The following is a 72,089-nucleotide window of genomic DNA, read 5'->3' as shown; positions in this document are numbered from 1 at the left end:
AACTTTGTATTGCTTTAAATGCATTTTCAGCCCGATAGTACACTTCAGGTGAAACTGTCAAAATCTTCAAAATGAGCAAAAGCACAATGAAATTAATGCTGGAATCATCTTCAAGTTGCTAAAATACACTAATGTCAGCAAAAAGTTTGAGTCTACAACATTTAGTTAAGGTGTGAGAGCCAAAATGAACTTTTTATTGCTTTAAATGCACTTTCAGCCCGAATGTACACTTCAGATGAAACTGTCAAAATCTTCAAAATGAGCAAAAGCACAATGAAATTAATTCTGGAATCATCTTAAAGTTGCTAAAATACACTAATGACAGCAAAAAGTTTGAGTCTACAACATTTAGTTAAGGTGTGAGAGCCTAAATGAACTTTTTATTGCTGTAAACGCGTTTTCAGCACCTGATTGTACACTTCAGGTGAAACTGTCAAAATCTTCAAAATGAGCAAAAGCACAATGCAATTAATGCTGGAATCATCTTCAAGTTGCTAAAATACACTAATGACAGCAAAAAGTTTGAGTCTACAACATTTAGTTAAGGTGTGAGAGCCAAAATGAACTTTGTATTGCTGTAAACGCGTTTTCAGCACCTGATTGTACACTTCAGGTGAAACTGTCAAAATCTTCAAAATGAGCAAAAGCACAATGCAATTAATGCTGGAATCATCTTCAAGTTGCTAAAATACACTAATGACAGCAAAAAGTTTGAGTCTACAACATTTAGTTAAGGTGTGAGAGCCTAAATGAACTTTGTATTGCTTTAAATGCATTTTCAGCCCGATTGGACACTTCAAGTGAAACTGTCAAAATCTTCAAAATGAGCAAAAGCACAATGAAATTAATGCTGGAATCATCTTCAAGTTGCTAAAATACACTAATGACAGCAAAAAGTTTGAGTCTACAACATTTAGTTAAGGTGTGAGAGCCAAAATGAACTTTTTATTGCTGTAAACGCGTTTTCAGCACCTGATTGTACACTTCAGGTGGAACTGTCAAAATCTTCAAAATGAGCAAAAGCACAATGAAATTAATGCTGGAATCATCTTCAAGTTGCTAAAATACACTAATGACAGCAAAAAGTTTGAGTCTACAACATTTAGTTAAGGTGTGAGAGCCTAAATAAACTTTTTATTGCTTTAAATGCATGTTCAGCCCAATTGGACACTTCAAGTGAAACTGTCAAAATCTTCAAAATGAGCAAAAGCACAATGAAATTAATGCTGGAATCATCTTCAAGTTTCTAAAATACACTAATGACAGCAAAAAGTTTGAGTCTACAACATTTAGTTAAGGTGTGAGAGCCAAAATGAACTTTGTATTGCTGTAAACGCGTTTTCAGCACCTGATTGTACACTTCAGGTGAAACTGTCAAAATCTTCAAAATGAGCAAAAGCACAATGCAATTAATGCTGGAATCATCTTCAAGTTGCTAAAATACACTAATGACAGCAAAAAGTTTGAGTCTACAACATTTAGTTAAGGTGTGAGAGCCTAAATGAACTTTGTATTGCTTTAAACGCGTTTTCAGCCCCTGATTGTACACTTCAGGTGAAACTGTCAAAATCTTCAAAATGAGCAAAAGCACAATGAAATTAATGCTGGAATCATCTTCAAGTTTCTAAAATACACTAATGACAGCAAAAAGTTTGAGTCTACAACATTTAGTTAAGGTGTGAGAGCCAAAATGAACTTTGTATTGCTTTAAACGCGTTTTCAGCCCCTGATTGTAGACTTCAGGTGAAACTGTCAAAATCTTCAAAATGAGCAAAAGCACAATGAAATTAATGCTGGAATCCTCTTCAAGTTGCTAAAATACACTAATGACAGCAAAAAGTTTGAGCCTACAACATTTAGTTAAGGTGTGAGAGCCTAAATGAACTTTGTATTGCTTTAAATGCATTTTCAGCCCGATTGTACACTTCAGGTAAAACTGTCAAAATCTTCAAAATGAGCAAAAGCACAATGAAATTAATGCTGGAATCATCTTCAAGTTGCTAAAATACACTAATGACAGCAAAAAGTTTGAGTCTACAACATTTAGTTAAGGTGTGAGAGCCAAAATGAACTTTTTATTGCTTTAAATGCATTTTCAGCCCGATTGTACACTTCAGGTGAAACTGTCAAAATCTTCAAAATGAGCAAAAGCACAATGAAATTAATGCTGGAATCATCTTCAAGTTGCTAAAATACACTAATGACAGCAAAAAGTTTGAGTCTACAACATTTAGTTAAGGTGTGAGAGCCAAAATGAACTTTGTATTGCTATAAAGGCGTTTTCAGCACCTGATTGTACACTTCAGGTGAAACTGTCAAAATCTTCAAAATGAGCAAAAGCACAATGCAATTAATGCTGGAATCATCTTCAAGTTGCTAAAATACACTAATGGCAGCAAAAAGTTTGAGTCTACAACATTTAGTTAAGGTGTGAGAGCCTAAACGAACTTTGTATTGCTTTAAACGCGTTTTCAGCCCTTGATTGTACACTTCAGGTGAAACTGTCAAAATCTTCAAAATGAGCAAAAGCACAATGAAATTAATGCTGGAATCATCTTCAAGTTGCTAAAATACACTAATGACAGCAAAAAGTTTGAGTCTACAACATTTAGTTAAGGTGTGAGAGCCTAAATGAACTTTGTATTGCTTTAAATGCATTTTCAGCCCGATTGTACACTTCAGGTAAAACTGTCAAAATCTTCAAAATGAGCAAAAGCACAATGCAATTAATGCTGGAATCATCTTCAAGTTGCTAAAATACACTAATGACAGCAAAAAGTTTGAGTCTACAACATTTAGTTAAGGTGTGAGAGCCTAAATGAACTTTGTATTGCTTTAAATGCATTTTCAGCCCGATTGGACACTTCAAGTGAAACTGTCAAAATCTTCAAAATGAGCAAAAGCACAATGAAATTAATGCTGGAATCATCTTCAAGTTGCTAAAATACACTAATGACAGCAAAAAGTTTGAGTCTACAACATTTAGTTAAGGTGTGAGAGCCAAAATGAACTTTTTATTGCTGTAAACGCGTTTTCAGCACCTGATTGTACACTTCAGGTGGAACTGTCAAAATCTTCAAAATGAGCAAAAGCACAATGAAATTAATGCTGGAATCATCTTCAAGTTGCTAAAATACACTAATGACAGCAAAAAGTTTGAGTCTACAACATTTAGTTAAGGTGTGAGAGCCAAAATGAACTTTGTATTGCTTTAAATGCATTTTCAGCCCGATAGTACACTTCAGGTGAAACTGTCAAAATCTTCAAAATGAGCAAAAGCACAATGAAATTAATGCTGGAATCATCTTCAAGTTGCTAAAATACACTAATGTCAGCAAAAAGTTTGAGTCTACAACATTTAGTTAAGGTGTGAGAGCCAAAATTAACTTTTTATTGCTTTAAATGCACTTTCAGCCCGAATGTACACTTCAGATGAAACTGTCAAAATCTTCAAAATGAGCAAAAGCACAATGAAATTAATTCTGGAATCATCTTAAAGTTGCTAAAATACACTAATGACAGCAAAAAGTTTGAGTCTACAACATTTAGTTAAGGTGTGAGAGCCTAAATGAACTTTTTATTGCTTTAAATGCATGTTCAGCCCGATTGGACACTTCAAGTGAAACTGTCAAAATCTTCAAAATGAGCAAAAGCACAATGAAATTAATGCTGGAATCATCTTCAAGTTTCTAAAATACACTAATGACAGCAAAAAGTTTGAGTCTACAACATTTAGTTAAGGTGTGAGAGCCAAAATGAACTTTGTATTGCTTTAAACGCGTTTTCAGCCCCTGATTGTAGACTTCAGGTGAAACTGTCAAAATCTTCAAAATGAGCAAAAGCACAATGAAATTAATGCTGGAATCCTCTTCAAGTTGCTAAAATACACTAATGACAGCAAAAAGTTTGAGTCTACAACATTTAGTTAAGGTGTGAGAGCCTAAATGAACTTTGTATTGCTTTAAATGCATTTTCAGCCCGATTGTACACTTCAGGTAAAACTGTCAAAATCTTCAAAATGAGCAAAAGCACAATGAAATTAATGCTGGAATCATCTTCAAGTTGCTAAAATACACTAATGACAGCAAAAAGTTTGAGTCTACAACATTTAGTTAAGGTGTGAGAGCCAAAATGAACTTTTTATTGCTTTAAATGCATTTTCAGCCCGATTGTACACTTCAGGTGAAACTGTCAAAATCTTCAAAATGAGCAAAAGCACAATGAAATTAATGCTGGAATCATCTTCAAGTTGCTAAAATACACTAATGACAGCAAAAAGTTTGAGTCTACAACATTTAGTTAAGGTGTGAGAGCCTAAATGAACTTTGTATTGCTTTAAATGCATTTTCAGCCCGATTGTACACTTCAGGTAAAACTGTCAAAATCTTCAAAATGAGCAAAAGCACAATGCAATTAATGCTGGAATCATCTTCAAGTTGCTAAAATACACTAATGACAGCAAAAAGTTTGAGTCTACAACATTTAGTTAAGGTGTGAGAGCCTAAATGAACTTTGTATTGCTTTAAATGCATTTTCAGCCCGATTGGACACTTCAAGTGAAACTGTCAAAATCTTCAAAATGAGCAAAAGCACAATGAAATTAATGCTGGAATCATCTTCAAGTTTCTAAAATACACTAATGACAGCAAAAAGTTTGAGTCTACAACATTTAGTTAAGGTGTGAGAGCAAAAATGAACTTTGTATTGCTGTAAACGCGTTTTCAGCACCTGATTGTACACTTCAGGTGAAACTGTCAAAATCTTCAAAATGAGCAAAAGCACAATGCAATTAATGCTGGAATCATCTTCAAGTTGCTAAAATACACTAATGGCAGCAAAAAGTTTGAGTCTACAACATTTAGTTAAGGTGTGAGAGCCTAAATGAACTTTGTATTGCTTTAAACGCGTTTTCAGCCCCTGATTGTACACTTCAGGTGAAACTGTCAAAATCTTCAGAATGAGCAAAAGCACAATGAAATTTTTTTTTTTTTTTTTTTAAATATATATATATATATATATATACACATATATACATACATATATACATATATACATACATACATACATACCTTTTTTTTTTTTTTGTGTGTGTGGGTGAGTATGTGTGTGTGCGTGCGTGCGTGCGTGTGTTTGTTAGCTCACCAGAAAACCTATTAGAAAAAAAAAATCTCATACCGTTCACCTAAATCGAACACCAGGAGACCCGAGGGGACCGAAGAAAACCAAGGAAGGTGAAATCCAGCACCGACCAGACACCCCCCACCAGAACTCCTCCCCAGCCCAAGAAACATCCAGACCCCAACAAATCCAAAAAACATAAAGTCAGGGAGGCCTCAAGAGACCAACGGAGAGACCGAGAAAAGGAAGGAAGGACAGACGAAGCCGCGTGAGATCCGAGACACCAGCCTCCACCGATTCAATAACCTGAGGAGGAAACAGATTGTGTCTGAGTTTCGGTAGATGCTGGTGTGGTGGATCTGGCATGCATGAAAATCTCCACCAAAGAGGGGAGCCGTCGACCCCCGCCGGAACAGAGCAAGCGCAACACCTCAGGGCCCCCCAGGCCGCGGCAGCGCCAAAGGACGACCCCCGGGCCCCACCAGGGCCACCGGCCGGAGAGCAAACCCAGGAGCAGGAGCGCCCCCCGCCCCAACACGGCCCGCGCCCCCGGCCCAACGCAGCAGGACGGGGCACTGCAGGCCCACCAGGCACCCCACCGGCCCCCAACCGCCGCCCCCCATCCACCCCCCGCCACCCACCCCAACCCAGCCCCAGCCGCCCCCAATCCCCCAGACACCCCCCACCCCCAGCACCCCCCCACCCCGCAACCCCCACCACCGCCCCCCCCCAACAAAGCCGCCCCCCCCCCGACCAACCGGCAGCCCCCCAACCCCCGACCCCCAGCCCCCGGGGACCACCCGCACCCAGGCACCGGCGCCGAAGAGGGGCCGGACAGCGGAGTGGAGAGGGCAGCCGCGCCCACCCCACCCCCCGCCGTGTGGAAGGACGGAACACCGGGGGCAGAAGGGGGAGATGGGGGCACCGGAGGGCGGCCGACACCCCCGAACCCCAGGCCCAGCGGGGGAAGGCCCCGGTCGTCACCCCAGCGTTCTTTGTGAAAATTAACCCCTGTTACTGAGTCCGCCAGCTCGCGGACTGGCGAACTCTACCCCTAAACCGTGAATGTGACCCCACCCAGTGTATATACAAGTGTGTGTGTGTGGTGCATTAAAATTAGGAGCAGGTGAACCGGAGCCGATGGAAATGATATTCCCACGCTCCGATCCACCCGCCACCCAAGCATGTTGCTGAGTGTATGTGGTGCATTAAAAAAAATAGATAGGGCGGGGGGGGGGGGGGCGGGTGGCGACACGGACAGGGGACCGCAGCACTGCTCTATACTGCGGCCCCCAACCGATGGCACCCCCACAAGCCCCCCCCCACCACCCACAAGTTGTGTGGTGTATTAAAATTGGAGGGGAGTTGTAGGGTGAAGACGGTGTTTCCACCCTACCCCACCCCCCAAAGTGTGTTATGTGCCCTATATGTCTATAAAAGTGTATTGTGCAAACCTAGTGTAGTGAGTTAAGAGGTGTGACCAGCGGGGGCCCCCCCCAACCGGGCGGGGGCAGGAGGCGCACCGGCCCACCAAGCCCCCACCCACCCCACCAGGACCCCGGCGGGCATATGGGACCCGTCCGGCGGGGCGATAGGGCTCGCCCCCCGGATACTGGGTCCCGCCCGAGGTGTCAGGACGCCCACCGGAGCGGGGCGGGCACGACACCAAACCCCAGCCACCCCCGCCGGCCCCCATAGCACCGAGACCCGGGCCATGGATGGAGCCCCATGGAGCTCCCAGGGGAGGGGAAGGAAGGCGTACCGGGGAAGGGGAAGGGAGGAGGGAAGGGGACGACAAGAAGGGCAGGGGGCAGCGGCAGGGACGCAAGGAGACGGGGAGAGGAGGAGGAAGGGCGACGAGGGAGAGGGGACAGGGAGGCGGAGGACGGGCGGGGAGAGGCGAGGAGGGAGAGGCAGCAAGGGGGAGGAAGGGGGAGGGGAGAGGGAACCACCGGGCACCCCGGCGGCCCACAGGCCCCGAACCGCGTCGCCGGGCCCAGAGCGACGGACCGCGCCGGAACGGCGCCGCCCCCGACACCAGGGAAAGCCCCGCAACGCAGCACCCCCCAAGAGACCCAGGGAACGGCCAAGACGCAGCCGCCACCCAGCAGCCAACAGAGGGGCAGACCCGCCCACTCCCCGCCAGGGGGGACAGCACCCACAGAATTAACCCACTGGCATGCCGTGAATCCGAATATCAACCCCTGGTGCCCATCGGAGGTGAATCCGCTCGATCCCGCTGGCAGCAGCCGGGTTCCTGACTATGGAAACACAACCATTAGTTACAAATTGCCTAATACAGAAACATCAATGCCAGTTATAACGCTGCTGTGGCTCTCGCTAACAGGCAGAATTAAAATCCAAGTTTAGGTTAAAAAATTCTATATACGTAGACCATGTTTCTTTAAATTTTGACATTTGGTTTTTATTTGAGGCAGATATTTTTTCCATTAAAATATGATTTATGAGGAGGTTAGACCATTGGTCGATATTCAAAGTTTGTTTATTTTTCCAGTTAACAAGAATTGTTTTTTTTGCGATAGTAAGGGCTACAAGTATAGATTGAAATTGTTTATGTGGTAAGTCAATTGTTGTTAAGTCACCTAGCAAACACAAGTTTGGAGAGAACGGTATCCTACAGTCCAAGACAGCGGAAAGTTTTTCTAAGACTTTAGTCCAGAAACACATAACCGGAGTACATAACCATAAAGCATGAAAATAAGTGTCTGTAGTGTTTTGTAAACACTGGAGACAAATGTCGGAGTCTGAGAGTCCCATTTTCTTCATCATATATTGAGTAATGTATGTTCTGTGAATAATTTTATATTGGATAAGTTGTAAATTTGTGTGTTTTGTCATTTTAAAAACATTTTCACAAACTTGAATCCAAAAGACAGATTCCGGAGCTATAGACAAGTCTGTTTCCCATTTTGAGATGGGTAAAGACGTTTTATCAGTATATGAAAGTAACTTATATATTTTTGAGAGTTTTTTTGTTGTTGTCGGAGAAAGCTTGGTAATATCTTTAGCTAAAACAGGCGGTTGGAGCGTACCCTGGAGTGTTGGAATTTGTTTCTTTATCATACTTTTAACTTGCAAATAATGTAAAAAGTTTCCGTTTTTTATTTTATATTTTTGGAGCAAGGATGTATATGATATAAACATATTATCTGAGAAGAGATGGTGGAGATGTGTAATTCCTTTCTGCTCCCACACATTCAAATAAAACGATTGGTTGTTAATTTGAAAGTCGGGGTTATGCCATAGGGGAGAAAGCCCGCTGGGCTCCACTTTGGCTTTTGTCATTTCTAGTGCCTTCCACCAGGCAGTCAGGGTGGCGGAAATCATTGGATTTTTAAAGCAGTTATGGCGCTTAATCGATGTTGTAATAAAGAGTAAATCTAGGAGTCTGAGGTTATTACAATCCTTCTGTTCTAGTTCCAGCCAACAGTTAGTATCTCTATTGGGTTGTGCCCATAAAATAATATATTGTAGCTGGTTGGCTATATAATAGTGCATAAAATTTGGTGCCTCTAGACCTCCTTTGGATTTATTTTTCTGAAGAGTAGATAGACTAATCTTTGCTTCTTTTTTTTTTCCAGTAAAATTTTGTAACGGCTGAGTCCAACAACTGGAACCAGTTAGCCGTAGGTTTAAATGGAATCATTGAGAAAAAATAGTTTATTTTGGGTAAAACTTTCATTTTAATAGTGGCTATTCGTCCTATTAGAGAAATAGGAAGATTATTCCAGCGCTCCAAGTCACTATAAATGCTATCCAGAAGTGGAGTGAAATTTAAATGAACTAAATCAGTTAATTTAGGTGAGATTTTTATGCCTAAGTATTTTAAATTACCTATAGGAAATGAGTAGTATGGGTCCTGGCTTGCAGGGTTCTATGAATTTTCTGTAATAGGTAGAAGTGTTGATTTTGTCCAGTTAATAGAATAGTCTGATAACTGTGAGAATTTAGTTATTAAGTTAAATACTTCCCCTAATGAAATAGCAGGCTTTTCTAAATAAAGTAAAATATCATCGGCATATAGATTAATTTTATGTTCTGTTACCCCAGAGTGAATTCCTTGAATCATTCTTTCCTGGCGTATGGCTAATGCAAGCGGTTCAATAAATATTGCAAATAATAAAGGCGACAGTGGGCATCCCTGTCTTGTGCCTCTCTGTAGAGTAAAACTCTTAGATATAATCCCATTAGTAGTAACAGTAGCTTTAGGAGAATCATATAATACTGACACCCAGTGAATAAATGACTTCCCAAAGCCAAATTTATTTAAAACAGCAAAGAGGAAGGACCAGTTAACTTTATCAAAAGCTTTTTCTGCATCCAATGATATAATAACTGCCTTTTTATCATGCCGCTGTGACATACTAATAAGGTTAAAGAGCCTTCTAATATTATTAGTAGAGTGACGCTCTTTAATAAAGCCTGTTTGGTCGCTATGAATGATTGTCGGGATTACTGTTTCTAATCTAGATGTAAAAGCCTTAGTGATAATTTTAATATCAGTGTTAATTAGTGAAATCGGACGGTAACTTGATGGAAGGGTGGGGTCTTTTTCTGGCTTTAATAAAAGTTTAATTGCTGCTGTATTCATGTGTGGGCGTATGTGACCATTAGTTTTAATTTCTGTTACTACTCTTAAGAATAGTGGAGCAAGCATTGACCAGAAGTGCTTTAGAAATATAGCCGGATAACCATCAGGGCCGGGTGCTTTGCCATTTGGCATACTATCTAGAGCACTGTACAACTCGTTTATAGTAAGTGGTGCATCTAACATATCTTTATATTCAGTAGTTACCTGAGGTATACTTAAGCTACTGAGGAATGCCTCAATATGCTCTGGGTTAGGTTTATTAGTTTCTGAGTATAAGTTGTGATAATAATTATAAAAAATTTGATTAATTTCTTCTGGTGATTGTGTACATTCACCAGTTGTACCTTTAATAGCCGTTATAAGCGATTTTTCCCGATTACGTTGAAGTTGGTTTGCAAGAAATTTACCTGATTTGTTATTATATTCAAAGTTGTTGTATCTCAATTGTTGTATTATAAACTCTGTCTTTTTAGTTAACATATCGTCTAACTGTATTTTTGTATTTTGTAAGTCAGTCCATATTTGGTTATTTGGGTTTATTGCGTACTCATCCGTCAGTTGTTTAATTTTATCTTCCAAGTCTTTTTCTAATTTTTGATCCTGTTTCTTTTTATAAGATGAATATGATATAATTTTACCTCTAATTACTGCTTTCCCGGTTTCCCAGAGAAGAGCTGGAGATAGGTCTGGAGAGTCATTTATTTCCAAAAAGTCCGCCCATTCTTTTCTTATAATTTTGTCAAATTCTGCGTCGTTTAGTAGTGAGATGTTAAAACGCCATGTAGGTGGTGGTTTAAAGGTATAATCAACTTGTAGGGAAAGGGAGACTGGTGCATGGTCGCTAATAATAATAGGATGTATTTTTGTAACGGTTTTATCAGCAATAGAATTATTTGTAAGAAAAAAATCAATTCTTGAAAAGGACCGGTGCAAAGCGGAAAATAAGGTAAATTCCTTCTTATTTGGGTTTTTAAGTCTCCAGCTGTCGACGAGGCCAAAGTCATCCATATATTCCCCTATTACTTTTGTGGATTGTGATCGCCTTATACATGTTGTTTTATTAGAACGATCTATTAATGGATTTAAGGTTGTGTTAAAGTCTCCTCCAATAATAATAGTAGAGTTCGCTGCTAATTCAAACAGTTTAGAGAAAAATTCATGGAAAAAGGCCGGATCATCATTATTAGGGGCATATAAATTACCGAATGTATATATTTTATTAAATATAGTCACCTGAATAATAATGTATCGGCCCTCTGGGTCTGTTATTGTATTATTTAGAGTAAAGAGTAAATTATTATGTATGAGTATACAGACTCCCCTTTGTCTACTGTTATAAGGGGCAGAGTACGCTTGGCTAAAATTTTTATCAATAAGTAATTTTTCTTCAGATTTTTGTAGGTGGGTTTCTTGTAGGAGGCAAATATCTGCTTTTAATTTTAAGAGATGGTCTAAAGTTTTTATTCTTTTTGCCTGTGAGCGAGCGCCACAAACATTCCAGGAAACCAAAACTAATTTATGCATACAAATAATATAAACACAGTCCTATGTATATATCTGTATAGGCCATTTGCCACCACTGGCATGTTATAGGATAGAATCAAAGTGGTTAGGTGATTTATATAGTTTGTATAAAATATGAGGTAACGTATAAGGCAACATGTAAGGTAATGTGTAAGGTAACGTGTAAGGTAACGTGTAAGGTAACGTGTAAGGTAACGTGTAAGGTAACGTGTAAGGTAACGTGTAAGGTAACGTGTAAGGTAACGTGTAAGGTAACGTGTAAGGTAACGTGTAAGGTAACGTGTAAGTAAATAAAACAGTGCAAAAACGAGTAGGGCGGTGAAAGTGAGGGAAATTAACAGGGGATTAAACATAACAATACACCAGTAACCCCAGCGAGATTTTTTTTATTTTATTTTTTATAAATATACTTTAGATATAGTTGTGTATTAATATTATATTTATAATATAGCCTAAACATAATAAGTATTCATGTTTTTGGTTTTATAACCACATATACAGTATATGTATACACCTAGTAATCAAACTAAGTTTAGTTCCACCAATGCTAATTAGAACAGCCAGGGAGTGGAATTGGGGTTCCGGAATAGTTGGCCATCGATATATAACTTATCAACGGCTATCGTAGTCCGCTTACCCTCCTGCCTATTTTGTTTCATTATAGGAAACAGTACCTTTCGCCGCTCATTGATCTCTCTCGGGAATTGATCATTCATTCCAAATGAGGTCCCTTTAAGCTCCCGTCCTTTACTTTTAACAAATAATTTCTGTTTAAAATGCTCAAACTTTGCAATAATAGGACGGGGTTTGTTGCCTCTACGGGCTCCAAGCCGATGTACCCGGTCAAAAGAGATGTTATTTACCGTCTCCTGAGGAATTTTTAATGAATTCGTCATAAAATTTTTTATCTCAACCTCTGGGTTATCAGAGGTATTCTCAGATATACCTGAGAATATTAAATTCTCCCGCATACTGCGGGATTGTACATCTAAAACTGTTTCTTTTAGCGTTTTATTTTCTTTTTTCATAGTTTCCAGCTCGGCTGAAACAGTCGTGAGTGTAGAATGTAACTCGGCATTTTCCTGTTTAAGGACACTTACCTGCTGACTGATAAATTCCATACTTACTTTTAATTCTTTGACGTCCTCGAGGATGAGGCCGAGGACGTCAAGTTTTTTATTTATGGACTCCAGCACACTGACCGAAACGTCCGTAGTGGTGGTGGTTAGGTCGTCCGTGTCCGTCGCTGAATCGTTTTTCCTCTTCTTCGAAGAGGGTTTCTTTGATGGTTTCTCGACGGCAGGATCCTCCATCGCGCAGCTGTAAAAATATCCGTCGATGAAACGTTCAAGGTCCTCCACGTTGGGTGGTATTTCAGATCTGCCGGATGAAAAAGAGAGAAGAGAAAATGCAAGATATATGATGGTTAAATTTGGATTAGTTTAGTATATTAGAGCTAGTTCTATCTTAGCAGCAGGACGCCGCCATGTTAGGGTTTCTGGTCTCGCTGTAGGTCTCGCGATAGTCACAGCATCTCGTGAGCGACTTCCTCCTCCTATCCACAATGAAATTAATGCTGGAATCATCTTCAAGTTGCTAAAATACACTAATGACAGCAAAAAGTTTGAGTCTACAACATTTAGTTAAGGTGTGAGAGCCAAAATGAACTTTGTATTGCTTTAAATGCATTTTCAGCCCGATTGGACACTTCAAGTGAAATTGTCAAAATCTTCAAAATGAGCAAAAGCACAATGAAATTAATGCTGGAATCATCTTCAAGTTTCTAAAATACACTAATGACAGCAAAAAGTTTGAGTCTACAACATTTAGTTAAGGTGTGAGAGCCAAAATGAACTTTGTATTGCTGTAAACGCGTTTTCAGCACCTGATTGTACACTTCAGGTGAAACTGTCAAAATCTTCAAAATGAGCAAAAGCACAATGCAATTAATGCTGGAATCATCTTCAAGTTGCTAAAATACACTAATGACAGCAAAAAGTTTGAGTCTACAACATTTAGTTAAGGTGTGAGAGCCAAAATGAACTTTGTATTGCTGTAAACGCGTTTTCAGCACCTGATTGTACACTTCAGGTGAAACTGTCAAAATCTTCAAAATGAGCAAAAGCACAATGCAATTAATGCTGGAATCATCTTCAAGTTGCTAAAATACACTAATGACAGCAAAAAGTTTGAGTCTACAACATTTAGTTAAGGTGTGAGAGCCTAAATGAACTTTGTATTGCTTTAAATGCATTTTCAGCCCGATTGGACACTTCAAGTGAAACTGTCAAAATCTTCAAAATGAGCAAAAGCACAATGAAATTAATGCTGGAATCATCTTCAAGTTGCTAAAATACACTAATGACAGCAAAAAGTTTGAGTCTACAACATTTAGTTAAGGTGTGAGAGCCAAAATGAACTTTTTATTGCTGTAAACGCGTTTTCAGCACCTGATTGTACACTTCAGGTGGAACTGTCAAAATCTTCAAAATGAGCAAAAGCACAATGAAATTAATGCTGGAATCATCTTCAAGTTGCTAAAATACACTAATGACAGCAAAAAGTTTGAGTCTACAACATTTAGTTAAGGTGTGAGAGCCTAAATAAACTTTTTATTGCTTTAAATGCATGTTCAGCCCAATTGGACACTTCAAGTGAAACTGTCAAAATCTTCAAAATGAGCAAAAGCACAATGAAATTAATGCTGGAATCATCTTCAAGTTTCTAAAATACACTAATGACAGCAAAAAGTTTGAGTCTACAACATTTAGTTAAGGTGTGAGAGCCAAAATGAACTTTGTATTGCTGTAAACGCGTTTTCAGCACCTGATTGTACACTTCAGGTGAAACTGTCAAAATCTTCAAAATGAGCAAAAGCACAATGCAATTAATGCTGGAATCATCTTCAAGTTGCTAAAATACACTAATGACAGCAAAAAGTTTGAGTCTACAACATTTAGTTAAGGTGTGAGAGCCTAAATGAACTTTGTATTGCTTTAAACGCGTTTTCAGCCCCTGATTGTACACTTCAGGTGAAACTGTCAAAATCTTCAAAATGAGCAAAAGCACAATGAAATTAATGCTGGAATCATCTTCAAGTTTCTAAAATACACTAATGACAGCAAAAAGTTTGAGTCTACAACATTTAGTTAAGGTGTGAGAGCCAAAATGAACTTTGTATTGCTGTAAACGCGTTTTCAGCACCTGATTGTACACTTCAGGTGAAACTGTCAAAATCTTCAAAATGAGCAAAAGCACAATGCAATTAATGCTGGAATCATCTTCAAGTTGTTAAAATACACTAATGACAGCAAACAATTTGAGTCTACAACATTTAGTTAAGGTGTGAGAGCCAAAATGAACTTTGTATTGCTTTAAATGCACTTTCAGCCCGAATGTACACTTCAGGTGAAACTGTCAAAATCTTCAAAATGAGCAAAAGCACAATGCAATTAATGCTGGAATCATCTTCAAGTTGCTAAAATACACTAATGACAGCAAAAAGTTTGAGTCTACAACATTTAGTTAAGGTGTGAGAGCCTAAATGAACTTTGTATTGCTTTAAATGCATTTTCAGCCCGATTGGACACTTCAAGTGAAACTGTCAAAATCTTCAAAATGAGCAAAAGCACAATGAAATTAATGCTGGAATCATCTTCAAGTTGCTAAAATACACTAATGACAGCAAAAAGTTTGAGTCTACAACATTTAGTTAAGGTGTGAGAGCCAAAATGAACTTTTTATTGCTGTAAACGCGTTTTCAGCACCTGATTGTACACTTCAGGTGAAACTGTCAAAATCTTCAAAATGAGCAAAAGCACAATGAAATTAATGCTGGAATCATCTTCAAGCTGCTAAAATACACTAATGACAGCAAAAAGTTTGAGTCTACAACATTTAGTTAAGGTGTGAGAGCCAAAATGAACTTTGTATTGCTTTAAATGCATTTTCAGCCCGATAGTACACTTCAAGTGAAACTGTCAAAATCTTCAAAATGAGCAAAAGCACAATGAAATTAATGCTGGAATCATCTTCAAGTTTCTAAAATACACTAATGACAGCAAAAAGTTTGAGTCTACAACATTTAGTTAAGGTGTGAGAGCCAAAATGAACTTTGTATTGTTGTAAACGCGTTTTCAGCACCTGATTGTACACTTCAGGTGAAACTGTCAAAATCTTCAAAATGAGCAAAAGCACAATGCAATTAATGCTGGAATCATCTTCAAGTTGTTAAAATACACTAATGACATCAAACAATTTGAGTCTACAACATTTAGTTAAGGTGTGAGAGCCAAAATGAACTTTGTATTGCTTTAAATGCACTTTCAGCCCGAATGTACACTTCAGGTGAAACTGTCAAAATCTTCAAAATGAGCAAAAGCACAATGCAATTAATGCTGGAATCATCTTCAAGTTGCTAAAATACACTAATGACAGCAAAAAGTTTGAGTCTACAACATTTAGTTAAGGTGTGAGAGCCTAAATGAACTTTGTATTACTTTAAACGCGTTTTCAGCCCCTGATTGTACACTTCAGGTGAAACTGTCAAAATCTTCAAAATGAGCAATAGCACAATGAAATTAATGCTGGAATCATCTTCAAGTTGCTAAAATACACTAATGACAGCAAAAAGTTTGAGTTTACAACATTTAGTTAAGGTGTGAGAGCCAAAATTAACTTTGTATTGCTTTAAATGCATTTTCAGCCCGATTGGACACTTCAAGTGAAACTGTCAAAATCTTCAAAATGAGCAAAAGCACAATGAAATTAATGCTGGAATCATCTTCAAGTTTCTAAAATACACTAATGACAGCAAAAAGTTTGAGTCTACAACATTTAGTTAAGGTGTGAGAGCCAAAATGAACTTTGTATTGCTGTAAACGCGTTTTCAGCACCTGATTGTACACTTCAGGTGAAACTGTCAAAATCTTCAAAATAAGCAAAAGCACAATGCAATTAATGCTGGAATCATCTTCAAGTTGCTAAAATACACTAATGACAGCAAAAAGTTTGAGTCTACAACATTTAGTTAAGGTGTGAGAGCCTAAATGAACTTTGTATTGCTTTAAACGCGATTTCAGCCCCTGATTGTACACTTCAGGTGAAACTGTCAAAATCTTCAAAATGAGCAAAAGCACAATGAAATTAATGCTGGAATCATCTTCAAGTTGCTAAAATACACTAATGACAGCAAAAAGTTTGAGTCTACAACATTTAGTTAAGGTGTGAGAGCCTAAATGAACTTTGTATTGCTTTAAATGCATTTTCAGCCCGATTGTACACTTCAGGTAAAACTGTCAAAATCTTCAAAATGAGCAAAAGCACAATGCAATTAATGCTGGAATCATCTTCAAGTTGCTAAAATACACTAATGACAGCAAAAAGTTTGAGTCTACAACATTTAGTTAAGGTGTGAGAGCCTAAATGAACTTTGTATTGCTTTAAATGCATTTTCAGCCCGATTGGACACTTCAAGTGAAACTGTCAAAATCTTCAAAATGAGCAAAAGCACAATGAAATTAATGCTGGAATCATCTTCAAGTTGCTAAAATACACTAATGACAGCAAAAAGTTTGAGTCTACAACATTTAGTTAAGGTGTGAGAGCCAAAATGAACTTTTTATTGCTGTAAACGCGTTTTCAGCACCTGATTGTACACTTCAGGTGGAACTGTCAAAATCTTCAAAATGAGCAAAAGCACAATGAAATTAATGCTGGAATCATCTTCAAGTTGCTAAAATACACTAATGACAGCAAAAAGTTTGAGTCTACAACATTTAGTTAAGGTGTGAGAGCCAAAATTAACTTTGTATTGCTTTAAATGCATTTTCAGCCCGATAGTACACTTCAGGTGAAACTGTCAAAATCTTCAAAATGAGCAAAAGCACAATGAAATTAATGCTGGAATCATCTTCAAGTTGCTAAAATACACTAATGACAGCAAAAAGTTTGAGTCTACAACATTTAGTTAAGGTGTGAGAGCCAAAATTAACTTTTTATTGCTTTAAATGCACTTTCAGCCCGAATGTACACTTCAGATGAAACTGTCAAAATCTTCAAAATGAGCAAAAGCACAATGAAATTAATGCTGGAATCATCTTAAAGTTGCTAAAATACACTAATGACAGCAAAAAGTTTGAGTCTACAACATTTAGTTAAGGTGTGAGAGCCTAAATGAACTTTTTATTGCTTTAAATGCATGTTCAGCCCGATTGGACACTTCAAGTGAAACTGTCAAAATCTTCAAAATGAGCAAAAGCACAATGAAATTAATGCTGGAATCATCTTCAAGTTTCTAAAATACACTAATGACAGCAAAAAGTTTGAGTCTACAACATTTAGTTAAGGTGTGAGAGCCAAAATGAACTTTGTATTGCTTTAAACGCGTTTTCAGCCCCTGATTGTAGACTTCAGGTGAAACTGTCAAAATCTTCAAAATGAGCAAAAGCACAATGAAATTAATGCTGGAATCCTCTTCAAGTTGCTAAAATACACTAATGACAGCAAAAAGTTTGAGTCTACAACATTTAGTTAAGGTGTGAGAGCCTAAATGAACTTTGTATTGCTTTAAATGCATTTTCAGCCCGATTGTACACTTCAGGTAAAACTGTCAAAATCTTCAAAATGAGCAAAAGCACAATGCAATTAATGCTGGAATCATCTTCAAGTTGCTAAAATACACTAATGACAGCAAAAAGTTTGAGTCTACAACATTTAGTTAAGGTGTGAGAGCCTAAATGAACTTTGTATTGCTTTAAATGCATTTTCAGCCCGATTGTACACTTCAGGTAAAACTGTCAAAATCTTCAAAATGAGCAAAAGCACAATGCAATTAATGCTGGAATCATCTTCAAGTTGCTAAAATACACTAATGACAGCAAAAAGTTTGAGTCTACAACATTTAGTTAAGGTGTGAGAGCCTAAATGAACTTTGTATTGCTTTAAATGCATTTTCAGCCCGATTGGACACTTCAAGTGAAACTGTCAAAATCTTCAAAATGAGCAAAAGCACAATGAAATTAATGCTGGAATCATCTTCAAGTTGCTAAAATACACTAATGACAGCAAAAAGTTTGAGTCTACAACATTTAGTTAAGGTGTGAGAGCCAAAATGAACTTTTTATTGCTGTAAACGCGTTTTCAGCACCTGATTGTACACTTCAGGTGGAACTGTCAAAATCTTCAAAATGAGCAAAAGCACAATGAAATTAATGCTGGAATCATCTTCAAGTTGCTAAAATACACTAATGACAGCAAAAAGTTTGAGTCTACAACATTTAGTTAAGGTGTGAGAGCCAAAATTAACTTTGTATTGCTTTAAATGCATTTTCAGCCCGATAGTACACTTCAGGTGAAACTGTCAAAATCTTCAAAATGAGCAAAAGCACAATGAAATTAATGCTGGAATCATCTTCAAGTTGCTAAAATACACTAATGACAGCAAAAAGTTTGAGTCTACAACATTTAGTTAAGGTGTGAGAGCCAAAATTAACTTTTTATTGCTTTAAATGCACTTTCAGCCCGAATGTACACTTCAGATGAAACTGTCAAAATCTTCAAAATGAGCAAAAGCACAATGAAATTAATGCTGGAATCATCTTAAAGTTGCTAAAATACACTAATGACAGCAAAAAGTTTGAGTCTACAACATTTAGTTAAGGTGTGAGAGCCTAAATGAACTTTTTATTGCTTTAAATGCATGTTCAGCCCGATTGGACACTTCAAGTGAAACTGTCAAAATCTTCAAAATGAGCAAAAGCACAATGAAATTAATGCTGGAATCATCTTCAAGTTTCTAAAATACACTAATGACAGCAAAAAGTTTGAGTCTACAACATTTAGTTAAGGTGTGAGAGCCAAAATGAACTTTGTATTGCTTTAAACGCGTTTTCAGCCCCTGATTGTAGACTTCAGGTGAAACTGTCAAAATCTTCAAAATGAGCAAAAGCACAATGAAATTAATGCTGGAATCCTCTTCAAGTTGCTAAAATACACTAATGACAGCAAAAAGTTTGAGTCTACAACATTTAGTTAAGGTGTGAGAGCCTAAATGAACTTTGTATTGCTTTAAATGCATTTTCAGCCCGATTGTACACTTCAGGTAAAACTGTCAAAATCTTCAAAATGAGCAAAAGCACAATGAAATTAATGCTGGAATCATCTTCAAGTTTCTAAAATACACTAATGACAGCAAAAAGTTTGAGTCTACAACATTTAGTTAAGGTGTGAGAGCCAAAATGAACTTTGTATTGCTGTAAACGCGTTTTCAGCACCTGATTGTACACTTCAGGTGAAACTGTCAAAATCTTCAAAATGAGCAAAAGCACAATGCAATTAATGCTGGAATCATCTTCAAGTTGCTAAAATACACTAATGGCAGCAAAAAGTTTGAGTCTACAACATTTAGTTAAGGTGTGAGAGCCAAAATGAACTTTTTATTGCTTTAAATGCATTTTCAGCCCGATTGTACACTTCAGGTGAAACTGTCAAAATCTTCAAAATGAGCAAAAGCACAATGAAATTAATGCTGGAATCATCTTCAAGTTGCTAAAATACACTAATGACAGCAAAAAGTTTGAGTCTACAACATTTAGTTAAGGTGTGAGAGCCAAAATGAACTTTGTATTGCTTTAAATGCATTTTCAGCCCGATAGTACACTTCAAGTGAAACTGTCAAAATCTTCAAAATGAGCAAAAGCACAATGAAATTAATGCTGGAATCATCTTCAAGTTTCTAAAATACACTAATGACAGCAAAAAGTTTGAGTCTACAACATTTAGTTAAGGTGTGAGAGCCAAAATGAACTTTGTATTGTTGTAAACGCGTTTTCAGCACCTGATTGTACACTTCAGGTGAAACTGTCAAAATCTTCAAAATGAGCAAAAGCACAATGCAATTAATGCTGGAATCATCTTCAAGTTGTTAAAATACACTAATGACATCAAACAATTTGAGTCTACAACATTTAGTTAAGGTGTGAGAGCCAAAATGAACTTTGTATTGCTTTAAATGCACTTTCAGCCCGAATGTACACTTCAGGTGAAACTGTCAAAATCTTCAAAATGAGCAAAAGCACAATGCAATTAATGCTGGAATCATCTTCAAGTTGCTAAAATACACTAATGACAGCAAAAAGTTTGAGTCTACAACATTTAGTTAAGGTGTGAGAGCCTAAATGAACTTTGTATTACTTTAAACGCGTTTTCAGCCCCTGATTGTACACTTCAGGTGAAACTGTCAAAATCTTCAAAATGAGCAATAGCACAATGAAATTAATGCTGGAATCATCTTCAAGTTGCTAAAATACACTAATGACAGCAAAAAGTTTGAGTTTACAACATTTAGTTAAGGTGTGAGAGCCAAAATTAACTTTGTATTGCTTTAAATGCATTTTCAGCCCGATTGGACACTTCAAGTGAAACTGTCAAAATCTTCAAAATGAGCAAAAGCACAATGAAATTAATGCTGGAATCATCTTCAAGTTTCTAAAATACACTAATGACAGCAAAAAGTTTGAGTCTACAACATTTAGTTAAGGTGTGAGAGCCAAAATGAACTTTGTATTGCTGTAAACGCGTTTTCAGCACCTGATTGTACACTTCAGGTGAAACTGTCAAAATCTTCAAAATAAGCAAAAGCACAATGCAATTAATGCTGGAATCATCTTCAAGTTGCTAAAATACACTAATGACAGCAAAAAGTTTGAGTCTACAACATTTAGTTAAGGTGTGAGAGCCTAAATGAACTTTGTATTGCTTTAAACGCGATTTCAGCCCCTGATTGTACACTTCAGGTGAAACTGTCAAAATCTTCAAAATGAGCAAAAGCACAATGAAATTAATGCTGGAATCATCTTCAAGTTGCTAAAATACACTAATGACAGCAAAAAGTTTGAGTCTACAACATTTAGTTAAGGTGTGAGAGCCTAAATGAACTTTGTATTGCTTTAAATGCATTTTCAGCCCGATTGTACACTTCAGGTAAAACTGTCAAAATCTTCAAAATGAGCAAAAGCACAATGCAATTAATGCTGGAATCATCTTCAAGTTGCTAAAATACACTAATGACAGCAAAAAGTTTGAGTCTACAACATTTAGTTAAGGTGTGAGAGCCTAAATGAACTTTGTATTGCTTTAAATGCATTTTCAGCCCGATTGGACACTTCAAGTGAAACTGTCAAAATCTTCAAAATGAGCAAAAGCACAATGAAATTAATGCTGGAATCATCTTCAAGTTGCTAAAATACACTAATGACAGCAAAAAGTTTGAGTCTACAACATTTAGTTAAGGTGTGAGAGCCAAAATGAACTTTTTATTGCTGTAAACGCGTTTTCAGCACCTGATTGTACACTTCAGGTGGAACTGTCAAAATCTTCAAAATGAGCAAAAGCACAATGAAATTAATGCTGGAATCATCTTCAAGTTGCTAAAATACACTAATGACAGCAAAAAGTTTGAGTCTACAACATTTAGTTAAGGTGTGAGAGCCAAAATTAACTTTGTATTGCTTTAAATGCATTTTCAGCCCGATAGTACACTTCAGGTGAAACTGTCAAAATCTTCAAAATGAGCAAAAGCACAATGAAATTAATGCTGGAATCATCTTCAAGTTGCTAAAATACACTAATGACAGCAAAAAGTTTGAGTCTACAACATTTAGTTAAGGTGTGAGAGCCAAAATTAACTTTTTATTGCTTTAAATGCACTTTCAGCCCGAATGTACACTTCAGATGAAACTGTCAAAATCTTCAAAATGAGCAAAAGCACAATGAAATTAATGCTGGAATCATCTTAAAGTTGCTAAAATACACTAATGACAGCAAAAAGTTTGAGTCTACAACATTTAGTTAAGGTGTGAGAGCCTAAATGAACTTTTTATTGCTTTAAATGCATGTTCAGCCCGATTGGACACTTCAAGTGAAACTGTCAAAATCTTCAAAATGAGCAAAAGCACAATGAAATTAATGCTGGAATCATCTTCAAGTTTCTAAAATACACTAATGACAGCAAAAAGTTTGAGTCTACAACATTTAGTTAAGGTGTGAGAGCCAAAATGAACTTTGTATTGCTTTAAACGCGTTTTCAGCCCCTGATTGTAGACTTCAGGTGAAACTGTCAAAATCTTCAAAATGAGCAAAAGCACAATGAAATTAATGCTGGAATCCTCTTCAAGTTGCTAAAATACACTAATGACAGCAAAAAGTTTGAGTCTACAACATTTAGTTAAGGTGTGAGAGCCTAAATGAACTTTGTATTGCTTTAAATGCATTTTCAGCCCGATTGTACACTTCAGGTAAAACTGTCAAAATCTTCAAAATGAGCAAAAGCACAATGCAATTAATGCTGGAATCATCTTCAAGTTGCTAAAATACACTAATGACAGCAAAAAGTTTGAGTCTACAACATTTAGTTAAGGTGTGAGAGCCTAAATGAACTTTGTATTGCTTTAAATGCATTTTCAGCCCGATTGTACACTTCAGGTAAAACTGTCAAAATCTTCAAAATGAGCAAAAGCACAATGCAATTAATGCTGGAATCATCTTCAAGTTGCTAAAATACACTAATGACAGCAAAAAGTTTGAGTCTACAACATTTAGTTAAGGTGTGAGAGCCTAAATGAACTTTGTATTGCTTTAAATGCATTTTCAGCCCGATTGGACACTTCAAGTGAAACTGTCAAAATCTTCAAAATGAGCAAAAGCACAATGAAATTAATGCTGGAATCATCTTCAAGTTGCTAAAATACACTAATGACAGCAAAAAGTTTGAGTCTACAACATTTAGTTAAGGTGTGAGAGCCAAAATGAACTTTTTATTGCTGTAAACGCGTTTTCAGCACCTGATTGTACACTTCAGGTGGAACTGTCAAAATCTTCAAAATGAGCAAAAGCACAATGAAATTAATGCTGGAATCATCTTCAAGTTGCTAAAATACACTAATGACAGCAAAAAGTTTGAGTCTACAACATTTAGTTAAGGTGTGAGAGCCAAAATTAACTTTGTATTGCTTTAAATGCATTTTCAGCCCGATAGTACACTTCAGGTGAAACTGTCAAAATCTTCAAAATGAGCAAAAGCACAATGAAATTAATGCTGGAATCATCTTCAAGTTGCTAAAATACACTAATGACAGCAAAAAGTTTGAGTCTACAACATTTAGTTAAGGTGTGAGAGCCAAAATTAACTTTTTATTGCTTTAAATGCACTTTCAGCCCGAATGTACACTTCAGATGAAACTGTCAAAATCTTCAAAATGAGCAAAAGCACAATGAAATTAATGCTGGAATCATCTTAAAGTTGCTAAAATACACTAATGACAGCAAAAAGTTTGAGTCTACAACATTTAGTTAAGGTGTGAGAGCCTAAATGAACTTTTTATTGCTTTAAATGCATGTTCAGCCCGATTGGACACTTCAAGTGAAACTGTCAAAATCTTCAAAATGAGCAAAAGCACAATGAAATTAATGCTGGAATCATCTTCAAGTTTCTAAAATACACTAATGACAGCAAAAAGTTTGAGTCTACAACATTTAGTTAAGGTGTGAGAGCCAAAATGAACTTTGTATTGCTTTAAACGCGTTTTCAGCCCCTGATTGTAGACTTCAGGTGAAACTGTCAAAATCTTCAAAATGAGCAAAAGCACAATGAAATTAATGCTGGAATCCTCTTCAAGTTGCTAAAATACACTAATGACAGCAAAAAGTTTGAGTCTACAACATTTAGTTAAGGTGTGAGAGCCTAAATGAACTTTGTATTGCTTTAAATGCATTTTCAGCCCGATTGTACACTTCAGGTAAAACTGTCAAAATCTTCAAAATGAGCAAAAGCACAATGAAATTAATGCTGGAATCATCTTCAAGTTTCTAAAATACACTAATGACAGCAAAAAGTTTGAGTCTACAACATTTAGTTAAGGTGTGAGAGCCAAAATGAACTTTGTATTGCTGTAAACGCGTTTTCAGCACCTGATTGTACACTTCAGGTGAAACTGTCAAAATCTTCAAAATGAGCAAAAGCACAATGCAATTAATGCTGGAATCATCTTCAAGTTGCTAAAATACACTAATGGCAGCAAAAAGTTTGAGTCTACAACATTTAGTTAAGGTGTGAGAGCCAAAATGAACTTTTTATTGCTTTAAATGCATTTTCAGCCCGATTGTACACTTCAGGTGAAACTGTCAAAATCTTCAAAATGAGCAAAAGCACAATGAAATTAATGCTGGAATCATCTTCAAGTTGCTAAAATACACTAATGACAGCAAAAAGTTTGAGTCTACAACATTTAGTTAAGGTGTGAGAGCCAAAATGAACTTTGTATTGCTATAAAGGCGTTTTTAGCACCTGATTGTACACTTCAGGTGAAACTGTCAAAATCTTCAAAATGAGCAAAAGCACAATGCAATTAATGCTGGAATCATCTTCAAGTTGCTAAAATACACTAATGGCAGCAAAAAGTTTGAGTCTACAACATTTAGTTAAGGTGTGAGAGCCTAAACGAACTTTGTATTGCTTTAAACGCGTTTTCAGCCCTTGATTGTACACTTCAGGTGAAACTGTCAAAATCTTCAAAATGAGCAAAAGCACAATGAAATTAATGCTGAAATCATCTTCAAGTTGCTAAAATACACTAATGACAGGAAAAATTTGAGTCTACAACATTTAGTTAAGGTGTGAGAGCCTAAATTAACTTTGTATTGCTTTAAATGCATTTTCAGCCCGATTGTACACTTCAGGTAAAACTGTCAAAATCTTCAAAATGAGCAAAAGCACAATGAAATTAATGCTGGAATCATCTTCAAGTTGCTAAAATACACTAATGACAGCAACAAGTTTGAGTCTACAACATTTAGTTAAGGTGTGAGAGCCAAAATGAACTTTTTATTGCTGTAAACGCGTTTTCAGCACCTGATTGTACACTTCAGGTGAAACTGTCAAAATCTTCAAAATGAGCAAAAGCACAATGCAATTAATGCTGGAATCATCTTCAAGTTGCTAAAATACACTAATGACAGCAAAAAGTTTGAGTCTACAACATTTAGTTAAGGTGTGAGAGCCAAAATGAACTTTGTATTGCTTTAAATGCACTTTCAGCCCGAATGTACACTTCAGGTGAAACTGTCAACATCTTCAAAATGAGCAAAATCACAATGAAATTAATGCTGGAATCATCTTCAAGTTGCTAAAATACACTAATGACAGCAAAAAGTTTGAGTCTACAACATTTAGTTAAGGTGTGAGAGCCAAAATGAACTTTGTATTGCTTTAAATGCATTTTCAGCCCGATAGTACACTTCAGGTGAAACTGTCAAAATCTTCAAAATGAGCAAAAGCACAATGAAATTAATGCTGGAATCATCTTCAAGTTGCTAAAATACACTAATGGCAGCAAAAAGTTTGAGTCTACAACATTTAGTTAAGGTGTGAGAGCCTAAACGAACTTTGTATTGCTTTAAACGCGTTTTCAGCCCCTGATTGTACACTTCAGGTGAAACTGTCAAAATCTTCAAAATGAGCAAAAGCACAATGAAATTAATGCTGAAATCATCTTCAAGTTGCTAAAATACACTAATGACAGGAAAAATTTGAGTCTACAACATTTAGTTAAGGTGTGAGAGCCTAAATTAACTTTGTATTGCTTTAAATGCATTTTCAGCCCGATTGTACACTTCAGGTAAAACTGTCAAAATCTTCAAAATGAGCAAAAGCACAATGAAATTAATGCTGGAATCATCTTCAAGTTGCTAAAATACACTAATGACAGCAACAAGTTTGAGTCTACAACATTTAGTTAAGGTGTGAGAGCCAAAATGAACTTTGTATTGCTTTAAATGCATTTTCAGCCCGATAGTACATTTCAGTTGAAACTGTCAAAATCTTCAAAATGAGCAAAAGCACAATGAAATTAATGCTGGAATCATCTTCAAGTTGCTAAAATACACTAATGACAGCAAAAAGTTTGAGTCTACAACATTTAGTTAAGGTGTGAGAGCCTAAATGAACTTTGTATTGCTTTAAATGCATTTTCAGCCCGATTGTACACTTCAGGTAAAACTGTCAAAATCTTCAAAATGAGCAAAAGCACAATGCAATTAATGCTGGAATCATCTTCAAGTTGCTAAAATACACTAATGACAGCAAAAAGTTTGAGTCTACAACATTTAGTTAAGGTGTGAGAGCCAAAATGAACTTTGTATTGCTTTAAATGCATTTTCAGCCCGATAGTACACTTCAGGTGAAACTGTCAAAATCTTCAAAATGAGCAAAAGCACAATGAAATTAATGCTGGAATCATCTTCAAGTTGCTAAAATACACTAATGGCAGCAAAAAGTTTGAGTCTACAACATTTAGTTAAGGTGTGAGAGCCAAAATGAACTTTTTATTGCTGTAAACGCGTTTTCAGCACCTGATTGTACACTTCAGGTGAAACTGTCAAAATCTTCAAAATGAGCAAAAGCACAATGAAATTAATGCTGGAATCATCTTCAAGTTGCTAAAATACACTAATGACAGCAAAAAGTTTGAGACTACAACATTTAGTTAAGGTGTGAGAGCCAAAATGAACTTTGTATTGCTTTAAATGCATTTTCAGCCCGATAGTACATTTCAGTTGAAACTGTCAAAATCTTCAAAATGAGCAAAAGCACAATGAAATTAATGCTGGAATCATCTTCAAGTTGCTAAAATACACTAATGACAGCAAAAAGTTTGAGTCTACAACATTTAGTTAAGGTGTGAGAGCCTAAATGAACTTTGTATTGCTTTAAATGCATTTTCAGCCCGATTGTACACTTCAGGTAAAACTGTCAAAATCTTCAAAATGAGCAAAAGCACAATGAAATTAATGCTGGAATCATCTTCAAGTTGCTAAAATACACTAATGACAGCAAAAAGTTTGAGACTACAACATTTAGTTAAGGTGTGAGAGCCAAAATGAACTTTGTATTGCTTTAAATGCATTTTCAGCCCGATAGTACATTTCAGTTGAAACTGTCAAAATCTTCAAAATGAGCAAAAGCACAATGAAATTAATGCTGGAATCATCTTCAAGTTGCTAAAATACACTAATGACAGCAAAAAGTTTGAGTCTACAACATTTAGTTAAGGTGTGAGAGCCTAAATGAACTTTGTATTGCTTTAAATGCATTTTCAGCCCGATTGTACACTTCAGGTAAAACTGTCAAAATCTTCAAAATGAGCAAAAGCACAATGAAATTAATGCTGGAATCATCTTCAAGTTGCTAAAATACACTAATGACAGCAAAAAGTTTGAGACTACAACATTTAGTTAAGGTGTGAGAGCCAAAATGAACTTTGTATTGCTTTAAATGCATTTTCAGCCCGATAGTACATTTCAGTTGAAACTGTCAAAATCTTCAAAATGAGCAAAAGCACAATGAAATTAATGCTGGAATCATCTTCAAGTTGCTAAAATACACTAATGACAGCAAAAAGTTTGAGTCTACAACATTTAGTTAAGGTGTGAGAGCCTAAATGAACTTTGTATTGCTTTAAATGCATTTTCAGCCCGATTGTACACTTCAGGTAAAACTGTCAAAATCTTCAAAATGAGCAAAAGCACAATGAAATTAATGCTGGAATCATCTTCAAGTTGCTAAAATACACTAATGACAGCAAAAAGTTTGAGACTACAACATTTAGTTAAGGTGTGAGAGCCAAAATGAACTTTGTATTGCTTTAAATGCATTTTCAGCCCGATAGTACATTTCAGTTGAAACTGTCAAAATCTTCAAAATGAGCAAAAGCACAATGAAATTAATGCTGGAATCATCTTCAAGTTGCTAAAATACACTAATGACAGCAAAAAGTTTGAGTCTACAACATTTAGTTAAGGTGTGAGAGCCTAAATGAACTTTGTATTGCTTTAAATGCATTTTCAGCCCGATTGTACACTTCAGGTAAAACTGTCAAAATCTTCAAAATGAGCAAAAGCACAATGCAATTAATGCTGGAATCATCTTCAAGTTGCTAAAATACACTAATGACAGCAAAAAGTTTGAGTCTACGACATTTAGTTAAGGTGTGAGAGCCTAAATGAACTTTGTATTGCTTTAAATGCATTTTCAGCCCGATTGGACACTTCAAGTGAAACTGTCAAAATCTTCAAAATGAGCAAAAGCACAATGCAATTAATGCTGGAATCATCTTCAAGTTGCTAAAATACACTAATGGCAGCAAAAAGTTTGAGTCTACAACATTTAGTTAAGGTGTGAGAGCCTAAATGAACTTTGTATTGCTTTAAACGCGTTTTCAGCCCCTGATTGTACACTTCAGGTGAAACTGTCAAAATCTTCAGAATGAGCAAAAGCACAATGAAATTAATGCTGGAATCATCTTCAAGTTGCTAAAATACACTAATGACAGCAAAAAGTTTGAGTCTACAACATTTAGTTAAGGTGTGAGAGCCAAAATGAACTTTGTATTGCTTTAAATGCATTTTCAGCCCGATTGGACACTTCAAGTGAAATTGTCAAAATCTTCAAAATGAGCAAAAGCACAATGAAATTAATGCTGGAATCATCTTCAAGTTTCTAAAATACACTAATGACAGCAAAAAGTTTGAGTCTACAACATTTAGTTAAGGTGTGAGAGCAAAAATGAACTTTGTATTGCTGTAAACGCGTTTTCAGCACCTGATTGTACACTTCAGGTGAAACTGTCAAAATCTTCAAAATGAGCAAAAGCACAATGCAATTAATGCTGGAATCATCTTCAAGTTGCTAAAATACACTAATGGCAGCAAAAAGTTTGAGTCTACAACATTTAGTTAAGGTGTGAGAGCCTAAATGAACTTTGTATTGCTTTAAACGCGTTTTCAGCCCCTGATTGTACACTTCAGGTGAAACTGTCAAAATCTTCAGAATGAGCAAAAGCACAATGAAATTAATGCTGGAATCATCTTCAAGTTGCTAAAATACACTAATGACAGCAAAAAGTTTGAGTCTACAACATTTAGTTAAGGTGTGAGAGCCAAAATGAACTTTGTATTGCTTTAAATGCATTTTCAGCCCGATTGGACACTTCAAGTGAAATTGTCAAAATCTTCAAAATGAGCAAAAGCACAATGAAATTAATGCTGGAATCATCTTCAAGTTTCTAAAATACACTAATGACAGCAAAAAGTTTGAGTCTACAACATTTAGTTAAGGTGTGAGAGCCAAAATGAACTTTGTATTGCTGTAAACGCGTTTTCAGCACCTGATTGTACACTTCAGGTGAAACTGTCAAAATCTTCAAAATGAGCAAAAGCACAATGCAATTAATGCTGGAATCATCTTCAAGTTGCTAAAATACACTAATGACAGCAAAAAGTTTGAGTCTACAACATTTAGTTAAGGTGTGAGAGCCTAAATGAACTTTGTATTGCTTTAAATGCATTTTCAGCCCCTGATTGTACACTTCAGGTGAAACTGTCAAAATCTTCAGAATGAGCAAAAGCACAATGAAATTAATGCTGGAATCATCTTCAAGTTGCTAAAATACACTAATGACAGCAAAAAGTTTGAGTCTACAACATTTAGTTAAGGTGTGAGAGCCAAAATGAACTTTGTATTGCTTTAAATGCATTTTCAGCCCGATTGGACACTTCAAGTGAAATTGTCAAAATCTTCAAAATGAGCAAAAGCACAATGAAATTAATGCTGGAATCATCTTCAAGTTTCTAAAATACACTAATGACAGCAAAAAGTTTGAGTCTACAACATTTAGTTAAGGTGTGAGAGCCAAAATGAACTTTGTATTGCTGTAAACGCGTTTTCAGCACCTGATTGTACACTTCAGGTGAAACTGTCAAAATCTTCAAAATGAGCAAAAGCACAATGCAATTAATGCTGGAATCATCTTCAAGTTGCTAAAATACACTAATGACAGCAAAAAGTTTGAGTCTACAACATTTAGTTAAGGTGTGAGAGCCTAAATGAACTTTGTATTGCTTTAAATGCATTTTCAGCCCGATTGTACACTTCAGGTAAAACTGTCAAAATCTTCAAAATGAGCAAAAGCACAATGCAATTAATGCTGGAATCATCTTCAAGTTGCTAAAATACACTAATGACAGCAAAAAGTTTGAGTCTACGACATTTAGTTAAGGTGTGAGAGCCTAAATGAACTTTGTATTGCTTTAAATGCATTTTCAGCCCGATTGGACACTTCAAGTGAAACTGTCAAAATCTTCAAAATGAGCAAAAGCACAATGAAATTAATGCTGGAATCATCTTCAAGTTTCTAAAATACACTAATGACAGCAAAAAGTTTGAGTCTACAACATTTAGTTAAGGTGTGAGAGCAAAAATGAACTTTGTATTGCTGTAAACGCGTTTTCAGCACCTGATTGTACACTTCAGGTGAAACTGTCAAAATCTTCAAAATGAGCAAAAGCACAATGCAATTAATGCTGGAATCATCTTCAAGTTGCTAAAATACACTAATGGCAGCAAAAAGTTTGAGTCTACAACATTTAGTTAAGGTGTGAGAGCCTAAATGAACTTTGTATTGCTTTAAACGCGTTTTCAGCCCCTGATTGTACACTTCAGGTGAAACTGTCAAAATCTTCAGAATGAGCAAAAGCACAATGAAATTAATGCTGGAATCATCTTCAAGTTGCTAAAATACACTAATGACAGCAAAAAGTTTGAGTCTACAACATTTAGTTAAGGTGTGAGAGCCAAAATGAACTTTGTATTGCTTTAAATGCATTTTCAGCCCGATTGGACACTTCAAGTGAAATTGTCAAAATCTTCAAAATGAGCAAAAGCACAATGAAATTAATGCTGGAATCATCTTCAAGTTTCTAAAATACACTAATGACAGCAAAAAGTTTGAGTCTACAACATTTAGTTAAGGTGTGAGAGCCAAAATGAACTTTGTATTGCTGTAAACGCGTTTTCAGCACCTGATTGTACACTTCAGGTGAAACTGTCAAAATCTTCAAAATGAGCAAAAGCACAATGCAATTAATGCTGGAATCATCTTCAAGTTGCTAAAATACACTAATGACAGCAAAAAGTTTGAGTCTACAACATTTAGTTAAGGTGTGAGAGCCTAAATGAACTTTGTATTGCTTTAAATGCATTTTCAGCCCGATTGTACACTTCAGGTAAAACTGTCAAAATCTTCAAAATGAGCAAAAGCACAATGAAATTAATGCTGGAATCATCTTCAAGTTGCTAAAATACACTAATGACAGCCAAAAGTTTGAGACTACAACATTTAGTTAAGGTGTGAGAGCCAAAATGAACTTTGTATTGCTTTAAATGCATTTTCAGCCCGATAGTACATTTCAGTTGAAACTGTCAAAATCTTCAAAATGAGCAAAAGCACAATGAAATTAATGCTGGAATCATCTTCAAGTTGCTAAAATACACTAATGACAGCAAAAAGTTTGAGTCTACAACATTTAGTTAAGGTGTGAGAGCCTAAATGAACTTTGTATTGCTTTAAATGCATTTTCAGCCCGATTGTACACTTCAGGTAAAACTGTCAAAATCTTCAAAATGAGCAAAAGCACAATGAAATTAATGCTGGAATCATCTTCAAGTTGCTAAAATACACTAATGACAGCAAAAAGTTTGAGACTACAACATTTAGTTAAGGTGTGAGAGCCAAAATGAACTTTGTATTGCTTTAAATGCATTTTCAGCCCGATAGTACATTTCAGTTGAAACTGTCAAAATCTTCAAAATGAGCAAAAGCACAATGAAATTAATGCTGGAATCATCTTCAAGTTGCTAAAATACACTAATGACAGCAAAAAGTTTGAGTCTACAACATTTAGTTAAGGTGTGAGAGCCTAAATGAACTTTGTATTGCTTTAAATGCATTTTCAGCCCGATTGTACACTTCAGGTAAAACTGTCAAAATCTTCAAAATGAGCAAAAGCACAATGAAATTAATGCTGGAATCATCTTCAAGTTGCTAAAATACACTAATGACAGCAAAAAGTTTGAGACTACAACATTTAGTTAAGGTGTGAGAGCCAAAATGAACTTTGTATTGCTTTAAATGCATTTTCAGCCCGATAGTACATTTCAGTTGAAACTGTCAAAATCTTCAAAATGAGCAAAAGCACAATGAAATTAATGCTGGAATCATCTTCAAGTTGCTAAAATACACTAATGACAGCAAAAAGTTTGAGTCTACAACATTTAGTTAAGGTGTGAGAGCCTAAATGAACTTTGTATTGCTTTAAATGCATTTTCAGCCCGATTGTACACTTCAGGTAAAACTGTCAAAATCTTCAAAATGAGCAAAAGCACAATGCAATTAATGCTGGAATCATCTTCAAGTTGCTAAAATACACTAATGACAGCAAAAAGTTTGAGTCTACGACATTTAGTTAAGGTGTGAGAGCCTAAATGAACTTTGTATTGCTTTAAATGCATTTTCAGCCCGATTGGACACTTCAAGTGAAACTGTCAAAATCTTCAAAATGAGCAAAAGCACAATGCAATTAATGCTGGAATCATCTTCAAGTTGCTAAAATACACTAATGGCAGCAAAAAGTTTGAGTCTACAACATTTAGTTAAGGTGTGAGAGCCTAAATGAACTTTGTATTGCTTTAAACGCGTTTTCAGCCCCTGATTGTACACTTCAGGTGAAACTGTCAAAATCTTCAGAATGAGCAAAAGCACAATGAAATTAATGCTGGAATCATCTTCAAGTTGCTAAAATACACTAATGACAGCAAAAAGTTTGAGTCTACAACATTTAGTTAAGGTGTGAGAGCCAAAATGAACTTTGTATTGCTTTAAATGCATTTTCAGCCCGATTGGACACTTCAAGTGAAATTGTCAAAATCTTCAAAATGAGCAAAAGCACAATGAAATTAATGCTGGAATCATCTTCAAGTTTCTAAAATACACTAATGACAGCAAAAAGTTTGAGTCTACAACATTTAGTTAAGGTGTGAGAGCCTAAATGAACTTTGTATTGCTTTAAATGCATTTTCAGCCCGATTGTACACTTCAGGTAAAACTGTCAAAATCTTCAAAATGAGCAAAAGCACAATGCAATTAATGCTGGAATCATCTTCAAGTTGCTAAAATACACTAATGACAGCAAAAAGTTTGAGTCTACAACATTTAGTTAAGGTGTGAGAGCCTAAATGAACTTTGTATTGCTTTAAATGCATTTTCAGCCCGATTGGACACTTCAAGTGAAACTGTCAAAATCTTCAAAATGAGCAAAAGCACAATGAAATTAATGCTGGAATCATCTTCAAGTTGCTAAAATACACTAATGACAGCAAAAAGTTTGAGTCTACAACATTTAGTTAAGGTGTGAGAGCCAAAATGAACTTTTTATTGCTGTAAACGCGTTTTCAGCACCTGATTGTACACTTCAGGTGGAACTGTCAAAATCTTCAAAATGAGCAAAAGCACAATGAAATTAATGCTGGAATCATCTTCAAGTTGCTAAAATACACTAATGACAGCAAAAAGTTTGAGTCTACAACATTTAGTTAAGGTGTGAGAGCCAAAATTAACTTTTTATTGCTTTAAATGCACTTTCAGCCCGAATGTACACTTCAGATGAAACAATCAAAATCTTCAAAATGAGCAAAAGCACAATGAAATTAATGCTGGAATCATCTTAAAGTTGCTAAAATACACTAATGACAGCAAAAAGTTTGAGTCTACAACATTTAGTTAAGGTGTGAGAGCCTAAATGAACTTTTTATTGCTTTAAATGCATGTTCAGCCCGATTGGACACTTCAAGTGAAACTGTCAAAATCTTCAAAATGAGCAAAAGCACAATGAAATTAATGCTGGAATCATCTTCAAGTTTCTAAAATACACTAATGACAGCAAAAAGTTTGAGTCTACAACATTTAGTTAAGGTGTGAGAGCCAAAATGAACTTTGTATTGCTTTAAACGCGTTTTCAGCCCCTGATTGTAGACTTCAGGTGAAACTGTCAAAATCTTCAAAATGAGCAAAAGCACAATGAAATTAATGCTGGAATCCTCTTCAAGTTGCTAAAATACACTAATGACAGCAAAAAGTTTGAGTCTACAACATTTAGTTAAGGTGTGAGAGCCTAAATGAACTTTGTATTGCTTTAAATGCATTTTCAGCCCGATTGTACACTTCAGGTAAAACTGTCAAAATCTTCAAAATGAGCAAAAGCACAATGCAATTAATGCTGGAATCATCTTCAAGTTGCTAAAATACACTAATGACAGCAAAAAGTTTGAGTCTACAACATTTAGTTAAGGTGTGAGAGCCTAAATGAACTTTGTATTGCTTTAAATGCATTTTCAGCCCGATTGTACACTTCAGGTAAAACTGTCAAAATCTTCAAAATGAGCAAAAGCACAATGCAATTAATGCTGGAATCATCTTCAAGTTGCTAAAATACACTAATGACAGCAAAAAGTTTGAGTCTACGACATTTAGTTAAGGTGTGAGAGCCTAAATGAACTTTGTATTGCTTTAAATGCATTTTCAGCCCGATTGGACACTTCAAGTGAAACTGTCAAAATCTTCAAAATGAGCAAAAGCACAATGAAATTAATGCTGGAATCATCTTCAAGTTTCTAAAATACACTAATGACAGCAAAAAGTTTGAGTCTACAACATTTAGTTAAGGTGTGAGAGCCTAAATGAACTTTGTATTGCTTTAAATGCATTTTCAGCCCGATTGGACACTTCAAGTGAAACTGTCAAAATCTTCAAAATGAGCAAAAGCACAATGAAACTAATGCTGGAATCATCTTCAAGTTGCTAAAATACACTAATGACAGCAAAAAGTTTGAGTCTACAACATTTAGTTAAGGTGTGAGAGCCAAAATGAACTTTTTATTGCTGTAAACGCGTTTTCAGCACCTGATTGTACACTTCAGGTGGAACTGTCAAAATCTTCAAAATGAGCAAAAGCACAATGAAATTAATGCTGGAATCATCTTCAAGTTGCTAAAATACACTAATGACAGCAAAAAGTTTGAGTCTACAACATTTAGTTAAGGTGTGAGAGCCTAAATTAACTTTTTATTGCTTTAAATGCATGTTCAGCCCAATTGGACACTTCAAGTGAAACTGTCAAAATCTTCAAAATGAGCAAAAGCACAATGAAATTAATGCTGGAATCATCTTCAAGTTTCTAAAATACACTAATGACAGCAAAAAGTTTGAGTCTACAACATTTAGTTAAGGTGTGAGAGCCAAAATGAACTTTGTATTGCTGTAAACGCGTTTTCAGCACCTGATTGTACACTTCAGGTGAAACTGTCAAAATCTTCAAAATGAGCAAAAGCACAATGCAATTAATGCTGGAATCATCTTCAAGTTGCTAAAATACACTAATGACAGCAAAAAGTTTGAGTCTACAACATTTAGTTAAGGTGTGAGAGCCTAAATGAACTTTGTATTGCTTTAAACGCGTTTTCAGCCCCTGATTGTACACTTCAGGTGAAACTGTCAAAATCTTCAAAATGAGCAAAAGCACAATGAAATTAATGCTGGAATCCTCTTCAAATTGCTAAAATACACTAATGACAGCAAAAAGTTTGAGTCTACAACATTTAGTTAAGGTGTGAGAGCCTAAATGAACTTTGTATTGCTTTAAATGCATTTTCAGCCCGATTGTACACTTCAGGTAAAACTGTCAAAATCTTCAAAATGAGCAAAAGCACAATGAAATTAATGCTGGAATCATCTTCAAGTTTCTAAAATACACTAATGACAGCAAAAAGTTTGAGTCTACAACATTTAGTTAAGGTGTGAGAGCCAAAATGAACTTTGTATTGCTGTAAACGCGTTTTCAGCACCTGATTGTACACTTCAGGTGAAACTGTCAAAATCTTCAAAATGAGCAAAAGCACAATGCAATTAATGCTGGAATCATCTTCAAGTTGCTAAAATACACTAATGACAGCAAAAAGTTTGAGTCTACAACATTTAGTTAAGGTGTGAGAGCCAAAATGAACTTTGTATTGCTGTAAACGCGTTTTCAGCACCTGATTGTACACTTCAGGTGAAACTGTCAAAATCTTCAAAATAAGCAAAAGCACAATGCAATTAATGCTGGAATCATCTTCAAGTTGCTAAAATACACTAATGACAGCAAAAAGTTTGAGTCTACAACATTTAGTTAAGGTGTGAGAGCCTAAATGAACTTTGTATTGCTTTAAACGCGATTTCAGCCCCTGATTGTACACTTCAGGTGAAACTGTCAAAATCTTCAAAATGAGCAAAAGCACAATGAAATTAATGCTGGAATCATCTTCAAGTTGCTAAAATACACTAATGACAGCAAAAAGTTTGAGTCTACAACATTTAGTTAAGGTGTGAGAGCCTAAATGAACTTTGTATTGCTTTAAATGCATTTTCAGCCCGATTGTACACTTCAGGTAAAACTGTCAAAATCTTCAAAATGAGCAAAAGCACAATGCAATTAATGCTGGAATCATCTTCAAGTTGCTAAAATACACTAATGACAGCAAAAAGTTTGAGTCTACAACATTTAGTTAAGGTGTGAGAGCCTAAATGAACTTTGTATTGCTTTAAATGCATTTTCAGCCCGATTGGACACTTCAAGTGAAACTGTCAAAATCTTCAAAATGAGCAAAAGCACAATGAAATTAATGCTGGAATCATCTTCAAGTTGCTAAAATACACTAATGACAGCAAAAAGTTTGAGTCTACAACATTTAGTTAAGGTGTGAGAGCCAAAATGAACTTTTTATTGCTGTAAACGCGTTTTCAGCACCTGATTGTACACTTCAGGTGGAACTGTCAAAATCTTCAAAATGAGCAAAAGCACAATGAAATTAATGCTGGAATCATCTTCAAGTTGCTAAAATACACTAATGACAGCAAAAAGTTTGAGTCTACAACATTTAGTTAAGGTGTGAGAGCCAAAATTAACTTTTTATTGCTTTAAATGCACTTTCAGCCCGAATGTACACTTCAGATGAAACAATCAAAATCTTCAAAATGAGCAAAAGCACAATGAAATTAATGCTGGAATCATCTTAAAGTTGCTAAAATACACTAATGACAGCAAAAAGTTTGAGTCTACAACATTTAGTTAAGGTGTGAGAGCCTAAATGAACTTTTTATTGCTTTAAATGCATGTTCAGCCCGATTGGACACTTCAAGTGAAACTGTCAAAATCTTCAAAATGAGCAAAAGCACAATGAAATTAATGCTGGAATCATCTTCAAGTTTCTAAAATACACTAATGACAGCAAAAAGTTTGAGTCTACAACATTTAGTTAAGGTGTGAGAGCCAAAATGAACTTTGTATTGCTTTAAACGCGTTTTCAGCCCCTGATTGTAGACTTCAGGTGAAACTGTCAAAATCTTCAAAATGAGCAAAAGCACAATGAAATTAATGCTGGAATCCTCTTCAAGTTGCTAAAATACACTAATGACAGCAAAAAGTTTGAGTCTACAACATTTAGTTAAGGTGTGAGAGCCTAAATGAACTTTGTATTGCTTTAAATGCATTTTCAGCCCGATTGTACACTTCAGGTAAAACTGTCAAAATCTTCAAAATGAGCAAAAGCACAATGAAATTAATGCTGGAATCATCTTCAAGTTTCTAAAATACACTAATGACAGCAAAAAGTTTGAGTCTACAACATTTAGTTAAGGTGTGAGAGCCAAAATGAACTTTGTATTGCTGTAAACGCGTTTTCAGCACCTGATTGTACACTTCAGGTGAAACTGTCAAAATCTTCAAAATGAGCAAAAGCACAATGCAATTAATGCTGGAATCATCTTCAAGTTGCTAAAATACACTAATGGCAGCAAAAAGTTTGAGTCTACAACATTTAGTTAAGGTGTGAGAGCCAAAATGAACTTTTTATTGCTTTAAATGCATTTTCAGCCCGATTGTACACTTCAGGTGAAACTGTCAAAATCTTCAAAATGAGCAAAAGCACAATGAAATTAATGCTGGAATCATCTTCAAGTTGCTAAAATACACTAATGACAGCAAAAAGTTTGAGTCTACAACATTTAGTTAAGGTGTGAGAGCCAAAATGAACTTTGTATTGCTATAAAGGCGTTTTTAGCACCTGATTGTACACTTCAGGTGAAACTCTCAAAATCTTCAAAATGAGCAAAAGCACAATGCAATTAATGCTGGAATCATCTTCAAGTTGCTAAAATACACTAATGGCAGCAAAAAGTTTGAGTCTACAACATTTAGTTAAGGTGTGAGAGCCAAAATGAACTTTGTATTGCTGTAAACGCGTTTTCAGCACCTGATTGTACACTTCAGGTGAAACTGTCAAAATCTTCAAAATGAGCAAAAGCACAATGAAATTAATGCTGGAATCATCTTCAAGTTGCTAAAATACACTAATGACAGCAAAAAGTTTGAGACTACAACATTTAGTTAAGGTGTGAGAGCCAAAATGAACTTTGTATTGCTTTAAATGCATTTTCAACCCGATAGTACATTTCAGTTGAAACTGTCAAAATCTTCAAAATGAGCAAAAGCACAATGAAATTAATGCTGGAATCATCTTCAAGTTGCTAAAATACACTAATGACAGCAAAAAGTTTGAGTCTACAACATTTAGTTAAGGTGTGAGAGCCTAAATGAACTTTGTATTGCTTTAAATGCATTTTCAGCCCGATTGTACACTTCAGGTAAAACTGTCAAAATCTTCAAAATGAGCAAAAGCACAATGCAATTAATGCTGGAATCATCTTCAAGTTGCTAAAATACACTAATGACAGCAAAAAGTTTGAGTCTACAACATTTAGTTAAGGTGTGAGAGCCTAAATGAACTTTGTATTGCTTTAAATGCATTTTCAGCCCGATTGGACACTTCAAGTGAAACTGTCAAAATCTTCAAAATGAGCAAAAGCACAATGAAATTAATGCTGGAATCATCTTCAAGTTTCTAAAATACACTAATGACAGCAAAAAGTTTGAGTCTACAACATTTAGTTAAGGTGTGAGAGCCAAAATGAACTTTGTATTGCTTTAAATGCACTTTCAGCCCGAATGTACACTTCAGGTGAAACTGTCAAAATCTTCAAAATGAGCAAAAGCACAATGAAATTAATGCTGAAATCATCTTCAAGTTGCTAAAATACACTAATGACAGGAAAAATTTGAGTCTACAACATTTAGTTAAGGTGTGAGAGCCTAAATTAACTTTGTATTGCTTTAAATGCATTTTCAGCCCGATTGTACACTTCAGGTAAAACTGTCAAAATCTTCAAAATGAGCAAAAGCACAATGAAATTAATGCTGGAATCATCTTCAAGTTGCTAAAATACACTAATGACAGCAACAAGTTTGAGTCTACAACATTTAGTTAAGGTGTGAGAGCCAAAATGAACTTTTTATTGCTGTAAACGCGTTTTCAGCACCTGATTGTACACTTCAGGTGAAACTGTCAAAATCTTCAAAATGAGCAAAAGCACAATGCAATTAATGCTGGAATCATCTTCAAGTTGCTAAAATACACTAATGACAGCAAAAAGTTTGAGTCTACAACATTTAGTTAAGGTGTGAGAGCCAAAATGAACTTTGTATTGCTTTAAATGCACTTTCAGCCCGAATGTACACTTCAGGTGAAACTGTCAACATCTTCAAAATGAGCAAAATCACAATGAAATTAATGCTGGAATCATCTTCAAGTTGCTAAAATACACTAATGACAGCAAAAAGTTTGAGTCTACAACATTTAGTTAAGGTGTGAGAGCCAAAATGAACTTTGTATTGCTTTAAATGCATTTTCAGCCCGATAGTACACTTCAGGTGAAACTGTCAAAATCTTCAAAATGAGCAAAAGCACAATGAAATTAATGCTGGAATCATCTTCAAGTTGCTAAAATACACTAATGGCAGCAAAAAGTTTGAGTCTACAACATTTAGTTAAGGTGTGAGAGCCTAAACGAACTTTGTATTGCTTTAAACGCGTTTTCAGCCCCTGATTGTACACTTCAGGTGAAACTGTCAAAATCTTCAAAATGAGCAAAAGCACAATGAAATTAATGCTGAAATCATCTTCAAGTTGCTAAAATACACTAATGACAGGAAAAATTTGAGTCTACAACATTTAGTTAAGGTGTGAGAGCCTAAATTAACTTTGTATTGCTTTAAATGCATTTTCAGCCCGATTGTACACTTCAGGTAAAACTGTCAAAATCTTCAAAAAAGCAAAAGCACAATGAAATTAATGCTGGAATCATCTTCAAGTTGCTAAAATACACTAATGACAGCAACAAGTTTGAGTCTACAACATTTAGTTAAGGTGTGAGAGCCAAAATGAACTTTTTATTGCTGTAAACGCGTTTTCAGCACCTGATTGTACACTTCAGGTGAAACTGTCAAAATCTTCAAAATGAGCAAAAGCACAATGAAATTAATGCTGGAATCATCTTCAAGTTGCTAAAATACACTAATGACAGCAAAAAGTTTGAGACTACAACATTTAGTTAAGGTGTGAGAGCCAAAATGAACTTTGTATTGCTTTAAATGCATTTTCAGCCCGATAGTACATTTCAGTTGAAACTGTCAAAATCTTCAAAATGAGCAAAAGCACAATGAAATTAATGCTGGAATCATCTTCAAGTTGCTAAAATACACTAATGACAGCAAAAAGTTTGAGTCTACAACATTTAGTTAAGGTGTGAGAGCCAAAATGAACTTTGTATTGCTGTAAACGCGTTTTCAGCACCTGATTGTACACTTCAGGTGAAACTGTCAAAATCTTCAAAATGAGCAAAAGCACAATGCAATTAATGCTGGAATCATCTTCAAGTTGCTAAAATACACTAATGGCAGCAAAAAGTTTGAGTCTACAACATTTAGTTAAGGTGTGAGAGCCAAAATGAACTTTTTATTGCTTTAAATGCATTTTCAGCCCGATTGTACACTTCAGGTGAAACTGTCAAAATCTTCAAAATGAGCAAAAGCACAATGAAATTAATGCTGGAATCATCTTCAAGTTGCTAAAATACACTAATGACAGCAAAAAGTTTGAGTCTACAACATTTAGTTAAGGTGTGAGAGCCAAAATGAACTTTGTATTGCTATAAAGGCGTTTTTAGCACCTGATTGTACACTTCAGGTGAAACTCTCAAAATCTTCAAAATGAGCAAAAGCACAATGCAATTAATGCTGGAATCATCTTCAAGTTGCTAAAATACACTAATGGCAGCAAAAAGTTTGAGTCTACAACATTTAGTTAAGGTGTGAGAGCCAAAATGAACTTTGTATTGCTGTAAACGCGTTTTCAGCACCTGATTGTACACTTCAGGTGAAACTGTCAAAATCTTCAAAATGAGCAAAAGCACAATGCAATTAATGCTGGAATCATCTTCAAGTTGCTAAAATACACTAATGGCAGCAAAAAGTTTGAGTCTACAACATTTAGTTAAGGTGTGAGAGCCAAAATGAACTTTGTATTGCTTTAAATGCATTTTCAGCCCGATAGTACACTTCAGGTGAAACTGTCAAAATCTTCAAAATGAGCAAAAGCACAATGAAATTAATGCTGGAATCATCTTCAAGTTGCTAAAATACACTAATGGCAGCAAAAAGTTTGAGTCTACAACATTTAGTTAAGGTGTGAGAGCCTAAATTAACTTTGTATTGCTTTAAATGCATTTTCAGCCCGATTGTACACTTCAGGTAAAACTGTCAAAATCTTCAAAATGAGCAAAAGCACAATGAAATTAATGCTGGAATCATCTTCAAGTTGCTAAAATACACTAATGACAGCAACAAGTTTGAGTCTACAACATTTAGTTAAGGTGTGAGAGCCAAAATGAACTTTTTATTGCTGTAAACGCGTTTTCAGCACCTGATTGTACACTTCAGGTGAAACTGTCAAAATCTTCAAAATGAGCAAAAGCACAATGAAATTAATGCTGGAATCATCTTCAAGTTGCTAAAATACACTAATGACAGCAAAAAGTTTGAGACTACAACATTTAGTTAAGGTGTGAGAGCCAAAATGAACTTTGTATTGCTTTAAATGCATTTTCAGCCCGATAGTACATTTCAGTTGAAACTGTCAAAATCTTCAAAATGAGCAAAAGCACAATGAAATTAATGCTGGAATCATCTTCAAGTTGCTAAAATACACTAATGACAGCAAAAAGTTTGAGTCTACAACATTTAGTTAAGGTGTGAGAGCCTAAATGAACTTTGTATTGCTTTAAATGCATTTTCAGCCCGATTGTACACTTCAGGTAAAACTGTCAAAATCTTCAAAATGAGCAAAAGCACAATGCAATTAATGCTGGAATCATCTTCAAGTTGCTAAAATACACTAATGACAGCAAAAAGTTTGAGTCTACAACATTTAGTTAAGGTGTGAGAGCCTAAATGAACTTTGTATTGCTTTAAATGCATTTTCAGCCCGATTGGACACTTCAAGTGAAACTGTCAAAATCTTCAAAATGAGCAAAAGCACAATGAAATTAATGCTGGAATCATCTTCAAGTTTCTAAAATACACTAATGACAGCAAAAAGTTTGAGTCTACAACATTTAGTTAAGGTGTGAGAGCCTAAATGAACTTTGTATTGCTTTAAATGCACTTTCAGCCCGAATGTACACTTCAGGTGAAACTGTCAAAATCTTCAAAATGAGCAAAAGCACAATGAAATTAATGCTGAAATCATCTTCAAGTTGCTAAAATACACTAATGACAGGAAAAATTTGAGTCTACAACATTTAGTTAAGGTGTGAGAGCCTAAATTAACTTTGTATTGCTTTAAATGCATTTTCAGCCCGATTGTACACTTCAGGTAAAACTGTCAAAATCTTCAAAATGAGCAAAAGCACAATGAAATTAATGCTGGAATCATCTTCAAGTTGCTAAAATACACTAATGACAGCAACAAGTTTGAGTCTACAACATTTAGTTAAGGTGTGAGAGCCAAAATGAACTTTTTATTGCTGTAAACGCGTTTTCAGCACCTGATTGTACACTTCAGGTGAAACTGTCAAAATCTTCAAAATGAGCAAAAGCACAATGCAATTAATGCTGGAATCATCTTCAAGTTGCTAAAATACACTAATGACAGCAAAAAGTTTGAGTCTACAACATTTAGTTAAGGTGTGAGAGCCAAAATGAACTTTGTATTGCTTTAAATGCACTTTCAGCCCGAATGTACACTTCAGGTGAAACTGTCAACATCTTCAAAATGAGCAAAATCACAATGAAATTAATGCTGGAATCATCTTCAAGTTGCTAAAATACACTAATGACAGCAAAAAGTTTGAGTCTACAACATTTAGTTAAGGTGTGAGAGCCAAAATGAACTTTGTATTGCTTTAAATGCATTTTCAGCCCGATAGTACACTTCAGGTGAAACTGTCAAAATCTTCAAAATGAGCAAAAGCACAATGAAATTAATGCTGGAATCATCTTCAAGTTGCTAAAATACACTAATGGCAGCAAAAAGTTTGAGTCTACAACATTTAGTTAAGGTGTGAGAGCCTAAACGAACTTTGTATTGCTTTAAACGCGTTTTCAGCCCCTGATTGTACACTTCAGGTGAAACTGTCAAAATCTTCAAAATGAGCAAAAGCACAATGCAATTAATGCTGAAATCATCTTCAAGTTGCTAAAATACACTAATGACAGGAAAAATTTGAGTCTACAACATTTAGTTAAGGTGTGAGAGCCTAAATTAACTTTGTATTGCTTTAAATGCATTTTCAGCCCGATTGTACACTTCAGGTAAAACTGTCAAAATCTTCAAAATGAGCAAAAGCACAATGAAATTAATGCTGGAATCATCTTCAAGTTGCTAAAATACACTAATGACAGCAACAAGTTTGAGTCTACAACATTTAGTTAAGGTGTGAGAGCCAAAATGAACTTTTTATTGCTGTAAACGCGTTTTCAGCACCTGATTGTACACTTCAGGTGAAACTGTCAAAATCTTCAAAATGAGCAAAAGCACAATGAAATTAATGCTGGAATCATCTTCAAGTTGCTAAAATACACTAATGACAGCAAAAAGTTTGAGACTACAACATTTAGTTAAGGTGTGAGAGCCAAAATGAACTTTGTATTGCTTTAAATGCATTTTCAGCCCGATAGTACATTTCAGTTGAAACTGTCAAAATCTTCAAAATGAGCAAAAGCACAATGAAATTAATGCTGGAATCATCTTCAAGTTGCTAAAATACACTAATGACAGCAAAAAGTTTGAGTCTACAACATTTAGTTAAGGTGTGAGAGCCTAAATGAACTTTGTATTGCTTTAAATGCATTTTCAGCCCGATTGTACACTTCAGGTAAAACTGTCAAAATCTTCAAAATGAGCAAAAGCACAATGCAATTAATGCTGGAATCATCTTCAAGTTGCTAAAATACACTAATGACAGCAAAAAGTTTGAGTCTACAACATTTAGTTAAGGTGTGAGAGCCTAAATGAACTTTGTATTGCTTTAAATGCATTTTCAGCCCGATTGGACACTTCAAGTGAAACTGTCAAAATCTTCAAAATGAGCAAAAGCACAATGAAATTAATGCTGGAATCATCTTCAAGTTTCTAAAATACACTAATGACAGCAAAAAGTTTGAGTCTACAACATTTAGTTAAGGTGTGAGAGCAAAAATGAACTTTGTATTGCTGTAAACGCGTTTTCAGCACCTGATTGTACACTTCAGGTGAAACTGTCAAAATCTTCAAAATGAGCAAAAGCACAATGCAATTAATGCTGGAATCATCTTCAAGTTGCTAAAATACACTAATGGCAGCAAAAAGTTTGAGTCTACAACATTTAGTTAAGGTGTGAGAGCCTAAATGAACTTTGTATTGCTTTAAACGCGTTTTCAGCCCCTGATTGTACACTTCAGGTGAAACTGTCAAAATCTTCAGAATGAGCAAAAGCACAATGAAATTAATGCTGGAATCATCTTCAAGTTGCTAAAATACACTAATGACAGCAAAAAGTTTGAGTCTACAACATTTAGTTAAGGTGTGAGAGCCAAAATGAACTTTGTATTGCTTTAAATGCATTTTCAGCCCGATTGGACACTTCAAGTGAAATTGTCAAAATCTTCAAAATGAGCAAAAGCACAATGAAATTAATGCTGGAATCATCTTCAAGTTTCTAAAATACACTAATGACAGCAAAAAGTTTGAGTCTACAACATTTAGTTAAGGTGTGAGAGCCAAAATGAACTTTGTATTGCTGTAAACGCGTTTTCAGCACCTGATTGTACACTTCAGGTGAAACTGTCAAAATCTTCAAAATGAGCAAAAGCACAATGCAATTAATGCTGGAATCATCTTCAAGTTGCTAAAATACACTAATGACAGCAAAAAGTTTGAGTCTACAACATTTAGTTAAGGTGTGAGAGCCAAAATGAACTTTGTATTGCTGTAAACGCGTTTTCAGCACCTGATTGTACACTTCAGGTGAAACTGTCAAAATCTTCAAAATGAGCAAAAGCACAATGCAATTAATGCTGGAATCATCTTCAAGTTGCAAAAATACACTAATGACAGCAAAAAGTTTGAGTCTACAACATTTAGTTAAGGTGTGAGAGCCTAAATGAACTTTGTATTGCTTTAAATGCATTTTCAGCCCGATTGGACACTTCAAGTGAAACTGTCAAAATCTTCAAAATGAGCAAAAGCACAATGAAATTAATGCTGGAATCATCTTCAAGTTGCTAAAATACACTAATGACAGCAAAAAGTTTGAGTCTACAACATTTAGTTAAGGTGTGAGAGCCAAAATGAACTTTTTATTGCTGTAAACGCGTTTTCAGCACCTGATTGTACACTTCAGGTGGAACTGTCAAAATCTTCAAAATGAGCAAAAGCACAATGAAATTAATGCTGGAATCATCTTCAAGTTGCTAAAATACACTAATGACAGCAAAAAGTTTGAGTCTACAACATTTAATTAAGGTGTGAGAGCCTAAATTAACTTTTTATTGCTTTAAATGCATGTTCAGCCCGATTGGACACTTCAAGTGAAACTGTCAAAATCTTCAAAATGAGCAAAAGCACAATGAAATTAATGCTGGAATCATCTTCAAGTTTCTAAAATACACTAATGACAGCAAAAAGTTTGAGTCTACAACATTTAGTTAAGGTGTGAGAGCCAAAATGAACTTTGTATTGCTGTAAACGCGTTTTCAGCACCTGATTGTACACTTCAGGTGAAACTGTCAAAATCTTCAAAATGAGCAAAAGCACAATGCAATTAATGCTGGAATCATCTTCAAGTTGCTAAAATACACTAATGACAGCAAAAAGTTTGAGTCTACAACATTTAGTTAAGGTGTGAGAGCCTAAATGAACTTTGTATTGCTTTAAACGCGTTTTCAGCCCCTGATTGTACACTTCAGGTGAAACTGTCAAAATCTTCAAAATGAGCAAAAGCACAATGAAATTAATGCTGGAATCCTCTTCAAATTGCTAAAATACACTAATGACAGCAAAAAGTTTGAGTCTACAACATTTAGTTAAGGTGTGAGAGCCTAAATGAACTTTGTATTGCTTTAAATGCATTTTCAGCCCGATTGTACACTTCAGGTAAAACTGTCAAAATCTTCAAAATGAGCAAAAGCACAATGAAATTAATGCTGGAATCATCTTCAAGTTTCTAAAATACACTAATGACAGCAAAAAGTTTGAGTCTACAACATTTAGTTAAGGTGTGAGAGCCAAAATGAACTTTGTATTGCTGTAAACGCGTTTTCAGCACCTGATTGTACACTTCAGGTGAAACTGTCAAAATCTTCAAAATGAGCAAAAGCACAATGCAATTAATGCTGGAATCATCTTCAAGTTGCTAAAATACACTAATGACAGCAAAAAGTTTGAGTCTACAACATTTAGTTAAGGTGTGAGAGCCTAAATGAACTTTGTATTGCTTTAAACGCGTTTTCAGCCCCTGATTGTACACTTCAGGTGAAACTGTCAAAATCTTCAAAATGAGCAAAAGCACAATGAAATTAATGCTGGAATCCTCTTCAAATTGCTAAAATACACTAATGACAGCAAAAAGTTTGAGTCTACAACATTTAGTTAAGGTGTGAGAGCCAAAATGAACTTTGTATTGTTGTAAACGCGTTTTCAGCACCTGATTGTACACTTCAGGTGAAACTGTCAAAATCTTCAAAATGAGCAAAAGCACAATGCAATTAATGCTGGAATCATCTTCAAGTTGTTAAAATACACTAATGACAGCAAACAATTTGAGTCTACAACATTTAGTTAAGGTGTGAGAGCCTAAATGAACTTTGTATTGCTTTAAACGCGATTTCAGCCCCTGATTGTACACTTCAGGTGAAACTGTCAAAATCTTCAAAATGAGCAAAAGCACAATGAAATTAATGCTGGAATCATCTTCAAGTTGCTAAAATACACTAATGACAGCAAAAAGTTTGAGTTTACAACATTTAGTTAAGGTGTGAGAACCTAAATGAACTTTGTATTGCTTTAAATGCATTTTCAGCCCGATTGGACACTTCAAGTGAAACTGTCAAAATCTTCAAAATGAGCAAAAGCACAATGAAATTAATGCTGGAATCATCTTCAAGTTTCTAAAATACACTAATGACAGCAAAAAGTTTGAGTCTACAACATTTAGTTAAGGTGTGAGAGCCAAAATGAACTTTGTATTGCTGTAAACGCGTTTTCAGCACCTGATTGTACACTTCAGGTGAAACTGTCAAAATCTTCAAAATGAGCAAAAGCACAATGCAATTAATGCTGGAATCATCTTCAAGTTGCTAAAATACACTAATGACAGCAAAAAGTTTGAGTCTACAACATTTAGTTAAGGTGTGAGAGCCTAAATGAACTTTGTATTACTTTAAACGCGTTTTCAGCCCCTGATTGTACACTTCAGGTGAAACTGTCAAAATCTTCAAAATGAGCAAAAACACAATGAAATTAATGCTGGAATCATCTTCAAGTTGCTAAAATACACTAATGACAGCAAAAAGTTTGAGTTTACAACATTTAGTTAAGGTGTGAGAGCCTAAATGAACTTTGTATTGCTTTAAATGCATTTTCAGCCCGATTGTACACTTCAGGTAAAACTGTCAAAATCTTCAAAATGAGCAAAAGCACAATGCAATTAATGCTGGAATCATCTTCAAGTTGCTAAAATACACTAATGACAGCAAAAAGTTTGAGTCTACAACATTTAGTTAAGGTGTGAGAGCCAAAATGAACTTTTTATTGCTGTAAACGCGTTTTCAGCACCTGATTGTACACTTCAGGTGGAACTGTCAAAATCTTCAAAATGAGCAAAAGCACAATGAAATTAATGCTGAAATCATCTTCAAGTTGCTAAAATACACTAATGACAGCAAAAAGTTTGAGTCTACAACATTTAGTTAAGGTGTGAGAGCCTAAATTAACTTTTTATTGCTTTAAATGCATGTTCAGCCCAATTGGACACTTCAAGTGAAACTGTCAAAATCTTCAAAATGAGCAAAAGCACAATGAAATTAATGCTGGAATCATCTTCAAGTTTCTAAAATACACTAATGACAGCAAAAAGTTTGAGTCTACAACATTTAGTTAAGGTGTGAGAGCCAAAATGAACTTTGTATTGCTGTAAACGCGTTTTCAGCACCTGATTGTACACTTCAGGTGAAACTGTCAAAATCTTCAAAATGAGCAAAAGCACAATGCAATTAATGCTGGAATCATCTTCAAGTTGCTAAAATACACTAATGACAGCAAAAAGTTTGAGTCTACAACATTTAGTTAAGGTGTGAGAGCCTAAATGAACTTTGTATTGCTTTAAACGCGTTTTCAGCCCCTGATTGTACACTTCAGGTGAAACTGTCAAAATCTTCAAAATGAGCAAAAGCACAATGAAATTAATGCTGGAATCCTCTTCAAATTGCTAAAATACACTAATGACAGCAAAAAGTTTGAGTCTACAACATTTAGTTAAGGTGTGAGAGCCTAAATGAACTTTGTATTGCTTTAAATGCATTTTCAGCCCGATTGTACACTTCAGGTAAAACTGTCAAAATCTTCAAAATGAGCAAAAGCACAATGAAATTAATGCTGGAATCATCTTCAAGTTTCTAAAATACACTAATGGCAGCAAAAAGTTTGAGTCTACAACATTTAGTTAAGGTGTGAGAGCCAAAATGAACTTTGTATTGCTGTAAACGCGTTTTCAGCACCTGATTGTACACTTCAGGTGAAACTGTCAAAATCTTCAAAATGAGCAAAAGCACAATGCAATTAATGCTGGAATCATCTTCAAGTTGCTAAAATACACTAATGACAGCAAAAAGTTTGAGTCTACAACATTTAGTTAAGGTGTGAGAGCCTAAATGAACTTTGTATTGCTTTAAACGCGTTTTCAGCCCCTGATTGTACACTTCAGGTGAAACTGTCAAAATCTTCAAAATGAGCAAAAGCACAATGAAATTAATGCTGGAATCCTCTTCAAATTGCTAAAATACACTAATGACAGCAAAAAGTTTGAGTCTACAACATTTAGTTAAGGTGTGAGAGCCAAAATGAACTTTGTATTGTTGTAAACGCGTTTTCAGCACCTGATTGTACACTTCAGGTGAAACTGTCAAAATCTTCAAAATGAGCAAAAGCACAATGCAATTAATGCTGGAATCATCTTCAAGTTGTTAAAATACACTAATGACAGCAAACAATTTGAGTCTACAACATTTAGTTAAGGTGTGAGAGCCTAAATGAACTTTGTATTGCTTTAAACGCGATTTCAGCCCCTGATTGTACACTTCAGGTGAAACTGTCAAAATCTTCAAAATGAGCAAAAGCACAATGAAATTAATGCTGGAATCATCTTCAAGTTGCTAAAATACACTAATGACAGCAAAAAGTTTGAGTTTACAACATTTAGTTAAGGTGTGAGAACCTAAATGAACTTTGTATTGCTTTAAATGCATTTTCAGCCCGATTGGACACTTCAAGTGAAACTGTCAAAATCTTCAAAATGAGCAAAAGCACAATGAAATTAATGCTGGAATCATCTTCAAGTTTCTAAAATACACTAATGACAGCAAAAAGTTTGAGTCTACAACATTTAGTTAAGGTGTGAGAGCCAAAATGAACTTTGTATTGCTGTAAACGCGTTTTCAGCACCTGATTGTACACTTCAGGTGAAACTGTCAAAATCTTCAAAATGAGCAAAAGCACAATGCAATTAATGCTGGAATCATCTTCAAGTTGCTAAAATACACTAATGACAGCAAAAAGTTTGAGTCTACAACATTTAGTTAAGGTGTGAGAGCCTAAATGAACTTTGTATTACTTTAAACGCGTTTTCAGCCCCTGATTGTACACTTCAGGTGAAACTGTCAAAATCTTCAAAATGAGCAAAAGCACAATGAAATTAATGCTGGAATCATCTTCAAGTTGCTAAAATACACTAATGACAGCAAAAAGTTTGAGTTTACAACATTTAGTTAAGGTGTGAGAGCCTAAATGAACTTTGTATTGCTTTAAATGCATTTTCAGCCCGATTGTACACTTCAGGTAAAACTGTCAAAATCTTCAAAATGAGCAAAAGCACAATGCAATTAATGCTGGAATCATCTTCAAGTTGCTAAAATACACTAATGACAGCAAAAAGTTTGAGTCTACAACATTTAGTTAAGGTGTGAGAGCCTAAATGAACTTTGTATTGCTTTAAATGCATTTTCAGCCCGATTGGACACTTCAAGTGAAACTGTCAAAATCTTCAAAATGAGCAAAAGCACAATGAAATTAATGCTGGAATCATCTTCAAGTTGCTAAAATACACTAATGACAGCAAAAAGTTTGAGTCTACAACATTTAGTTAAGGTGTGAGAGCCAAAATGAACTTTTTATTGCTGTAAACGCGTTTTCAGCACCTGATTGTACACTTCAGGTGAAACTGTCAAAATCTTCAAAATGAGCAAAAGCACAATGCAATTAATGCTGGAATCATCTTCAAGTTGTTAAAATACACTAATGACAGCAAACAATTTGAGTCTACAACATTTAGTTAAGGTGTGAGAGCCAAAATGAACTTTGTATTGCTTTAAATGCACTTTCAGCCCGAATGTACACTTCAGGTGAAACTGTCAAAATCTTCAAAATGAGCAAAAGCACAATGAAATTAATGCTGGAATCCTCTTCAAATTGCTAAAATACACTAATGACAGCAAAAAGTTTGAGTCTACAACATTTAGTTAAGGTGTGAGAGCCAAAATGAACTTTGTATTGTTGTAAACGCGTTTTCAGCACCTGATTGTACACTTCAGGTGAAACTGTCAAAATCTTCAAAATGAGCAAAAGCACAATGCAATTAATGCTGAAATCATCTTCAAGTTGTTAAAATACACTAATGACAGCAAACAATTTGAGTCTACAACATTTAGTTAAGGTGTGAGAGCCTAAATGAACTTTGTATTGCTTTAAACGCGATTTCAGCCCCTGATTGTACACTTCAGGTGAAACTGTCAAAATCTTCAAAATGAGCAAAAGCACAATGAAATTAATGCTGGAATCATCTTCAAGTTGCTAAAATACACTAATGACAGCAAAAAGTTTGAGTTTACAACATTTAGTTAAGGTGTGAGAGCCTAAATTAACTTTGTATTGCTTTAAATGCATTTTCAGCCCGATTGGACACTTCAAGTGAAACTGTCAAAATCTTCAAAATGAGCAAAAGCACAATGAAATTAATGCTGGAATCATCTTCAAGTTTCTAAAATACACTAATGACAGCAAAAAGTTTGAGTCTACAACATTTAGTTAAGGTGTGAGAGCCAAAATGAACTTTGTATTGCTGTAAACGCGTTTTCAGCACCTGATTGTACACTTCAGGTGAAACTGTCAAAATCTTCAAAATGAGCAAAAGCACAATGCAATTAATGCTGGAATCATCTTCAAGTTGCTAAAATACACTAATGACAGCAAAAAGTTTGAGTCTACAACATTTAGTTAAGGTGTGAGAGCCTAAATGAACTTTGTATTACTTTAAACGCGTTTTCAGCCCCTGATTGTACACTTCAGGTGAAACTGTCAAAATCTTCAAAATGAGCAAAAGCACAATGAAATTAATGCTGGAATCATCTTCAAGTTGCTAAAATACACTAATGACAGCAAAAAGTTTGAGTTTACAACATTTAGTTAAGGTGTGAGAGCCAAAATTAACTTTGTATTGCTTCAAATGCATTTTCAGCCCGATTGGACACTTCAAGTGAAACTGTCAAAATCTTCAAAATGAGCAAAAGCACAATGAAATTAATGCTGGAATCATCTTCAAGTTTCTAAAATACACTAATGACAGCAAAAAGTTTGAGTCTACAACATTTAGTTAAGGTGTGAGAGCCAAAATGAACTTTGTATTGCTGTAAACGCGTTTTCAGCACCTGATTGTACACTTCAGGTGAAACTGTCAAAATCTTCAAAATAAGCAAAAGCACAATGCAATTAATGCTGGAATCATCTTCAAGTTGCTAAAATACACTAATGACAGCAAAAAGTTTGAGTCTACAACATTTAGTTAAGGTGTGAGAGCCTAAATGAACTTTGTATTGCTTTAAACGCGATTTCAGCCCCTGATTGTACACTTCAGGTGAAACTGTCAAAATCTTCAAAATGAGCAAAAGCACAATGAAATTAATGCTGGAATCATCTTCAAGTTGCTAAAATACACTAATGACAGCAAAAAGTTTGAGTCTACAACATTTAGTTAAGGTGTGAGAGCCTAAATGAACTTTGTATTGCTTTAAATGCATTTTCAGCCCGATTGTACACTTCAGGTAAAACTGTCAAAATCTTCAAAATGAGCAAAAGCACAATGCAATTAATGCTGGAATCATCTTCAAGTTGCTAAAATACACTAATGACAGCAAAAAGTTTGAGTCTACAACATTTAGTTAAGGTGTGAGAGCCTAAATGAACTTTGTATTGCTTTAAATGCATTTTCAGCCCGATTGGACACTTCAAGTGAAACTGTCAAAATCTTCAAAATGAGCAAAAGCACAATGAAATTAATGCTGGAATCATCTTCAAGTTGCTAAAATACACTAATGACAGCAAAAAGTTTGAGTCTACAACATTTAGTTAAGGTGTGAGAGCCAAAATGAACTTTTTATTGCTGTAAACGCGTTTTCAGCACCTGATTGTACACTTCAGGTGAAACTGTCAAAATCTTCAAAATGAGCAAAAGCACAATGCAATTAATGCTGGAATCATCTTCAAGTTGTTAAAATACACTAATGACAGCAAACAATTTGAGTCTACAACATTTAGTTAAGGTGTGAGAGCCAAAATGAACTTTGTATTGCTTTAAATGCACTTTCAGCCCGAATGTACACTTCAGGTGAAACTGTCAAAATCTTCAAAATGAGCAAAAGCACAATGCAATTAATGCTGGAATCATCTTCAAGTTGCTAAAATACACTAATGACAGCAAAAAGTTTGAGTCTACAACATTTAGTTAAGGTGTGAGAGCCTAAATGAACTTTGTATTACTTTAAACGCGTTTTCAGCCCCTGATTATACACTTCAGGTGAAACTGTCAAAATCTTCAAAATGAGCAAAAGCACAATGAAATTAATGCTGGAATCATCTTCAAGTTGCTAAAATACACTAATGACAGCAAAAAGTTTGAGTTTACAACATTTAGTTAAGGTGTGAGAGCCAAAATTAACTTTGTATTGCTTTAAATGCATTTTCAGCCCGATTGGACACTACAAGTGAAACTGTCAAAATCTTCAAAATGAGCAAAAGCACAATGAAATTAATGCTGGAATCATCTTCAAGTTTCTAAAATACACTAATGACAGCAAAAAGTTTGAGTCTACAACATTTAGTTAAGGTGTGAGAGCCAAAATGAACTTTGTATTGCTGTAAACGCGTTTTCAGCACCTGATTGTACACTTCAGGTGAAACTGTCAAAATCTTCAAAATAAGCAAAAGCACAATGCAATTAATGCTGGAATCATCTTCAAGTTGCTAAAATACACTAATGACAGCAAAAAGTTTGAGTCTACAACATTTAGTTAAGGTGTGAGAGCCTAAATGAACTTTGTATTGCTTTAAACGCGATTTCAGCCCCTGATTGTACACTTCAGGTGAAACTGTCAAAATCTTCAAAATGAGCAAAAGCACAATGAAATTAATGCTGGAATCATCTTCAAGTTGCTAAAATACACTAATGACAGCAAAAAGTTTGAGTCTACAACATTTAGTTAAGGTGTGAGAGCCTAAATGAACTTTGTATTGCTTTAAATGCATTTTCAGCCCGATTGTACACTTCAGGTAAAACTGTCAAAATCTTCAAAATGAGCAAAAGCACAATGCAATTAATGCTGGAATCATCTTCAAGTTGCTAAAATACACTAATGACAGCAAAAAGTTTGAGTCTACAACATTTAGTTAAGGTGTGAGAGCCTAAATGAACTTTGTATTGCTTTAAATGCATTTTCAGCCCGATTGGACACTTCAAGTGAAACTGTCAAAATCTTCAAAATGAGCAAAAGCACAATGAAATTAATGCTGGAATCATCTTCAAGTTTCTAAAATACACTAATGACAGCAAAAAGTTTGAGTCTACCAAATTTAGTTAAGGTGTGAGAGCAAAAATGAACTTTGTATTGCTGTAAATGCGTTTTCAGCACCTGATTGTACACTTCAGGTGAAACTGTCAAAATCTTCAAAATGAGCAAAAGCACAATGCAATTAATGCTGGAATCATCTTCAAGTTGCTAAAATACACTAATGGCAGCAAAAAGTTTGAGTCTACAACATTTAGTTAAGGTGTGAGAGCCTAAATGAACTTTGTATTGCTTTAAACGCGTTTTCAGCCCCTGATTGTACACTTCAGGTGAAACTGTCAAAATCTTCAGAATGAGCAAAAGCACAATGAAATTAATGCTGGAATCATCTTCAAGTTGCTAAAATACACTAATGACAGCAAAAAGTTTGAGTCTACAACATTTAGTTAAGGTGTGAGAGCCAAAATGAACTTTGTATTGCTTTAAATGCATTTTCAGCCCGATTGGACACTTCAAGTGAAATTGTCAAAATCTTCAAAATGAGCAAAAGCACAATGAAATTAATGCTGGAATCATCTTCAAGTTTCTAAAATACACTAATGACAGCAAAAAGTTTGAGTCTACAACATTTAGTTAAGGTGTGAGAGCCAAAATGAACTTTAAATTGCTGTAAACGCGTTTTCAGCACCTGATTGTACACTTCAGGTGAAACTGTCAAAATCTTCAAAATGAGCAAAAGCACAATGCAATTAATGCTGGAATCATCTTCAAGTTGCTAAAATACACTAATGACAGCAAAAAGTTTGAGTCTACAACATTTAGTTAAGGTGTGAGAGCCAAAATGAACTTTGTATTGCTGTAAACGCGTTTTCAGCACCTGATTGTACACTTCAGGTGAAACTGTCAAAATCTTCAAAATGAGCAAAAGCACAATGCAATTAATGCTGGAATCATCTTCAAGTTGCTAAAATACACTAATGACAGCAAAAAGTTTGAGTCTACAACATTTAGTTAAGGTGTGAGAGCCTAAATGAACTTTGTATTGCTTTAAATGCATTTTCAGCCCGATTGGACACTTCAAGTGAAACTGTCAAAATCTTCAAAATGAGCAAAAGCACAATGAAATTAATGCTGGAATCATCTTCAAGTTTCTAAAATACACTAATGACAGCAAAAAGTTTGAGTCTACAACATTTAGTTAAGGTGTGAGAGCCAAAATGAACTTTGTATTGCTGTAAACGCGTTTTCAGCACCTGATTGTACACTTCAGGTGAAACTGTCAAAATCTTCAAAATGAGCAAAAGCACAATGCAATTAATGCTGGAATCATCTTCAAGTTGCTAAAATACACTAATGACAGCAAAAAGTTTGAGTCTACAACATTTAGTTAAGGTGTGAGAGCCTAAATTAACTTTTTATTGCTTTAAATGCATGTTCAGCCCAATTGGACACTTCAAGTGAAACTGTCAAAATCTTCAAAATGAGCAAAAGCACAATGAAATTAATGCTGGAATCATCTTCAAGTTTCTAAAATACACTAATGACAGCAAAAAGTTTGAGTCTACAACATTTAGTTAAGGTGTGAGAGCCAAAATGAACTTTGTATTGCTGTAAACGCGTTTTCAGCACCTGATTGTACACTTCAGGTGAAACTGTCAAAATCTTCAAAATGAGCAAAAGCACAATGCAATTAATGCTGGAATCATCTTCAAGTTGCTAAAATACACTAATGACAGCAAAAAGTTTGAGTCTACAACATTTAGTTAAGGTGTGAGAGCCTAAATGAACTTTGTATTGCTTTAAACGCGTTTTCAGCCCCTGATTGTACACTTCAGGTGAAACTGTCAAAATCTTCAAAATGAGCAAAAGCACAATGAAATTAATGCTGGAATCCTCTTCAAATTGCTAAAATACACTAATGACAGCAAAAAGTTTGAGTCTACAACATTTAGTTAAGGTGTGAGAGCCTAAATGAACTTTGTATTGCTTTAAATGCATTTTCAGCCCGATTGTACACTTCAGGTAAAACTGTCAAAATCTTCAAAATGAGCAAAAGCACAATGAAATTAATGCTGGAATCATCTTCAAGTTTCTAAAATACACTAATGACAGCAAAAAGTTTGAGTCTACAACATTTAGTTAAGGTGTGAGAGCCAAAATGAACTTTGTATTGCTGTAAACGCGTTTTCAGCACCTGATTGTACACTTCAGGTGGAACTGTCAAAATCTTCAAAATGAGCAAAAGCACAATGCAATTAATGCTGGAATCATCTTCAAGTTGCTAAAATACACTAATGACAGCAAAAAGTTTGAGTCTACAACATTTAGTTAAGGTGTGAGAGCCTAAATGAACTTTGTATTGCTTTAAACGCGTTTTCAGCCCCTGATTGTACACTTCAGGTGAAACTGTCAAAATCTTCAAAATGAGCAAAAGCACAATGAAATTAATGCTGGAATCATCTTCAAGTTGCTAAAATACACTAATGACAGCAAAAAGTTTGAGTTTACAACATTTAGTTAAGGTGTGAGAGCCAAAATTAACTTTGTATTGCTTTAAATGCATTTTCAGCCCGATTGGACACTTCAAGTGAAACTGTCAAAATCTTTAAAATGAGCAAAAGCACAATGAAATTAATGCTGGAATCATCTTCAAGTTTCTAAAATACACTAATGACAGCAAAAAGTTTGAGTCTACAACATTTAGTTAAGGTGTGAGAGCCAAAATGAACTTTGTATTGTTGTAAACGCGTTTTCAGCACCTGATTGTACACTTCAGGTGAAACTGTCAAAATCTTCAAAATAAGCAAAAGCACAATGCAATTAATGCTGGAATCATCTTCAAGTTGCTAAAATACACTAATGACAGCAAAAAGTTTGAGTCTACAACATTTAGTTAAGGTGTGAGAGCCTAAATGAACTTTGTATTGCTTTAAATGCATTTTCAGCCCGATTGTACACTTCAGGTAAAACTGTCAAAATCTTCAAAATGAGCAAAAGCACAATGCAATTAATGCTGGAATCATCTTCAAGTTGCTAAAATACACTAATGACAGCAAAAAGTTTGAGTCTACAACATTTAGTTAAGGTGTGAGAGCCTAAATGAACTTTATATTGCTTTAAATGCATTTTCAGCCCGATTGGACACTTCAAGTGAAACTGTCAAAATCTTCAAAATAAGCAAAAGCACAATGAAATTAATGCTGGAATCATCTTCAAGTTGCTAAAATACACTACTGACAGCAAAAAGTTTGAGTCTACAACATTTAGTTAAGGTTGAGAGCCAAAATGAACTTTTTATTGCTGTAAACGCGTTTTCAGCACCTGATTGTACACTTCAGGTGGAACTGTCAAAATCTTCAAAATGAGCAAAAGCACAATGAAATTAATGCTGGAATCATCTTCAAGTTGCTAAAATACACTAATGACAGCAAAAAGTTTGAGTCTACAACATTTAGTTAAGGTGTGAGAGCCAAAATGAACTTTGTATTGCTTTAAATGCATTTTCAGCCCGATAGTACACTTCAGGTGAAACTGTCAAAATCTTCAAAATGAGCAAAAGCACAATCAAATTAATGCTGGAATCATCTTCAAGTTGCTAAAATACACTAATGACAGCAAAAAGTTTGAGTCTACAACATTTAGTTAAGGTGTGAGAGCCAAAATTAACTTTTTATTGCTTTAAACGCGTTTTCAGCCCTTGATTGTACACTTCAGGTGAAACTGTCAAAATCTTCAAAATGAGCAAAAGCACAATGAAATTAATGCTGGAATCATCTTCAAGTTGCTAAAATACACTAATGACAGCAAAAAGTTTGAGTTTACAACATTTAGTTAAGGTGTGAGAGCCAAAATGAACTTTTTATTGCTTTAAATGCACTTTCAGCCCGAATGTACACTTCAGATGAAACTGTCAAAATCTTCAAAATGAGCAAAAGCACAATGAAATTAATGCTGGAATCATCTTAAAGTTGCTAAAATACACTAATGACAGCAAAAAGTTTGAGTCTACAACATTTAGTTAAGGTGTGAGAGCCTAAATGAACTTTTTATTGCTTTAAATGCATGTTCAGCCCGATTGGACACTTCAAGTGAAACTGTCAAAATCTTCAAAATGAGCAAACGCACAATGAAATTAAAGCTGGAATCCTCTTCAAGTTTCTAAAATACACTAATGACAGCAAAAAGTTTGAGTCTACAACATTTAGTTAAGGTGTGAGAGCCAAAATGAACTTTGTATTGCTTTAAACGCGTTTTCAGCCCCTGATTGTAGACTTCAGGTGAAACTGTCAAAATCTTCAAAATGAGCAGAAGCACAATGAAATTAATGCTGGAATCCTCTTCAAGTTGCTAAAATACACTAATGACAGCAAAAAGTTTGAGTCTACAACATTTAGTTAAGGTGTGAGAGCCTAAATGAACTTTGTATTGCTTTAAATGCATTTTCAGCCCGATTGTACACTTCAGGTAAAACTGTCAAAATCTTCAAAATGAGCAAAAGCACAATGAAATTAATGCTGGAATCATCTTCAAGTTTCTAAAATACACTAATGACAGCAAAAAGTTTGAATCTACAACATTTAGTTAAGGTGTGAGAGCCAAAATGAACTTTGTATTGCTGTAAACGCGTTTTCAGCACCTGATTGTACACTTCAGGTGAAACTGTCAAAATCTTCAAAATGAGCAAAAGCACAATGCAATTAATGCTGGAATCATCTTCAAGTTGCTAAAATACACTAATGACAGCAAAAAGTTTGAGTCTACAACATTTAGTTAAGGTGTGAGAGCCAAAATGAACTTTGTATTGCTTTAAATGCACTTTCAGCCCGAATGTACACTTCAGGTGAAACTGTCAACATCTTCAAAATGAGCAAAATCACAATGAAATTAATGCTGGAATCATCTTCAAGTTGCTAAAATACACTAATGACAGCAAAAAGTTTGAGTCTACATCATTTAGTTAAGGTGTGAGAGCCAAAATGAACTTTGTATTGCTTTAAATGCATTTTCAGCCCGATAGTACACTTCAGGTGAAACTGTCAAAATCTTCAAAATGAGCAAAAGCACAATGAAATTAATGCTGGAATCATCTTCAAGTTGCTAAAATACACTAATGACAGCAAAAAGTTTGAGTCTACAACATTTAGTTAAGGTGTGAGAGCCAAAATGAACTTTTTATTGCTTTAAATGCATTTTCAGCCCGATTGTACACTTCAGGTGAAACTGTCAAAATCTTCAAAATGAGCAAAAGCACAATGAAATTAATGCTGGAATCATCTTCAAGTTGCTAAAATACACTAATGACAGCAAAAGTTTGAGTCTACAACATTTAGTTAAGGTGTGAGAGCCAAAATGAACTTTGTATTGCTATAAAGGCGTTTTCAGCACCTGAATGTACACTTCAGGTGAAACTGTCAAAATCTTCAAAATGAGCAAAAGCACAATGCAATTAATGCTGGAATCATCTTCAAGTTGCTAAAATACACTAATGGCAGCAAAAAGTTTGAGTCTACAACATTTAGTTAAGGTGTGAGAGCCTAAACGAACTTTGTATTGCTTTAAACGCGTTTTCAGCCCCTGATTGTACACTTCAGGTGAAACTGTCAAAATCTTCAAAATGAGCAAAAGCACAATGAAATTAATGCTGGAATCATCTTCAAGTTGCTAAAATACACTAATGACAGCAAAAAGTTTGAGTCTACAACATTTAGTTAAGGTGTGAGAGCCTAAATGAACTTTGTATTGCTTTAAATGCATTTTCAGCCCGATTGTACACTTCAGGTAAAACTGTCAAAATCTTCAAAATGAGCAAAAGCACAATGCAATTAATGCTGGAATCATCTTCAAGTTGCTAAAATACACTAATGACAGCAAAAAGTTTGAGTCTACAACATTTAGTTAAGGTGTGAGAGCCAAAATGAACTTTTTATTGCTGTAAACGCGTTTTCAGCACCTGATTGTACACTTCAGGTGAAACCGTCAAAATCTTCAAAATGAGCAAAAGCACAATGAAATTAATGCTGGAATCATCTTCAAGTTGCTAAAATACACTAATGACAGCAAAAAGTTTGAGACTACAACATTTAGTTAAGGTGTGAGAGCCAAAATGAACTTTGTATTGCTTTAAATGCATTTTCAGCCCGATAGTACATTTCAGTTGAAATGTCAAAATCTTCAAAATGAGCAAAAGCACAATGAAATTAATGCTGGAATCATCTTCAAGTTGCTAAAATACACTAATGACAGCAAAAAGTTTGAGTCTACAACATTTAGTTAAGGTGTGAGAGCCTAAATGAACTTTGTATTGCTTTAAATGCATTTTCAGCCCGATTGTACACTTCAGGTAAAACTGTCAAAATCTTCAAAATGAGCAAAAGCACAATGCAATTAATGCTGGAATCATCTTCAAGTTGCTAAAATACACTAATGACAGCAAAAAGTTTGAGTCTACAACATTTAGTTAAGGTGTGAGAGCCTAAATGAACTTTGTATTGCTTCAAATGCATTTTCAGCCCGATTGGACACTTCAAGTGAAACTGTCAAAATCTTCAAAATGAGCAAAAGCACAATGAAATTAATGCTGGAATCATCTTCAAGTTTCTAAAATACACTAATGACAGCAAAAAGTTTGAGTCTACAACATTTAGTTAAGGTGTGAGAGCAAAAATGAACTTTGTATTGCTGTAAACGCGTTTTCAGCACCTGATTGTACACTTCAGGTGAAACTGTCAAAATCTTCAAAATGAGCAAAAGCACAATGCAATTAATGCTGGAATCATCTTCAAGTTGCTAAAATACACTAATGGCAGCAAAAAGTTTGAGTCTACAACATTTAGTTAAGGTGTGAGAGCCTAAATGAACTTTGTATTGCTTTAAACGCGTTTTCAGCCCCTGATTGTACACTTCAGGTGAAACTGTCAAAATCTTCAGAATGAGCAAAAGCACAATGAAATTAATGCTGGAATCATCTTCAAGTTGCTAAAATACACTAATGACAGCAAAAAGTTTGAGTCTACAACATTTAGTTAAGGTGTGAGAGCCAAAATGAACTTTGTATTGCTTTAAATGCATTTTCAGCCCGATTGGACACTTCAAGTGAAATTGTCAAAATCTTCAAAATGAGCAAAAGCACAATGAAATTAATGCTGGAATCATCTTCAAGTTTCTAAAATACACTAATGACAGCAAAAAGTTTGAGTCTACAACATTTAGTTAAGGTGTGAGAGCCAAAATGAACTTTGTATTGCTGTAAACGCGTTTTCAGCACCTGATTGTACACTTCAGGTGAAACTGTCAAAATCTTCAAAATGAGCAAAAGCACAATGCAATTAATGCTGGAATCATCTTCAAGTTGCTAAAATACACTAATGACAGCAAAAAGTTTGAGTCTACAACATTTAGTTAAAGTGTGAGAGCCAAAATGAACTTTTTATTGCTGTAAACGCGTTTTCAGCACCTGATTGTACACTTCAGGTGGAACTGTCAAAATCTTCAAAATGAGCAAAAGCACAATGAAATTAATGCTGGAATCATCTTCAAGTTGCTAAAATACACTAATGACAGCAAAAAGTTTGAGTCTACAACATTTAGTTAAGGTGTGAGAGCCAAAATGAACTTTGTATTGCTTTAAATGCACTTTCAGCCCGAATGTACACTTCAGGTGAAACTGTCAACATCTTCAAAATGAGCAAAATCACAATGAAATTAATGCTGGAATCATCTTCAAGTTGCTAAAATACACTAATGACAGCAAAAAGTTTGAGTCTACAACATTTAGTTAAGGTGTGAGAGCCAAAATGAACTTTGTATTGCTTTAAATGCATTTTCAGCCCGATAGTACACTTCAGGTGAAACTGTCAAAATCTTCAAAATGAGCAAAAGCACAATGAAATTAATGCTGGAATCATCTTCAAGTTGCTAAAATACACTAATGACAGCAAAAAGTTTGAGTCTACAACATTTAGTTAAGGTGTGAGAGCCAAAATGAACTTTTTATTGCTTTAAATGCATTTTCAGCCCGATTGTACACTTCAGGTGAAACTGTCAAAATCTTCAAAATGAGCAAAAGCACAATGAAATTAATGCTGGAATCATCTTCAAGTTGCTAAAATACACTAATGACAGCAAAAGTTTGAGTCTACAACATTTAGTTAAGGTGTGAGAGCCAAAATGAACTTTGTATTGCTATAAAGGCGTTTTCAGCACCTGATTGTACACTTCAGGTGAAACTGTCAAAATCTTCAAAATGAGCAAAAGCACAATGCAATTAATGCTGGAATCATCTTCAAGTTGCTAAAATACACTAATGGCAGCAAAAAGTTTGAGTCTACAACATTTAGTTAAGGTGTGAGAGCCTAAACGAACTTTGTATTGCTTTAAACGCGTTTTCAGCCCCTGATTGTACACTTCAGGTGAAACTGTCAAAATCTTCAAAATGAGCAAAAGCACAATGCAATTAATGCTGGAATCATCTTCAAGTTGCTAAAATACACTAATGACAGCAAAAAGTTTGAGTCTACAACATTTAGTTAAGGTGTGAGAGCCAAAATGAACTTTTTATTGCTGTAAACGCGTTTTCAGCACCTGATTGTACACTTCAGGTGAAACCGTCAAAATCTTCAAAATGAGCAAAAGCACAATGAAATTAATGCTGGAATCATCTTCAAGTTGCTAAAATACACTAATGACAGCAAAAAGTTTGAGACTACAACATTTAGTTAAGGTGTGAGAGCCAAAATGAACTTTGTATTGCTTTAAATGCATTTTCAGCCCGATAGTACATTTCAGTTGAAATGTCAAAATCTTCAAAATGAGCAAAAGCACAATGAAATTAATGCTGGAATCATCTTCAAGTTGCTAAAATACACTAATGACAGCAAAAAGTTTGAGTCTACAACATTTAGTTAAGGTGTGAGAGCCTAAATGAACTTTGTATTGCTTTAAATGCATTTTCAGCCCGATTGTACACTTCAGGTAAAACTGTCAAAATCTTCAAAATGAGCAAAAGCACAATGCAATTAATGCTGGAATCATCTTCAAGTTGCTAAAATACACTAATGACAGCAAAAAGTTTGAGTCTACAACATTTAGTTAAGGTGTGAGAGCCTAAATGAACTTTGTATTGCTTTAAATGCATTTTCAGCCCGATTGGACACTTCAAGTGAAACTGTCAAAATCTTCAAAATGAGCAAAAGCACAATGAAATTAATGCTGGAATCATCTTCAAGTTTCTAAAATACACTAATGACAGCAAAAAGTTTGAGTCTACAACATTTAGTTAAGGTGTGAGAGCAAAAATGAACTTTGTATTGCTGTAAACGCGTTTTCAGCACCTGATTGTACACTTCAGGTGAAACTGTCAAAATCTTCAAAATGAGCAAAAGCACAATGCAATTAATGCTGGAATCATCTTCAAGTTGCTAAAATACACTAATGGCAGCAAAAAGTTTGAGTCTACAACATTTAGTTAAGGTGTGAGAGCCTAAATGAACTTTGTATTGCTTTAAACGCGTTTTCAGCCCCTGATTGTACACTTCAGGTGAAACTGTCAAAATCTTCAGAATGAGCAAAAGCACAATGAAATTAATGCTGGAATCATCTTCAAGTTGCTAAAATACACTAATGACAGCAAAAAGTTTGAGTCTACAACATTTAGTTAAGGTGTGAGAGCCAAAATGAACTTTGTATTGCTTTAAATGCATTTTCAGCCCGATTGGACACTTCAAGTGAAATTGTCAAAATCTTCAAAATGAGCAAAAGCACAATGAAATTAATGCTGGAATCATCTTCAAGTTTCTAAAATACACTAATGACAGCAAAAAGTTTGAGTGTACAACATTTAGTTAAGGTGTGAGAGCCAAAATGAACTTTGTATTGCTGTAAACGCGTTTTCAGCACCTGATTGTACACTTCAGGTGAAACTGTCAAAATCTTCAAAATGAGCAAAAGCACAATGCAATTAATGCTGGAATCATCTTCAAGTTGCTAAAATACACTAATGACAGCAAAAAGTTTGAGTCTACAACATTTAGTTAAGGTGTGAGAGCCAAAATGAACTTTGTATTGCTTTAAATGCATTTTCAGCCCGATAGTACACTTCAGGTGAAACTGTCAAAATCTTCAAAATGAGCAAAAGCACAATCAAATTAATGCTGGAATCATCTTCAAGTTGCTAAAATACACTAATGACAGCAAAAAGTTTGAGTCTACAACATTTAGTTAAGGTGTGAGAGCCAAAATTAACTTTTTATTGCTTTAAACGCGTTTTCAGCCCTTGATTGTACACTTCAGGTGAAACTGTCAAAATCTTCAAAATGAGCAAAAGCACAATGAAATTAATGCTGGAATCATCTTCAAGTTGCTAAAATACACTAATGACAGCAAAAAGTTTGAGTTTACAACATTTAGTTAAGGTGTGAGAGCCAAAATGAACTTTTTATTGCTTTAAATGCACTTTCAGCCCGAATGTACACTTCAGATGAAACTGTCAAAATCTTCAAAATGAGCAAAAGCACAATGAAATTAATGCTGGAATCATCTTAAAGTTGCTAAAATACACTAATGACAGCAAAAAGTTTGAGTCTACAACATTTAGTTAAGGTGTGAGAGCCTAAATGAACTTTTTATTGCTTTAAATGCATGTTCAGCCCGATTGGACACTTCAAGTGAAACTGTCAAAATCTTCAAAATGAGCAAACGCACAATGAAATTAAAGCTGGAATCCTCTTCAAGTTTCTAAAATACACTAATGACAGCAAAAAGTTTGAGTCTACAACATTTAGTTAAGGTGTGAGAGCCAAAATGAACTTTGTATTGCTTTAAACGCGTTTTCAGCCCCTGATTGTAGACTTCAGGTGAAACTGTCAAAATCTTCAAAATGAGCAGAAGCACAATGAAATTAATGCTGGAATCCTCTTCAAATTGCTAAAATACACTAATGACAGCAAAAAGTTTGAGTCTACAACATTTAGTTAAGGTGTGAGAGCCTAAATGAACTTTGTATTGCTTTAAATGCATTTTCAGCCCGATTGTACACTTCAGGTAAAACTGTCAAAATCTTCAAAATGAGCAAAAGCACAATGAAATTAATGCTGGAATCATCTTCAAGTTTCTAAAATACACTAATGACAGCAAAAAGTTTGAATCTACAACATTTAGTTAAGGTGTGAGAGCCAAAATGAACTTTGTATTGCTGTAAACGCGTTTTCAGCACCTGATTGTACACTTCAGGTGAAACTGTCAAAATCTTCAAAATGAGCAAAAGCACAATGCAATTAATGCTGGAATCATCTTCAAGTTGCTAAAATACACTAATGACAGCAAAAAGTTTGAGTCTACAACATTTAGTTAAGGTGTGAGAGCCAAAATGAACTTTGTATTGCTTTAAATGCACTTTCAGCCCGAATGTACACTTCAGGTGAAACTGTCAACATCTTCAAAATGAGCAAAATCACAATGAAATTAATGCTGGAATCATCTTCAAGTTGCTAAAATACACTAATGACAGCAAAAAGTTTGAGTCTACAACATTTAGTTAAGGTGTGAGAGCCAAAATGAACTTTGTATTGCTTTAAATGCATTTTCAGCCCGATAGTACACTTCAGGTGAAACTGTCAAAATCTTCAAAATGAGCAAAAGCACAATGAAATTAATGCTGGAATCATCTTCAAGTTGCTAAAATACACTAATGACAGCAAAAAGTTTGAGTCTACAACATTTAGTTAAGGTGTGAGAGCCAAAATGAACTTTTTATTGCTTTAAATGCATTTTCAGCCCGATTGTACACTTCAGGTGAAACTGTCAAAATCTTCAAAATGAGCAAAAGCACAATGAAATTAATGCTGGAATCATCTTCAAGTTGCTAAAATACACTAATGACAGCAAAAGTTTGAGTCTACAACATTTAGTTAAGGTGTGAGAGCCAAAATGAACTTTGTATTGCTATAAAGGCGTTTTCAGCACCTGAATGTACACTTCAGGTGAAACTGTCAAAATCTTCAAAATGAGCAAAAGCACAATGCAATTAATGCTGGAATCATCTTCAAGTTGCTAAAATACACTAATGGCAGCAAAAAGTTTGAGTCTACAACATTTAGTTAAGGTGTGAGAGCCTAAACGAACTTTGTATTGCTTTAAACGCGTTTTCAGCCCCTGATTGTACACTTCAGGTGAAACTGTCAAAATCTTCAAAATGAGCAAAAGCACAATGAAATTAATGCTGGAATCATCTTCAAGTTGCTAAAATACACTAATGACAGCAAAAAGTTTGAGTCTACAACATTTAGTTAAGGTGTGAGAGCCTAAATGAACTTTGTATTGCTTTAAATGCATTTTCAGCCCGATTGTACACTTCAGGTAAAACTGTCAAAATCTTCAAAATGAGCAAAAGCACAATGCAATTAATGCTGGAATCATCTTCAAGTTGCTAAAATACACTAATGACAGCAAAAAGTTTGAGTCTACAACATTTAGTTAAGGTGTGAGAGCCAAAATGAACTTTTTATTGCTGTAAACGCGTTTTCAGCACCTGATTGTACACTTCAGGTGAAACCGTCAAAATCTTCAAAATGAGCAAAAGCACAATGAAATTAATGCTGGAATCATCTTCAAGTTGCTAAAATACACTAATGACAGCAAAAAGTTTGAGACTACAACATTTAGTTAAGGTGTGAGAGCCAAAATGAACTTTGTATTGCTTTAAATGCATTTTCAGCCCGATAGTACATTTCAGTTGAAATGTCAAAATCTTCAAAATGAGCAAAAGCACAATGAAATTAATGCTGGAATCATCTTCAAGTTGCTAAAATACACTAATGACAGCAAAAAGTTTGAGTCTACAACATTTAGTTAAGGTGTGAGAGCCTAAATGAACTTTGTATTGCTTTAAATGCATTTTCAGCCCGATTGTACACTTCAGGTAAAACTGTCAAAATCTTCAAAATGAGCAAAAGCACAATGCAATTAATGCTGGAATCATCTTCAAGTTGCTAAAATACACTAATGACAGCAAAAAGTTTGAGTCTACAACATTTAGTTAAGGTGTGAGAGCCTAAATGAACTTTGTATTGCTTCAAATGCATTTTCAGCCCGATTGGACACTTCAAGTGAAACTGTCAAAATCTTCAAAATGAGCAAAAGCACAATGAAATTAATGCTGGAATCATCTTCAAGTTTCTTAAATACACTAATGACAGCAAAAAGTTTGAGTCTACAACATTTAGTTAAGGTGTGAGAGCAAAAATGAACTTTGTATTGCTGTAAACGCGTTTTCAGCACCTGATTGTACACTTCAGGTGAAACTGTCAAAATCTTCAAAATGAGCAAAAGCACAATGCAATTAATGCTGGAATCATCTTCAAGTTGCTAAAATACACTAATGGCAGCAAAAAGTTTGAGTCTACAACATTTAGTTAAGGTGTGAGAGCCTAAATGAACTTTGTATTGCTTTAAACGCGTTTTCAGCCCCTGATTGTACACTTCAGGTGAAACTGTCAAAATCTTCAGAATGAGCAAAAGCACAATGAAATTAATGCTGGAATCATCTTCAAGTTGCTAAAATACACTAATGACAGCAAAAAGTTTGAGTCTACAACATTTAGTTAAGGTGTGAGAGCCAAAATGAACTTTGTATTGCTTTAAATGCATTTTCAGCCCGATTGGACACTTCAAGTGAAATTGTCAAAATCTTCAAAATGAGCAAAAGCACAATGAAATTAATGCTGGAATCATCTTCAAGTTTCTAAAATACACTAATGACAGCAAAAAGTTTGAGTCTACAACATTTAGTTAAGGTGTGAGAGCCAAAATGAACTTTGTATTGCTGTAAACGCGTTTTCAGCACCTGATTGTACACTTCAGGTGAAACTGTCAAAATCTTCAAAATGAGCAAAAGCACAATGCAATTAATGCTGGAATCATCTTCAAGTTGCTAAAATACACTAATGACAGCAAAAAGTTTGAGTCTACAACATTTAGTTAAAGTGTGAGAGCCAAAATGAACTTTTTATTGCTGTAAACGCGTTTTCAGCACCTGATTGTACACTTCAGGTGGAACTGTCAAAATCTTCAAAATGAGCAAAAGCACAATGAAATTAATGCTGGAATCATCTTCAAGTTGCTAAAATACACTAATGACAGCAAAAAGTTTGAGTCTACAACATTTAGTTAAGGTGTGAGAGCCTAAATGAACTTTGTATTGCTTCAAATGCATTTTCAGCCCGATTGGACACTTCAAGTGAAACTGTCAAAATCTTCAAAATGAGCAAAAGCACAATGAAATTAATGCTGGAATCATCTTCAAGTTTCTTAAATACACTAATGACAGCAAAAAGTTTGAGTCTACAACATTTAGTTAAGGTGTGAGAGCAAAAATGAACTTTGTATTGCTGTAAACGCGTTTTCAGCACCTGATTGTACACTTCAGGTGAAACTGTCAAAATCTTCAAAATGAGCAAAAGCACAATGCAATTAATGCTGGAATCATCTTCAAGTTGCTAAAATACACTAATGGCAGCAAAAAGTTTGAGTCTACAACATTTAGTTAAGGTGTGAGAGCCTAAATGAACTTTGTATTGCTTTAAACGCGTTTTCAGCCCCTGATTGTACACTTCAGGTGAAACTGTCAAAATCTTCAGAATGAGCAAAAGCACAATGAAATTAATGCTGGAATCATCTTCAAGTTGCTAAAATACACTAATGACAGCAAAAAGTTTGAGTCTACAACATTTAGTTAAGGTGTGAGAGCCAAAATGAACTTTGTATTGCTTTAAATGCATTTTCAGCCCGATTGGACACTTCAAGTGAAATTGTCAAAATCTTCAAAATGAGCAAAAGCACAATGAAATTAATGCTGGAATCATCTTCAAGTTTCTAAAATACACTAATGACAGCAAAAAGTTTGAGTCTACAACATTTAGTTAAGGTGTGAGAGCCAAAATGAACTTTGTATTGCTGTAAACGCGTTTTCAGCACCTGATTGTACACTTCAGGTGAAACTGTCAAAATCTTCAAAATGAGCAAAAGCACAATGCAATTAATGCTGGAATCATCTTCAAGTTGCTAAAATACACTAATGACAGCAAAAAGTTTGAGTCTACAACATTTAGTTAAAGTGTGAGAGCCAAAATGAACTTTTTATTGCTGTAAACGCGTTTTCAGCACCTGATTGTACACTTCAGGTGGAACTGTCAAAATCTTCAAAATGAGCAAAAGCACAATGAAATTAATGCTGGAATCATCTTCAAGTTGCTAAAATACACTAATGACAGCAAAAAGTTTGAGTCTACAACATTTAGTTAAGGTGTGAGAGCCAAAATGAACTTTGTATTGCTTTAAATGCACTTTCAGCCCGAATGTACACTTCAGGTGAAACTGTCAACATCTTCAAAATGAGCAAAATCACAATGAAATTAATGCTGGAATCATCTTCAAGTTGCTAAAATACACTAATGACAGCAAAAAGTTTGAGTCTACAACATTTAGTTAAGGTGTGAGAGCCAAAATGAACTTTGTATTGCTTTAAATGCATTTTCAGCCCGATAGTACACTTCAGGTGAAACTGTCAAAATCTTCAAAATGAGCAAAAGCACAATGAAATTAATGCTGGAATCATCTTCAAGTTGCTAAAATACACTAATGACAGCAAAAAGTTTGAGTCTACAACATTTAGTTAAGGTGTGAGAGCCAAAATGAACTTTTTATTGCTTTAAATGCATTTTCAGCCCGATTGTACACTTCAGGTGAAACTGTCAAAATCTTCAAAATGAGCAAAAGCACAATGAAATTAATGCTGGAATCATCTTCAAGTTGCTAAAATACACTAATGACAGCAAAAGTTTGAGTCTACAACATTTAGTTAAGGTGTGAGAGCCAAAATGAACTTTGTATTGCTATAAAGGCGTTTTCAGCACCTGATTGTACACTTCAGGTGAAACTGTCAAAATCTTCAAAATGAGCAAAAGCACAATGCAATTAATGCTGGAATCATCTTCAAGTTGCTAAAATACACTAATGGCAGCAAAAAGTTTGAGTCTACAACATTTAGTTAAGGTGTGAGAGCCTAAACGAACTTTGTATTGCTTTAAACGCGTTTTCAGCCCCTGATTGTACACTTCAGGTGAAACTGTCAAAATCTTCAAAATGAGCAAAAGCACAATGAAATTAATGCTGGAATCATCTTCAAGTTGCTAAAATACACTAATGACAGCAAAAAGTTTGAGTCTACAACATTTAGTTAAGGTGTGAGAGCCTAAATGAACTTTGTATTGCTTTAAATGCATTTTCAGCCCGATTGTACACTTCAGGTAAAACTGTCAAAATCTTCAAAATGAGCAAAAGCACAATGCAATTAATGCTGGAATCATCTTCAAGTTGCTAAAATACACTAATGACAGCAAAAAGTTTGAGTCTACAACATTTAGTTAAGGTGTGAGAGCCAAAATGAACTTTTTATTGCTGTAAACGCGTTTTCAGCACCTGATTGTACACTTCAGGTGAAACCGTCAAAATCTTCAAAATGAGCAAAAGCACAATGAAATTAATGCTGGAATCATCTTCAAGTTGCTAAAATACACTAATGACAGCAAAAAGTTTGAGACTACAACATTTAGTTAAGGTGTGAGAGCCAAAATGAACTTTGTATTGCTTTAAATGCATTTTCAGCCCGATAGTACATTTCAGTTGAAATGTCAAAATCTTCAAAATGAGCAAAAGCACAATGAAATTAATGCTGGAATCATCTTCAAGTTGCTAAAATACACTAATGACAGCAAAAAGTTTGAGTCTACAACATTTAGTTAAGGTGTGAGAGCCTAAATGAACTTTGTATTGCTTTAAATGCATTTTCAGCCCGATTGTACACTTCAGGTAAAACTGTCAAAATCTTCAAAATGAGCAAAAGCACAATGCAATTAATGCTGGAATCATCTTCAAGTTGCTAAAATACACTAATGACAGCAAAAAGTTTGAGTCTACAACATTTAGTTAAGGTGTGAGAGCCTAAATGAACTTTGTATTGCTTTAAATGCATTTTCAGCCCGATTGGACACTTCAAGTGAAACTGTCAAAATCTTCAAAATGAGCAAAAGCACAATGAAATTAATGCTGGAATCATCTTCAAGTTTCTAAAATACACTAATGACAGCAAAAAGTTTGAATCTACAACATTTAGTTAAGGTGTGAGAGCCAAAATGAACTTTGTATTGCTGTAAACGCGTTTTCAGCACCTGATTGTACACTTCAGGTGAAACTGTCAAAATCTTCAAAATGAGCAAAAGCACAATGCAATTAATGCTGGAATCATCTTCAAGTTGCTAAAATACACTAATGACAGCAAAAAGTTTGAGTCTACAACATTTAGTTAAGGTGTGAGAGCCAAAAT

Source organism: Leptonotus elevatus, chromosome 2 (genome assembly GCF_054856555.1).
Source record: "Leptonotus elevatus isolate MCC_2025b chromosome 2, RoL_Lele_1.0, whole genome shotgun sequence".
Lineage (NCBI taxonomy): Eukaryota > Metazoa > Chordata > Actinopteri > Syngnathiformes > Syngnathidae > Leptonotus > Leptonotus elevatus.
Note: the sequence above shows the minus strand (reverse complement) of the source record.